Source organism: Mobula hypostoma, chromosome 10, assembly GCF_963921235.1.
Source record: "Mobula hypostoma chromosome 10, sMobHyp1.1, whole genome shotgun sequence".
Lineage (NCBI taxonomy): Eukaryota > Metazoa > Chordata > Chondrichthyes > Myliobatiformes > Myliobatidae > Mobula > Mobula hypostoma.
The window spans coordinates 33741625-33813713 of record NC_086106.1 but is presented as its reverse complement, the minus strand read 5'-3'; the positions used below and the strand labels follow the sequence as shown (position 1 = coordinate 33813713).

At 43.3% G+C, this 72089-nt stretch overlaps 1 gene segment (V, D, J or C); it reads left to right on the top strand.

The window, feature by feature from the left end:
* Nucleotides 1–37974: 37974 nt before the first annotated feature.
* On the top strand, nucleotides 37975–68535 carry LOC134352496 (Ig heavy chain C region-like; the record flags this gene model as incomplete). The annotated part of the segment is given in 6 exon segments: nucleotides 37975–37999; nucleotides 41833–42153; nucleotides 43190–43492; nucleotides 45172–45489; nucleotides 51429–51529; nucleotides 68431–68535. Coding segments are annotated over 6 exon segments (1173 nt in total), but the record flags the coding sequence as incomplete, so codon positions are not given.
* Between the last annotated feature and the right edge of the window lie 3554 nt (nucleotides 68536–72089).

The window sequence follows — 72089 nt, the reverse complement described above, 5'->3', positions numbered from 1 at the left end:
GGTGCCCCTCTATCCTGAGGCTGTGCCCTCTTGTCCTGGACTCTCTGACTATGGGAAACATTGTTTCTGCATCTACTCTGTCTAGGCCTTTCAACATTTGAAAGGTTTCAATGAGATTCTCCCTCATCATTCTGAATTCCAGCAAGTACAGACCCAGAGCCACCAAATGTTCCTCTTAAGATAACCCTTTCGTTCCTGGAATCATCTTTGTGAACCTCCTCTGGACCCTCTCCAATGGCAGCCCATCTTTTCTAAGCTGAGGCGACAAAAATTGTTCACAATGTTCAAGATTCCTGGATTTTCTCCCTGTGTAGAAAATAGTCCGCACATTTATTTCTACTACCAAAGTACATGACCATGGATTTTCCAGCATTGTATTTCATTTGCCACTTTCTTGCCCATTCTCCTAATCTGCAAAAATCCATCCGCATCCAACCTGTTTCCTCAACACTACCTGCTCTTCCACCAACCATCATATCATCTGCAATCTTGGCAGCAAAAAGCCATTTATTCCACCATCTAAATCATTTATATACTGCACAACATAAAAAGAAGTGGTCCCCACATTGACCCCTGCAGAACACCACTGGTCACTGGCAGCCAAGCAGAAAAGGGATACAACATCTAGTTCATTCTGAGATTCTGTTCTAAATATTTCTTTTGAAACACTGAGGTGGACACTATCATCTTTGGTCTGTTTTTTCTCTGCTTTTCCCTTCTTTAACTTTTGCTCACTTTACTTTTTTACATGATTCATCTATCGTCTTTAGCATTTCACATTGACATTAAGCAATCACAGGCCACCTGATAGTCCCAAATTTCCCTTTCCCTACCGGCGCCTGTAGGCTCACTTTGTCCACTCCACCCACATAATACACTTAGGAACATACCTAATGGCTTCTGGTACAAACATGCACCAAGTTCTTTAGAGGTCCGGAAAAAGGGGATTTTCATGCTGCCATTCACGCACACACAATTGAGACGCACACGTTTCGGAATTTAACCACATACTCACTAAATTTCCTTCTGCTTCATGCAGGGCACAACCTGGACCACAGCAACTTCATGTGGGACAATATCCTGACCATGGATTTTTTTTTAATGCTGCAGTCTGTGTATGTTGGCGGCTAAAGTGTTGGCTTGACTTGAGTATTTCACACTGGAGGAAAATGTGCATTTCACCAATAGACTCAGCCCTCTGCTTAAATACAAGCAGCCTAGGATTTAAGACTGTTCGGCTACCGGGGTTGACTTACTTTTTCCTTAGAATTAGCCGCCTCACTAGAACCTCCAAATAACTGTCACCGCTGTTAATAAAATAAGGAACATCACTGGGCCTAGGCAGAACACACGCAGGCTTACGACTCAAATTATTTAGATTACTTATACACAAATAGAACAGCATGACCCCTGTCCCCACAGTGTCTTATCAGAAAAATTTTATTATTTTACAGATTGTCCTGCCAGTTAACGACATTGACCATTTGGTAAATTACATATTTTTGAGTTTCTTACAATCGCCAGGTGTGAAAAGCAAATCGCAACTTGAAGATGACAGCAGATGAAGTTAGTAAAGCAATTATCTTTAGTTGTTGGGTGTATTTTACATCCTTTTGTTATCTCTATCTCGTCTGTCTCTGGCACTCCTTACTCTGTAAAAGGACGCTATGTTCTTCTGATGAAACACTATCACAGTCATTCTCACCGATCTGTCCACAATGGCTAATTTGGTCCCCAGCAGTCTCCCTTCTCTCATCTGACAACACACTGCCGCAGTCATCCTTTCCGGCTTGTGGTCTTCCATCCTTACCTCACCGCAATCTCTACAGTATGCCCAGGCTACAATGCGTAATGTGATCCTGCATAGATTCTTCATCTTCCTCTGGTGCTCCCCTCCCCCTTTCTTTCTTCCAAGGCCCTCGGTCCTATGATACTCCCCCTTCTCCAACCTTATCTCTTTTGCCAATCAACTTCCCAGCTCTTGGCTTCATCCCTCCCCCTCCTGTCTTCTCCTATCATTTCGGGTTCCCCCCTCCCCGGCCCACTTTCAAAGCTCTTACTATCTCTTTTCTCCGTTAGTCCTGACGCAGGGTCTCGACCCGAAACATCGACTGTATTTCTTCCTTCAGTTGCTGCGTTCCACCAGCATATTGTATGTTGCTTGAATTTCCAGCATCTGTAGATTTTCTCATGGTCCCGCATAGACTGTTGAGTCTATAATCTTGCTATCATTGAGAATGGTAAAAGAAAGAGTCTATTATGTTTCTCGGCTGTAAACGAAGTCTCCAATCTTTCCTGTTGAACCTTCATCACAGTCGGTACTTATGGAGTGGCCTGATGATATTGCACTCGCGGTGTGCAGAAAAATGCATTACCATAACCCGAAAGCTGCCTGTCTGCTCACAGAAGAAGAACAATGTAGCTCTAAGTGTATGCACTCCTTGGTTATTTATTTACTTTAGTAGTCCAAATTCATGTGGAAAGTTTCCGCATTTCTCATGGAAATGCGCTGGCCTTCAGCCTGATCAAATACCTGTGAAAGGAGCCCCTGTGCAGCACATCGGTCTGTTAAAATAAGAACACCCAACGAAACGCAGAGCCTTGGTCGCGGGAGACAGGAACACAGAGACTTGGTCGAGGGAGACAGGAACGCAGAGCCTTGGTCGTGGGAGAATAGGAACGCAGAACCTTGGTGGAGGGGAAAACAGGAACGCAGAGCCTTGGTCGTGAGACAACTGGAACGCAGAGCCTCGGTCGAGAGACAACAGGAACGCAGAGCCTCAGTCGAGAGACAATAGGAACGCAGAGCCTTGGTCGAGGGAGACTGGAACGCAGAGCCTTGGTTGAGAGAGAACAGGAACGCAGAGTCTCGGTCGTGAGACAACAGGAACACAGAGTATTGGTTGAGGGAGAACAGGAACGCAGAGCCTTGGTCGTGAGAAACTGGAACATGGAACAAAGAGCTGGGAGCCGTCCTTGGGAACAGGACTTGGGGCCGGGGCTCTATGCAGAGTCAGGACCCCTCCTAGGGAGCAGGACATAGGACCGGGACACATACACAGACCACTGAGACACAGATCTCCACTCAAAGTAGCGGCAAGCGGCTGGACCTACCTAGCGAAGGTGTGGACACAGAGACAGTTCCCAACTCAATGTAGCGACAAATGGCCGGGCCAACCTAACGGAGGCGTGGACACAAGCGAGGTAGCAGTCGAGGCTTCAGGCAAAGGTAGCATGCAAGGGCTACAGAACGAAGGGAAGGGAACAGTCCAGCAAATAAAGCTGAACCCAGGAGCTATTTATGTAGCCAGCCCAAAATCAGAATCATGTGCCTCAATTAAGGCACACAACATGACAAGGGAAAACCGGAAAACCTGGAATACTGATCAATGGACTGCACCGTGAACCGGAATGCGGATGTCATGGACCGGACCATGACATCACCACGGTAACGGGAGTAATATTCCAATTCTTTTATGTTAGGATCGAAATCTTTTATCCTAGTAGAAACCCAGTAGAAGCTAAAATCTCATACTGTGGACCATCAAGCGAGAACTTGCCCTAAATCACGAGAAAAATGAATTATCTCGGCAATAGATTATACGCTTATCGTTGCAACACACACAAAATGCTGGGGCGACCCCATCAGGGCAGGCAGCATCTATAGAAAAGAGTATGGTCGACGTTTTGGCCTGAAACCCTTCAGCAGGACTGGAGAAAAAACGCTGAGGAGTAGATTCCAAGGTAGGGGAAGGGAGAGAGAAACACAAGGAGATAGGTGAACCCTGAAGGGGGAGGGATGAAGTCATCATCACAGCTTGTCACACCAGACAACCAGCTACTCTAGTGTTGTTTGGTTGATGTTGAGTAGGTCAGTGTCAGCTAAATCAGGTGAGAGTGGGCAGTTGCACAGAACATGTTCAATGTTCTGCACCCTTTCGCAACGCTCACAGGATTCACTGGTCTTTAAACTCCACTTCACCATATTGTCTCCTGTCCTACAAACTCCCACTCTCGTTCTGTTGAGAGTGCACCACTTCCATCTGTCAAGCAGTTCCCCGTCCGGCAACATTTCGGTGGGGTCTTGCACTGTATTGTTTGGTGGGGATGTGGCTTCTGTTTGTTACCGGAGGTCAATCCTGTATGTTAGGGGGGATGTTCTGTGCAGTAGTTCCTCCACTGTAGCAAAGCTTTTCCTCGATTTTAGGCGGTTGGAAAATCGCACATGATGATGTAGTGGGTGCCGTGGATCTGAGTTCTGTTTACCTTTTTCAATTTTTGTTGTAGTGTGTCTTCAGATCACTGGGCAGGGGGCAATGCCTGCAAGTCTGTAAATGATGTTATTGGGTTTGGGGCGCAATGTGTCCGTGATTATTCGGCAGGCTTCGTTAAGCAACGGGTCTATTTTCTTCACATGGGCTGATCTGCCCCACACAGGTGCACAGTATTCTGCAGGTGCATAGCAGAGTGCTAGGGCAGTTGATCTAAGTGTGTGAGCATTAGCTCCCCATTTCGTGCCTGCTAATTTTTTCAAGAGAGAATTGTGAGAGCCAACATTCCCTCGGAGTTTGTGGATGTGGGTGGCAAATAAGAGCGTCCTGTCCAGTGTTATGCCCAGGTAAATTGGAATCAAATGGTGTTCGAGCTCCTTCCCACACCAGAAGATCTTGAGTTTCCGAGCTGCTTCTCGATTCCTCAGGTGGAATGCACACACTTGAGTTTTTGATGAATTTGGTTTCAGAGACCATTTTGCATAATACTGCTTCATTGTTTCAAGGACTGCTGTTAAGTCGTATTTCAACTTCTTGGAAGGATTTATCTTGTGTTGCTATGCATAGGTTGTCTGCATACAGAAACCTGCGTGTGTTAGGAAAGGTTGGTTGGTCGTTTGTGTAAACATTAAATACTAGAGGTGCCAGGACTGATCCTTGTGCTAGCCGTTCCTTTGTGGACGCCACCTACTCTTAATTCCATTCATTTCTACATAAAACCTGTGATTTTCTAGGAGGCTTCTTATTACTTTGACTGTAGTTTCGTTCTTTTAGATAGTTTTAGCAGAAGGCCTCTGTGATTAACAGCGTCGTATGCTGCTATTAAGTCAAAGAATACTGCCCGTGTAATCTGTCGCATTTCAAAGCCATCCTCAGTATACTGGGTTAAGTTCAGGGCTTGACCGCAGCAAGAGCGGCCTGGCCTGAACCCGGCTTGGTCAGAGTTAGAAGATCTTGGTTGTTGACGATACCTGAAGGAACATACGTGTTGTTTGTGTTTCAACAATGCCACCAACAGGAAAAATAAACATAGGTCATCCTTTCGACAGATGCGCCGACACAGAAAATCGTGCTTGTTAACAATGTGGGAATTAATGTCATATAATCATATGGTATAGAAATAGGGTATTCAACTCAGTATGCCCACTCTGACCAGTGAGCAACCATCAGTATTAACCCAACCTTCCAGTACTCGGCACAAAGCCACAAACCTGATTCCTGTGCTCCCATGATTCATTTCAAATGCTGTCAATCACTTTGTTTCACCCTTCCTTTTCAGCACTGTATGATTTTAGAGGTATTAATGGTGATCTGCAAAGAATCGCTTGATTATGCAATGGTTTCAGAGGATTGGAAAATTGCAAAGGCCACTCCACTCTTTCAAAAGGAAGGGAGGCAAAAGGCAGAACATTACAGGCCAGGTACGCTAACTTCAGTGCTGTAGTGCATTACTAAGGATGAAGTTTTAGGGTACTTGGAGGCATATGATAAAATAAAATGGTCTCCTGAAGATGAAGTCTTGCCTGACAAATCTGTTGCAATGTTTTAGAGAAATAAATACAGGACAGACCAAGAAGAGCCAGTAGATGTTGTCTACATGGATCTTTAGAAGGCCCGTTGACGGTAGGAAGCCAATGCCGGAAGTGTTGATGAAGTAACAAGTCCACGGAAAGACTTAGATGGATTAGAAGAATGGCCAAATAAGTGGCAGATGGAATAAAGTACAGGGAAGTGCATGGTAACGCACTTTGGTCAGAGGAATAAAGGTGTGGACTATTTTTCACACGGAGAGAATTATCCCTCTCCAGCCCATTCTCCTGCCTTCTCCTGGTAATCATTGACTCTCTTACTAAATCAAGAACATATCAACCTCCACTGGAGTATTGTGAGCAATTTTGTCACGTTGTCTAAGAAAGAATATGCTGACATTTGAGATGATCTGGAAGTGGTTCATGAGAATGATCCCGAAATTAAATGGTTTTCGTAGGAGGTGCATTTGATGGCCCTGGGTCTGAACTCGCTGGAGTTCAAAATAATGAGAGGGATCTCATTGAAGCATATTGAGTATTGAATGACCTAGATAGAGCAGAGGTCGGGAAGGTGCTTCCTCTAGTGCATAGGTCTGATCAGAGGGCAAAGCCTCAGAACACAAAGGACCCACAAACTCATATCTGCATACCTCGTCCCTATTTTGCCCCGCTTAGTTCATTCCTATCCCTAACAACAACTCTACCTTCCTACATCCGTGACACATCACATGTTCTCCATCACTTCAACAACTTTCGGTTTCATAATTGCCTTATTTTCACTATGGACATCCTGTTCCTATCCACATCTATCCCTCATTGTGAAGACCTTATGAAGCTGCAGGTGATGGCCTGCTACCCTGGCATTCTTGATACAAATTTGAATTCATTGCTCCCTCAACGATTGCAAGCTATCCAGGCCCCGAGAAAGCAAAACAGCCCAAAATCATGGTTCACATTTGGGATGAGGTTTTGGTGTAAGTGTGCAGTGCCCTGTTTCCTCCAAATACAGCAATATGCATTTCTGCCGAAAAGATCAACTTTTGTCTCAGCTGTCCAAAGGGTGTTGTCCCAGAAGTGTTTTAGAACATCCAGGTGGGTGTTTTCAAACGTCAGACATGCAGAAATGTGTTTTTTTTTTGGACAGCAACTGTTTCAGTCGTGGTGTCCTTCCACGAACACCTTTCTTGTTCAGTGTTTTCTTACAGTGGACACATGTACAGAGACTCTAATAACTTCGAGAGATTTCAGCAGGTTTTGTACTGTTATCATTGGGTTCTTTTTCACCTCCCTCAGCACTGCACGATGTGCTCTTGTTGTGATCTTTGCAGGATGCGCACTCTTAGGGAAAATAGCAACAGCACTTATTTTAAGCCAATATCTCTTTCTGTGGAATGATGAACACTCATGTGTTTAGAAAGGCTTCAGTAGCCTTTTCCAGTTTCAAACATCTCCACAATTCTTCTACAAAGGTCCTCTGAAAGTTGTTCTGATTGAGGCCTGGTGCCTCTTTCTTGAGACAGCAGGCTCTGCCATAACCTGAATCTGTGTGTCGTTTTTTAAAGGGTAGGACACCTCTGTAACCCACACCTCAAATCTCATCTCATTGATTGGAACACCTGACTCCAAATTGCCTTTTATGTGCAACCCCAGACAACCTCGTCTGTTACTATCTGTGGAAGCCTGGGAAAATCATGGCATTTTAGTTCAGATGCTCTGAAGACTGCTTGAATACGACCCAGTCCACTGACTCAAAAAAATCCGGTAGCCGTTCTTCTACCTCCCAGGACCAGCTCATTGTTGGCCGTACCTCTGAAGCCTTGCGCTTTCGCCTCTGCTTGTATGCATATTGGAGGAGAACAGCAAGATGATCAGATTTCGCAAAATGCGGAGTAGGGATCGAATGGTAGGCATTCCTAATTGTAGTATGACAGTGGCCAAGTGTGTTGAGACCTCTTGTACTCCAGGTGATATGGTGATGATAATTTGCCAGAGATAGTTACAAATAAGCCTAAATAAAGTACCCTACAATGATTTCCATGATGTTGTGGTACGCAGTTTCTTCTTTCTTCATCGTGGCACTCAATACCTCGAGTGCTTGCTTTTGTCAGCATGCCAACTGCAGCCAGGCTCACTAAGGATAACTCTCTCAGTACGTAGAATGTACAGCACGTAATCATAGATGTTCCAGGTCAGGTGAACAAGATGTTCCAGGTATGTCCGAGCACCACAAGTAGCTTCTTCATGAAACACAGTGCTCCAGCTCTTGCCCTTTCTGACTCAGCAATTTGGTCCATCGGTGTTTCGAAAAGCCCTCGGGCTAATCCACTACAATCAGCTTCTCTGCAGTGGACAATGCAACAAATCCCTAGTGATGTACCTTCATGGGGCAGGAGCAGGCAAAAACAATAGGCCTACCCGGAGAGTCAGCTTTGTGGATCTTGGGTAGGAAGTAGACACGTGAAGTGCGGGGTAAATAAACAATGAATTTGTTGGCAGTGTATTGGAAATCTTCAGAGTTGATGGGGTTGATGATAGTATTGGAGATAATGTCCTGATGGTCCTGAGTGAGGTCCTTTTCAAGGGGCAAGTAAGAGGAGGTGCTGAGAGTTGTCACCAGGCCTCACCAAGGTAGATCTAAGTCCGCCACACCACAACAGCACCCCTTTATTTGCCAGTTTGATGGTAAGGTTTGGATTGCTGGGGAGAGAGAGGATGACAGTGCGTTCAGAAGGTTTGAGGTTAAAAGAGGAGAATGGAGTGCTGAATCTGAGCCGAATGATGTCTCGTCAAAAATGAAAACATTCAGGATAGGCAGAAAACCAGAAGAGGGTGTCAAAGAAGAGGAGGACGGCTAGAGACTGTTGAAGTGGTAATTATTGCGGGGTCGGGGTTCTTTGCCGTTCAACTGGGGAGCCCACACTGTTGAGTCTCTCTGCTTCATTTTGCAAATCCGGAAATACCCAGTGACCATCCATATTCATTTTTTATCCACATTCCCTTTCTGACTTGTCAGTCCATGGCCACCTCTTCTTCATTGATGAGGACACTCTCAAATTGAAGGAGCAACAGCTCATATTCCATCTAGGTAGCTTCCAATCCGATGGCATGAACATCGATTTCTCCAAATTCCGATACTTCTGCTCCCCTTTCCCTCTTCTTCAATTCACCTCTCCAGCTTCTTAAGCCTCTCACCTCCAACTGGTGGCGCTCCTCCTTCACATTCTCCTTTGATACACCTTCGTATCCTTCTAGATTAAGCTTCCAAACTCATTGCCCCTCCTCTATCCACCTATTACCTTCTAGCTTGTTTGCTTTCTTATTCTGGCATCTTCCTCTTGCTTTCCAGTCCTGATGAAGGGTCTCGGGCCGAAACGTTTCCATAGATGCTGCCTGGTCTGCTGAGTTCCTCCAGCATTTTGTGTGTGTGTGTGTTGCTCGGGAGTGATGGCAGAAGTTAATTGGTTGCTATGGGGATCCCCAAAAATATAAATGGGTAACGGGTTTCATTTTGACGGACAACCTGTAAAGTGCTGGGCGTCCAGGAAAAGCATTTATTTGGCATATCAGGGACCATATTACCCCTAAGCATCAGGCTGAGTGAGAGGATGAATGAACTTTCAAAACAGCAGATTAACTTATGGATATCAAACCACACCTTACAGGGGTGGATGACTGCACTGCTCCAAGCCCTGTACAACTTGAATGAGAGGCCCTTTTCCAAAGGTCATAGATTACAAGAATGTACTTTGGAACCGGAGGAAGAGGTGTGTACTGTAGATGGGTTTCCCAGGGGAAGACAAGTACGGGTGTACATTCCAAATAATTTCGATTACAATGGGGAGCCTGTTTCAAACGGAGATGGTAATGTGTGTCAATACAATGGGAAGAACACCTCATATTTAAACAGGAAGAAATCGAATGAGAGTGATTTAAGACAAATAATAAACAAATGTTTTGCTTAGTTTAGGTGAAATTTGGATGCTGGATGTATTCCGATCAACAACATGGACCATGCTCCAGGGAGAATGCTATCTGAATGCGCGAGAAAGACTCTCGAAAGTCGTACCTCCACAGAACATTTTTTCCTCGCTTCAATGGGTTTAACCTCGACGGACTAAGCACACAATGGAATAAAAACGCATGCTGTCAAAGCAAATGAAATATTGTGTGATCCCGATTTTAGGAAGAGGTTTTGGAATTGGGAGATCATTATCCAGATACACCCTTAACTTAGAATCCTTTCAAATCAGTCCATAACTGTGATACTAGTCCTGCTTGTAGTGCAGGTTCTTTTAGCTTCCTGCCTGAAGAGAGATGTTAGCCGATTGTAGCATCAGGTCCCAACTATATAGTATGATTTATTACCCATATGCAACTTTAATTATAATATTCCTGCTGATATTAAGTTTGTACTTACTGTAGTTTAGTTTTTGCAAAGTAGTATTTTGCTTTGTGGTATAATATATCATGAAGTGAAGTATAGGAAAAGAATAAAATGTGACCCGACTTTGATAAATGCCAAGATCTGTAACACAAAATGCAAGATTGTACAACAAAATGGTGTCAGATTTGAATGTGGTGACAGTCGGAAGAGAGAGAGAATATTCTTTATATAATTTGAATAAAGTAATTTCTTACAACCTTTAAAATGTTTTTTTTTTGTTTTGTTTTCTCATGCATCTTGCTGTTGAATAATAAAGACAAAGGAGCAAATTTTAAATTATTTTCAGTAGCTCTAAGAATATCCATATCTTCAATGATGGTGGGACATAATATGATTGTACACGATTGTGACATCAGTGAGCATGTTTAACCCTAAGTGCTGAACAATTGATTAATCTCCACTTCCTCCTGGTATCTCCACCTTCTGGAAAGACACTCTACAGTCTACTGGATTCAGTCCACACCATATCAAGAAAAGTCTGAAAGGACTGGATACAGTAAACGTTATTGCATTCACCTAAGCCCCAGCAATGGCTCAATTGGGCTTGTAGATTACTGAGAAGGCAATGCGTATCAGCACACAGACCTAACATGGGATAATAGGATTAATTTGTAAGGACAAAGAGTCAGATTGGATGTGGTAGACAAAAGGGCGTCATCTATGTTGTATGATTCTATGCCTCTCTGACCTGAAGTAGCTGCGCCTCCAGCCAGGCTCGTCTGGTACACGCGCCTCTTAATGGCAATTTGAAAGTAGTATGGTCAGGGAGAGTGAGGAGTTGATAGAGAGGAGTTGCAGGCAGGTGGTCATGCCGGGGCCACGGGAGGCAGACAAGTGGGTCACGGTTAGGAGGGGGAAGGGGAAGAGTCAGGTAATAGAGAGTACCCTGGTGGCTGTGCCTCTTGACAATAGGTACTTCTGTTTGAGTACTGTTGGGGGGGACAGCTTACCTGGGGGAAGCGACAGTGGCCGTGCCTCCGGCACAGAGTCTGGCCCTGTAGCTCAGAAGGGTAGGGCAAGGAAGAGGAGGGCAGTTGTGATAGGGGACTCGATAGTAAGGGGGGTTAGATAGGCAATTCTGTGGACGCAGTCCAGAGACCCGGATGGTAGTTTGCCTCCCTGGTGCCAGGGTCCGGGATATTTCTGATCGTGTCCAAGATATCCTGAAGTGGGAGGGTGAGGAGCCAGAGGTCGTGGTACATATAGGTACCAATGACATAGGTAGGAAAAGGGATGAGGTCCTGAAAGGAGAATATAGGGAGCTAGGAAGAGAGTTGAGAAAAAGGACCGCAAAGGTAGTAATCTCGGGATTACTGCCTGTGCCACGCGACAGTGAGAGTAGGAATGTGATGAGGTGGAGGATAAATGCGTGGCTGAGGGATTGGAGCAGGGGGCAGGGATTCAAGTTTTTGGATCATTGGGACCTCTTTTGGCGCAGGCGTGACCTGTACAAAAAGGACGGGTTACACTTGAATCCTAGGGGGACCAATATCCTGGCAGGGAGATCAGCAGGGGCTACTGAGGTGACTTTAAACTAGAATGGTTGGGGGGTGGGAATCAAATTAAAGAGGCTAGGCGTGAGGAGGTTAGTTCACAACAGGGGGTTGGGAACCAGTGCAGAGAGACAGAGGGGTGTAAAGTGAGGGTAGAAGCAAAAAGTACTAAGGAGAAAAGTAAAAGTGGCAGGCCGACAAATCCAGGGCAAGCATTAAAAAGGGCCACTTTTCAACATAATTGTATAAGGGCTAAGCGAGTTGTAAAAGAGCACCTGAAGGCTTTGTGTGTCAATGCAAGGAGCATTCGTAATAAGGTGGATGAATTGAAAGTGCAGATTGTTATTAATGATTATGATATAGTTGGGATCACAGAGACATGGCTCCAGGGTGACCAGGGATGGGAGCTCAACGTTCAGGGATATTCAATATTCAGGAGGGATAGACATGAAGGAAGGGGAAGTGGGGTGGCGTTGCTGGTTAAAGAAGAGATTAATGCAATAGAAAGGAAGGACATAAGCCGGGAAGATGTGGAATCGATATGGGTAGAGCTGCGTAACACTAAGGGGCAGAAAACGCTGGTGAGAGTTGTGTACAGGCCACCTAACAGTAGTAGTGAGGTCGGAGATGGTATTAAATAGGAAATTAGAAATGTGTGCAATAAAGGAACAGCAGCTATAATGGGTGACTTCAATCTACATGTAGATTGGGTGAACCAAATTGGTAAAGGTGCTGAGGAAGAGGATTTCTTGGAATGTATGCGGGATGGTTTTTTGAACCAACATGTCGAGGAACCAACTGGAGAGCAGGCTATTCTGGACTGGGTTTTGAGCAATGAGGAAGGGTTAATTAGCAATCTTGTCGTGAGAGGCCCCTTGGGTAAGAGTGACATAATATGGTGGAATTCTTCATTAAGATGGAGAGTGACATAGTTAATTCAGAAACTAAGGTTCTGAACTTAAAGAGGGGTAACTTTCAAGGTATGAGACATGAATTAGCTAAGATAGTCTGGCAAATGACACTTAAAGGATTGACGGTGGATATGGAATGGCAAGCATTTAAAGGTTGCATGGATGAACTACAACAATTGTTCATCCCAGTTTGACAAAAGAATAAATCAAGGAAGGTAGTGCACCCGTGACTGACAAGAGAAATTAGGGATAATATCAATTCCAAAGAAGAAGCATACAAATTAGCCAGAGAAAGTGGCTCACCTGAGGACTGGGAGAAATTCAGAGTTCAGCAAAAGAGGACAAAGGGCTTAATTAGGAAGGGGAAAAAAGATTATGAGAGAAAACTGGCAGGGAACATAAAAACGGACTGTAAAAGCTTTTATAGATATGTAAAAAGGAAAAGACTGGTAAAGGCAAATGTAGGTCCCCTACAGACAGAAACAGGTGAATTGATTATGGGGAGCAAGGACATGGCAGACCAATTGAATAATTACTTTGGTTCTGTCTTCACTAAGGAGGACATAAATAATCTTCCAGAAATAGTAGGGGACAGAGGGTCCAGTGAGATGGAGGAACTGAGCGAAATACATGTTAGTAGGGAAGTGGTGTTAGGTAAATTGAAGGGATTGAAGGCAGATAATCCCCAGGGCCAGATGGTCTGCATCCTAGAGTGCTTAAGGAAGTAGCCCAAGAAATAGTGGATGCATTAGTGATAATTTTTCAAAACTCGTTAGATTCTGGACTAGTTCCTGAGGATTGGAGGGTGGTTAATGTAACCCCACTTTTTAAAAATGGAGGGAGAGAGAAACCGGGGAATTATAGACCAGTTAGCCTAACGTCGGTGGTGGGGAAACTGCTGGAGTCAGTTATCAAGGATGTGATAACAGCACATTTGGAAAGCGGTGAAATCATCGGACAAAGTCAGCATGGATTTGTGAAAGGAAAATCATGTCTGACGAATCTCATAGAATTTTTTGAGGATGTAACTAGTAGAGTGGATAGGGGAGAACCAGTGGATGTGGTATATTTGGATTTTCAAAAGGCTTTTGACAAAGTCCCACACAGGAGATTAGTGTGCAAACTTAAAGCACACGGTATTGGGGGTAAGGTATTGGTGTGGGTGGAGAATTGGTTAGCAGACAGGAAGCAAAGAGTGGGAATAAACCGGACCTTTTCAGAATGGCAGGCGGTGACTAGTGGGGTACCGCAAGGATCAGTGCTGGGACCCCAGTTGTTTACAATATATATTAATGACCTGGATGAGGGAATTGAATGCAGCATCTCCAAGTTTGCGGATGACACGAAGCTGGGTGGCAGTGTTAGCTGTGAGGAGGATGCTAAGAGGTTGCTGGGTGACTTGGATAGGTTGGGTGAGTGGGCAAATTCATGACAGATGCAATTTAATGTGGATAAATGTGAAGTTATCCACTTTGGTGGCAAAAATAGGAAAACAGATTATTATCTGAATGGTGGCCGATTAGGAAAAGGGGAGGTGCAACGAGAACGAGACCTGGGTGTCATTATACGCCAGTCATTGAAAGTGGGCATGCAGGTACAGCAGGCGGTGAAAAAGGCGAATGGTATGCTGGCATTTATAGCGAAAGGATTCGAGTACAGGAGCAAGGAGGTACTACTGCAGTTGTACAAGGCCTTGGTGAGACCACACCCGGAGTATCGTGTGCAGTTTTGGTCCCCTAATCTGAGGAAAGACATTCTTGCCATAGAGGGAGTATAAAGAAGGTTCACCGAATTGATTCCTGGAATGGCAGGACTTTCATATGAAGAAAGACTGGATGAACTGGGCTTGTACTCGTTGGAATTTAGGGGGGATCTGATTGAAACGTATAAAATCCTAAAGGGATTGGACAGGCTAGATGCAGGAAGATTGTTCCCGATGTTGGGGAAGTCCAGAACAAGGGGTCACAGTCTGAGAATAAAGGGGAAGCCTTTTAGGACCGAGATTAGGAAAAACTTCTTCACACAGAGAGTGGTGAATCTGTGGAATTCTCTGCCACAGGAAACAGTTGAGGCCAGTTCATTGGCTATATTTAAGAGGGAGTTAGATATGGCCCTTGTGGCTAGGGGGGTCAGGGGGTATGGAGGGAAGGCTGGGGTGGGGCTCTGAGTTGGATGATCAGCCATGATCATAATAAATGGCGGTGCAGGCTCGAAGGGCCGAATGGCCTACTCCTGCACCTATTTTCTATGTTTCTATGTTTCTATGAAACAAATGCCCAAAGAAATACCCATGTCAGAAAAGCAGAACAACTGCAATTCAACAAATTATAAACCGCAAGGCTCACTCTTAATCATTATTAAAATAACAGGTGTAATCAATAAGAGTTGTGAAATGACACCTGATTATCAGTGTCCAGCTTGAGAGTTGCCAGGTTTTATGGTTTCCAGACATCATCAAAACTGTGTTCTGAACCTTAGCCAAATGATTTATAAATAAAAATCATAATTTCTCTGGATGAATTTTGTGGTGGGGTGGTTATAAGTACCAGATTGTTCAGCGTCCACATATTTGCGGGTGCTGTTTTCCTTTCGAATAAAAATTAATAACTCTTGAACCAAGTGCAGGCAAAGCACAGATATTATTCATGCACATCACTATTGACTCTATTTTTACATGTTGCGATTTATTGCATTCATAGAAGTCTGGAATGAGTCAACATACTGTACGGCCAATCTGTCTTATTTGAAATTTACAGTACCATTTCAACCAGCACCCTCTCACCTCGTCTGTACTGGCGAACGTTTAATTTCAAACTGTATATTAATTGAAAATAGTTGTTGAATTTCTTGTCACTTGCCAGAATATAAGAACTCGCGGAGTAAATATGATACTCCCATTGGTTTATTGTCAAATATTTAACATTATTGCCCGCTGGTCTTCAGCTCTTCAAAATCTCAAATATGATTCTTCAGTTTTTTTTCAATCATATGACCAAATAACATCGAATCCGTCCATGAAATATCTCTTTAATCTCCATTCTCCTTGGAGGAAAAGTTCAGGCATCTCCTGGTTCCACCCCTGACTATGAAAGATTCTGGTGACCAAGCAACAAAATGCAAAGTCAAGTGCAGATCACCCAGTATCTCAGGAATGACTGAGCAGTCTTGAAGAGAACCACATTTCCACGACGTATGGTTATGTTCTCATTGAGCACACCGTATCACCGAAGGAATTAATATCCTTTCAAATCTGATCTAGTTTGATTTCTAAGCTGCGACCTAATCACTATACATTAAAACTTTGATCAAAATTCAGGATTCAAGATTCAAGATTGCTTAATGTAATTCCCTGTACACCAATGTACAGGAGAACGAAATAACTGTTATTCGGAATCCAATGAAGTAAAAAACACAACAAGGTGAAATCGTAATAATAATAATAATGAGCGTGCTTGGTTATGCCTGTACCTCAGGTTTTACCGACTTGAGCTGAGAAAATATAAATAGTGATAACATATTAGATATAAGTACGGAAGATAGATTGTATACATGAATTGATCTTATCCATAAAGTGACGCCAAGCACAGGATTGTCTGAGTGTAAGATTACTGACAGGAAATTTTAAAGTATTTGTGGTTGGGGGTTTGGAGGGGTGGCATGTGGGTATAGGTATTGATCGACCTTACTACTTCTGGAAACTAACTGTTTTTGGGTCTGGTGGTCCTAATGGGAGAGGGACGGACATTCCCTGAACAGGGTGGGAAGGATCTTTTATGATTTTACTGGCCCTTTCATGACACCTTCCTGCAGATATCCCTTTGATGGCGAGTAGGGTGGAAACTGCACTCTGACGAAGAGGACGGCTCTATAGTGGGTATTCATGACTGCCCAACGCATCACGGGCAAACCTGCATAATATAAATTCGATGCATAAATTAAGATAGTCTATTTATCTCTACTTTACAGGAATAAATCCTGACAGATTAATGCATTTTTGCGTTTCGTACCTCTAAAATCTGTCCACTAGGTTACTGACGTGTCATTACATCTGCAGAACTACAGCCTAGTCTCACAAGATGGTTTTGAAATCATTTGTTTATTTTGTCATTCTTACTCACAAGGAAGTTAATGGCGCTTTTACCCTTGTTATCACTGTCTTGCACCTCTTGTTGTTTCCTGCTCGTATTCCGGTTTGCATAGCTCAGTCATATTCCGAATAGCTATGTTGGTTTCATTGCGGATATGGAAATGTGTGCATGTTGTGTATTCGCCACTGATTTACATATTAATGTTTTCGCACGTGCAGAGACTTAGTATCTAGAATTTAGTCATACATAGTTCCCCAGTTAGTAAACATACTGAAGAGATTTAGTACAAAAATTAATTTACTTACACAATGCTTGATCTGTAAATAGAAAGCAAGCATTGTTGGTATATAATGCACGCAGCTGCCTATGACTTGAAATAAAGTTTGCAAAAATGCTCATCTTAGATAATATGCTGATATATTGTAGGAAAATAGTGTGCAAGTGGCCGAGTGGTAACTGAGCATTGGAGCCATGCAGCCACCTGTCCTGTCATATTAATATCTGGGGCCTAATACTAAAAGCACACTAGCTCTCTGGAGATTATAATGAATGCTTATTTCAAAGTCTATTTTTTAATCATCTCTGACTGTGATTGGCGAGTCTTATTCATGAAAAGGATTACAGAACATAGAACATAGAACATAGAATAGTACAGCACAGTGCAGGCCCTTCGGCCCACAATGTTGTGCCGACCCTCAAACCCTGCCTCCCATATAAGCCCCCACCTTAGATTCCTCCATATACCTGTCCAGTGGTCTCTTAAACTTCACTAGTGTATCTGCCTCCACCACTGACTCAGGCAGTGCATTCCACGCACCAACCACTCTCTGAGTAAAAAACCTTCCTCTAATATCCCCCTTGAACTTCCCACCCCTTACCTTAAAGCCATGTCCTCTTTATTGAGCAGTGGTGCCCTGGGGAAGAGGCGCTGGCTATCCACTCTATCTATTCCTCTTATTATCTTGTACACCTCTATCATGTCTCCTCTCATCCTCCTTCTCTCCAAAGAGTAAAGCCCTAGCTCCCTTAATCTCTGATCATAATGCATACTCTCTAAACCAGGCAGCATCCTGGTAAATCTCCTCTGTACCCTTTCCAATGCTTCTATATCCTTCCTATAGTGAGGCGACCAGAACTGGACACAGTACTCCAAGTGTGGCCTAACCAGAATTTTATAGAGCTGCATCATTACACACGCAACTCTTAAACTCTATCCCTCGACTTATGAAAGCTAACACCCCATAAGCTTTCTTAACTACCCTATCAACCTGTGAGGCAACTTTCAGGGATCTGTAGACATGTACCCCGAGATCCCTCTGCTCCTCCACACTACCAAGTATCTTGCCATTTACTTTGTACTCTGCCTTGGAGTTTGTCCTTCCAACGTGTACCACCTCACACTTCTCCGGGTTGAACTCCATCTGCCACTTCTCAGCCCACTTCTGCATCCTTTCAATGTCTCTCTGCAATCTTTGACAATCCTCTGCACTATCTACAACACCACCAACCTTTGTGTCATCTGCAAACTTGCCAACCCACCCTTCTACCCCCACATCCAGGTCGTTAATAAAAATCACGAAAAGTAGAGGTCCCAGAACAGATCCTTGTGGGACACCACTAGTTACAATCCTCCAATCTGAATGTAGTCCCTCCACCACGACCCTCTGCCTTCTGCAGGCAAGCCAATTCTGAATCCACCTGGCCAAACTTCCCTGGATCCCATGCCTTCTAACTTTTTGAATAAGCCTACCGTGTGGAACCTTGTCATCCACTCTTAAAACATTAGTCAATTTGTCATCAAAGTCTATCGTACCCATTTGCTAGGAAGACATTTTAGATCTGGTTTGTTTGATAAAGGTATATTCTAACTTCCTTTCAAGTTTACCTGATATGAAAGTCTGATAAATTATCACGAGAAATGTTTCTGACTGAAGGGCTTTCGGAAGGGTTGGAACACCCAAAATTTAGGCTGTGTTCCTATGCTCTCAATTGTACCAAAGATCTACAAGTTCACTAACTTTAAACAAACACATATTGGAAAATAGAATAACTGTCAGAAACAGGTTATTCTCTGTCAAGGGCAAGATAACACACCTTGTTCTGAACAGATTGTTGAGGTTTTCTGAAATGGATGCCATAATAACTTCCTGCGAAAATGCCAGTTCCTTGTTTTAGTTCCTTTACAATTTGGAAGCTTTATGCTATATATGGCCTCGGGGCAGACCCTAGGATTTGTTTTTGCAACGAAAATAATCAGAATCAAAATGGCTGCACACCTGTCAATATTTAGGTGCTTGAAATTATACAGAGAGGACCGAAATTGAGGCTCTGAAAAAATTTACAGTATTATTATGGAGCTTTCAAGCAAGGTGAAGAGGGCAGTTAAGAAGAAAATGCAACACAAGTTACTGAAGGAACTCAGCAGTTCAGGTGGCATCTACGGCGGAAAGTGAACAGCAGACATTTCCTCCACCATTGATGCTGCTCTCACCCACATGTACTCCATTTCCTAGACGTCCGCGCTCACCCTATCTTACCGCCACCTTGAGAGTAATTCCTCTTTTCCTATCTGCCACCCCCGAGTTTTTGTGTTCAGCACATCATTCTCTGCAACTTTAGCCATCTTTAACGGGACGCTACCACTAAACACAACTGGACTTTCCCCAGCCCTATCCCACTTTCCACAGGGATCACTCCCTCTGTGATTTCCTTGTGCATTCATTCCTCCCCCCTAATCTCCACTCTGGTACTTACGCTGCCAACGGCAGAAGTGAACACCTGCCCATTGACCTCCTCCATCATCTCCATTCAGGGCCATAAACAACCCTTCCAGCTGAGGCAACACCTCACTTGCAAATTGGTGTTTAATGTGTCCGATACTCCGGGCGTGGTCTCTTCTACATTGCTGAGATCTGATGTACAATATATTGTGAGCCCTTCAGCTGCATCGCTAAAAGAGGAATTTCTGGGTGGCCAATAATTTCAATTCTGATCCCCATTTCTGTTCCAACATGTTGATCCATGGTCTGCTCTTTTATCATGATGAGACCATTCTCATGTTGTAAGAGAAACACGTACTCCCTCTAGGTTGCCCTTAGCTGAATGGCATAAATTTCAATGTTTGGAATTTCTGGTAATCCTTTCCTTCTCTCTTCCTGCTTCTTCAATTCCCCACTCTGGCCTCTTCCCTCTTTTCCTCAGCAACCTATTACCTTCCATGGTGACCATCTTCCTTCCATTTCTCCCGTAATTCATTCTTCTCTCCCACAAAAATTCTTCTTCTCCAGCTTTTTCCCTTTTGCACGTATCACCTCCTATCTTCTCAGTTCAATCTCCCATCCCCACCCAGATGCCTTCACCTTTAATTGTCCTCCTCCCCTCCCTCCACCTTCATATTCAGTACCATCCGTCTTCCTTTCAAGTCCTGGTGAATGATCTCAGCCTGAGATGTCAACTGTTCATTAATTTCCCTAGATGCTGCCTGACTTACTGAGTTCCTCCAGTATTTTTTGTGTGTTGCAGTCGAAATTTCAGACCGAGACCCTTTATCAAGACTGAAAAGGAGGAGGGCAGAAGCCGCATGAAACAGTGTGGGGAGGATAGAAGCACAAACAGGCGTGTGGCTGGTGAACCCAGGTGGGAGACGGAAAGGAAGTAACAGCGGGGAGGATGCGAGAGTGACAATGATGTGTTAAGATGGGCCACGATAGGTGGAAGAGCCACAGGACTGAAGGGCAAAGTATATGGTAGCAAAGAGCAATTCCTATCCACTGTTGCACATACCTTTCGGCGACCGAGAGAGCTTCAGATTTCCACATTCCGTATTTATTTGCCCTTCTTTTGATCAATCTGCCAATTTGCAGAACTAGCAACATGGCTTTGTACGTGAAACGTTGTGGCTCACGAATTTGACTGAGTTTTTTTTTGAGGACGTGTCCAAGATGATTGAGAGTAAATGTCTTCTCCACGGAATTTAGCAATGTTTTGAAAAGGTCCGGTCTGTCAGACTGCTCCGGAAGTTTGGCTGCATCATATGGGATCCAGTATGATCTGGACAAATGAATGTACAATTGCTTTAGTGGGTTGAAGGCATGAAAAGATAGTGGAAGGTTCTTATTCAGATTGGACTAGTGTGCCATGGGAATTGGTTATGGCTTCCCTGATGTTTCTGATATATTTTAAAAACACAGGACAATTTTTTTCATTAAGAGTGTTGCTACCTCAGAATTTTATTTTTGGTTCTGATAGACAAATTGAGGATGAATACAAACATAATTGCATCAGGCAGGAATTTGGAGAAAGAAGAAATTAACTTTTATTGAATATAATGCATTTAATTGCAGTGTGGTGCTGACGCTTTGCAATTGTTCAACAGCGACACTGTTTCAGCGATGATTTTCGTCTGTACTCAGCGTCTGAGGCTTCTCGCTTAAGTGCCCAACAGTAATCGGCCAGGATTGACTGATCCCAGTAGCCCAGATACTGTTTCTCCGGGCCCGCAATGTCCCAGAAAAAAACTTTCACCATGGTTGCCACTAACAGCGCAAAAATTTGCGGGGAAGAATAAATGGGCAGGTAGAAAAAGGAATCTTTAGTGACATGTTGCAATTCACGGTTTCGTATGCCTTAAGCATGTTAATCAGCACTGGTGCACTGCAGTTACCAACATTTTCAATAACTCGCTTGAATGCCTTCCATGCGATGCTCTCTCGTCCAACTAGAAGTTTTTTTTTCAAATTGCCTGTCATTTATGGCCTTTTGGATTTGTGGTCCAACAAAACAACTTCATTAATCTTCGCATCAGTTATTCTGGTAATCATCTGTCTCAAATATCGGAATCCTTCAGAAAATATTTGTATCTGGTGACAGCAGATTCCATCCTTGCAGTTTTAAGCCCGGTAATTCTGCTTTGCATTTGACAAACCCAAGTTTCTGACCAGGTGATTTAACTCAGATTGAGTTATCAGATGAAGCTCACTCAACAGAATAGTTTCAAAACCTGTATCAGTATCTGTGTCTTTTTCCAACCCTGGCGCGTGCATCGTGGCAGCTTCGTTAGATTTCTCTAGACTTGATATCTCTGGTGGCTTTGGTACTGGAGGACATTTGTCATGCGGCACATGGCTGAAGGGAGAATGAGGTATTCAATGGATTTCTTATTTTTAGCAGAGACACAATGGTCAGACAGAAATAGTAGTCTGTCACATGAACTTTCTGCTCTCGCCATATCATGGGGACAGCGAACGCCATTGACTTTCGAGCGCCTCTGAGCCAAGCTCTAAAAAGTACAGTGCGTGTTGCGCAAGAAATGTGAGGAGCCAAGGCTCTGTCTTGATCACGAATTCTGCACCCAAAGTATAGCTTTTATGTCTTAGTAACAAGCGGAGTCCTGTTCCGTCTTGGACATTTAAGCGTATACTTGCCACAAATACAACAGAAAATATCACGGCTGTTGCAACATTGGCGAGACATCTTGCTATCAGAAATACCCCTGAAAATACAATTACTTTATCATAATGAGTACATACAATATGCTACGCGCATAGAGCATGCATGTCAACGTGATCGCAAACCGATATACAAGTAAATGCAATGCATAGAATAATGTGTGCGTGATGCTTGTATCGCCTTTCCAAAACAAGTCCTGCCGAGCTTGTGGTACGCGATGGGGATATTTCCTGGTGGTTTGCAGCATCAGCAGCGCAACATCCATGAGATACGCTTAAAGGTATTCACGAAGCAATATCTTTGTTGTCCAATCTAACTTGGATGAGAATATCGGTGCCATGATTTGTAAACTTATGGTTAACAGGAAAATTAGCATATAGTGGAAAATGAAGACATTTACCCAAGTTCGTTCTCCAGATTTCCTCGGAAACTGATCATATCTCAAAATTGAATAGGTTGAATATATCTCAGACACGTGTGAAGTAATGCATTTTGAGTGCATAGTTGCCGAAGGTTGTGACAGGTGGCCAGATTGTTGAAGAAAATGTAGGACATGAAAGCTTTCTTCGGTCAGAAGACTAAGCACAGGTTTTGGGTGCCATGTCACAACTGCACAAGAGGTTTCATTAATTTTTGTCATTTTTGTGTTATCCAATTGTATCCTTAATAACTCCTTTGATTTTTTTCTTAACTGTTTTTTTTGCAAGATTCAGCATTTGGCAATAACCAGAATCTGTTCATCATGTTCAAAACTTCCCACAACGTTTGATCTATAAATCGGAGCTCTTCATTTTATCTTACTCAGTACATATATGCCCTGACTTCTCACTACTCCTTCGTTGAATTCTTCCAAACTTCAGGACCACATCTTCAGATCACTCCGATAAATTACAACTGTGTCTTGTAAAACTAACATGTCTGTCTAAGACAGCAACAGACAACATATTTTCTGCACACCAGCATGTAAATTAAGGCTCCATTCGATGGGTTTCAATTCCATTCTGTTTGAAATTGGAATCAGAATGTAAATCAGTTTTATTATCACTGACATATCGTATGTCGTTGAATGTGTTTCTTCACAACGAAAGTACAGTGCAAGATATAGCATTAACATAAGTTGCAATAAATAAGCACATATAATTGGAATCGCAAGGTCGTATTTATAGATTCAAGGACCGTTCAGAAATATGATAGCTGAGGGTGGGTGTTCAGACTCTTATACTTTCTCCTCGGTGGCAATAATAAGAGGGGACATCTCGGCTGGTGAGAGTGCTTAATGATGTATGCCTCTTTCTTGAGACACAGCCTTTTGCAATGTTCATGATGGTGGGATGGATACGTCGGTGAAGCAGATGACTAAGTTCTCCTTCAACCCTTTGCAACCTCTTTTGATACCACACTTTGGAACCTCTGCACAAGGCGGTGAAACAACCAGTCTGAATATTCTCCACCGTACATCTGAATAATTTTGCGAGTACATTTGGTGATATCGCAAATCTTATCAAACTCCTAATTCGTGATTCCATCAATGTGTTGGCCAAAGTTTCCCGTAAGGTATGCGTGTGTGCGCGCGCACGCATCTTTTGCTATGAGTGTACAAAGGAATTTAAACGGCACACAAAAGGTTGTTACCCTTTATCTTGTTGGTATTTTAAGTATATTTCACAAACGTTTCCTTTTCCGGTTTCTGAATCAATGGTGTCAATAAGGTGGAGTACGTGATGATTTGTCGACAGATTTTAGAACTGGCTTATTTATATTGTTTTTAGTGAAGAAATTATTCAGTGTGCACATGTGGTCACTGGGCCAACAATAGCACAGCACAAGATTTTTGAGAATAGTGGACATTACAAATGAGAGGAAACATTGGTATTCAGCCCAAGATAGTTCCTCTGAGATGACAACACCCAGGAACTTGAATCTGCTTATCTGCTTCACCACTGACCCATCAATTACCGTAGGACCAGGGACTCATTTCAAAGACTTGAGAATACAGCAGAAAGGTTGATTAGCTTAGGGCAACATTTATAGTCGTTTTGCCTTATAGAAATCAGAAAGGCTGAACAAATTTGAAGACCTCCTTCCACATATGTGATACATTGAATTGCAATCCATTATTGAACTTCAGGTCCATCCACTAAAATCACAGCGACAACCTAATGTTGTTTGGAAAGTCAAAAGCCATCATAGCAGCCACCACTTTTCAGACTCTTGTATAAATCTATCAAACACGGAGACTTGCCATTCCGTGCTCCATCAATTGGCTCAGTACTACTGACCTGCCGATTGTAATAGAACTGACTTCTTTCCAAGTTTTGTCCTGACTCGTTCTGGAATGTAACCTCTGACGAAATAGGACACAAAATATCTTTTAAAATATCATCTGCTGTCTTGCTGTTTCCCATTATTAATTCAAAAATCATTTAGAGAAACAGAGTTTTAATGTTTTGATCAGCGTGTGCTTGAAGCGCACACGCAATATTGGGCATCTGTATATATTAATCGTACTGGTGATCGGTTATAAAATTATATCTGAAGAGTTTCTGAGGCTAGCGAGTTTCTGAGGCCACTGTACAAAACACGTGTATTGGAAAGTCATAGGTTAAAGACTCAATTGAATCAGATGTTCACTTTCGTCCAACATCACCAATGAATATGCTTGTGGCTTTGATTTTCAGCGCAGTGCAGGTGGCAGCTCCGCTCACTGAAACAGCTGTACAAAACTACTGAAGCCTCCACCCACCTGTTCTTTCTGTCAATAATTGTATTCAGTGTCTCATCCCATAGTTTTACTTCTTGAAATTAAGCGAACGCCTCCTTCTAAAAGCAGCACGGGGCAAACGTGACCCCAGATACTGCGGTTTTCAATGAACAACAGATGGGCAATAACGGATGGCGACTTAAGATAAGGGCGCAACGGTCATTTACTGGTCGTTCAGCACGTTACATTCTTTTGTTGGGCTATTCTTTCACAACAGAATGGAGCAACGAAGAGAGGAATTGATCTTCAAAACTCCATCAGCAGATTTTAAGCACCAACCTCCTTACATCCAGACAATGATAACATGGTACCGGGAATCAAGAGTCACCCTTAGCTGTCAGTATGAATGCACATGCATAAAGGCACGGCAATACCATCATATGTTCTCTTGTTAGACTGACAAAATTATGAATATCCATTTCAATTTGCTTTCAAATTTTTTTCTGCGCCTTGGTTATTGCTCTGACATGGGTAGCACATTAATTTCAAAAGGTAATAAAGTATTTTGTTGGAATACTCGGCCACCTTAAATGGTGTCAGTGAACAGGCGTGGCTCTATCATAGAAACATGGTCTCTGATCTTGGTTCTCTTGTCTATGCAATTTATTCGTTCGATTGCCATTAACAGAAAATAACATTTCATAATGAAATAAAGACTGAGGATGCCAGTGACGAGTCCAAACCACATCAGTCTCGATGTAAAATACATGGCCCGCACCTCTCTTTTCAAATTTCCCTCTCACCATCAATGCATGACCTCTAGTATTACACATTTCAATCCTGTTGAAAATATTTCGGCTTCCTGCAATTCATATGCTTCCTATAATTTTCTAACGTGCTCTCAGGTCTCCCCTTCGTAGGCTACTCAAGTATAAATAACCTTAGTTTCCCCAAGCTCTCCTTATACTACATAACCTCTGATCGCTTTCTTTACCACACTATCAAATTGTGCTGCCACTCTGAGAGAGCTATGGACATGGACCCCCAAGATCGCTGTCTACCTGAAAGGCGCACAGACACATGACATGATCGCTTGGGGTCTCCCAATGTCTCGGAAGACGCGCCGCACTCACTCGTTTGTCGAGCTGATCAGAGAATTAAGAGAGGAAGAGAATGCGACGGAGGCGCGTCAGATCTCCGTCAGCAGGGAACAGTCCACGGTAGTAGCCTCGGTTGCTAGTGATACCTGATAACCCCCCCTCGGGGGTGAGAGGGGAACTCGTACCAGAGTTTAAAACTGAGATATCCATGTTGTTATCTGCGGGTGCGACCACTCCGCGTGACAAAGTCGACTGGGAGTCGACCCCCCTGAGGGGACGGACGAAGCAGTGGGCTGCTAGTGAATGGGTTCCCGCGGGAAGGGGAGCGACCGGTATTCTCTGCGATAACTATGGGGAAGACAAACACTTCAGGCGGGAGTGTGAAGGCCGGGAAATCTTCGGAGAGTGAACCCCGAGCTGTCTAAGCGGAGAAGGACGTCGGAAACTGAGAACCCAGTGAGGGAATGTCCTGGCCTTTCGGGGGGAATACGTTCCAATCAATATATCAACGAACACCCTGAAGCAAAGAAAATCCTATTCCTGAAGGCTTAGTGGGGCCAAGCTCAGTGTATCGCTACGGATCGAGGGTATTTATGTCAGAGCCACATTTGACACAGGCTCTCGGGTTACTCTGCTGTACCGTTTGTTTTAGAACCGGGATTTGACGCATTTACCATTGACGCAATTCAATGCGCTAGAGGTCTGGAGTCTTAGTACGGATGACTACCCGTATGATGGTCACTTGTCCTTGAATCTGGAGTTTTCGGAGACAGACGTGGGAGCAGCTGAGGTCCTTAATACATTTGTGTTAGTTTGTCCGGACCCGGTCGAAAAGGGCGAATCTTCAGTTCTTTTGGGGACGAATACCCCTATTGTGCAAAGGCTAATGGGAGCCTGCAAGGAGAAAGTTGGAGAGAGTTTTCAGAGAACTTTGTCTATTTACCTCATGTTCCGAGCTGCTTCTGAGGAAGTGTGTAGCCACACTGGGCTGGATGATGAGCATAAACGAGGGTCTGTGTGGTAAACCCAGTCCAAACCAGTCGTGTTACGGGCTGGGGAAATAGCTAAAGTGACGGGAAACCCGGAATTTCCCGGAATGCCTGATGTCAAGGACCTCTTGGTTGATGCTCTGGAAGAACACGAAGAGAAGCCATCCTTACCTGCGGGGGTATCTATGAGACTCGAGCTGCAGAAGCCCCCGGTTGCACAAGTGAACAGGATGACAGTAATTGTCAGGACCACCTCGGAGAGGAAGGGCACCCTTAGCCGGCATATGCCAATGGAACACCTCTTTCCGGTGACGGTAAAATCTAGTGTCTCTGTGAGACAAGTCGGGAAGAAACTCTCTCCAAAAAAGGGAAATTTGACTGCCGAGTCATTCAACTTTGGGGACTCCCCGGTATCTGGAAGTTGGAAGGAAAGTTTGATAAGGAAGATATTGAAGATGGAAGATGTCTTTCCCACTGACGAGTTTGATGTGGGTTGTTCCAGGAGCACTCGCCACACCATTCGGGAGACAGAGAACACCCCGTTCAGAGACAGGTCGCGGCGACTGGCGCTTGCAGGGGTGTGGACGTTCGGCAGCATCTGCGGAAACTGAAGGAAGCTGGGATCATCACTGAGTCCAGAAGCCCTTACGCGTCTCTAATAATCGTGGCCAGGGAGAAGAATGGGAGGGTACAGATGTGTGTGGACTATCGGGCTCTTAACGGGCGTACAGTCGCCGAACAGTATACTGTTCCGAGAATGGTGGGTGCGTTGGCCTGTCTGAGTGGTGCGAAGTGGTTCAGTGGGCTGGACGTCAGGAGTGGATATTACCAGATACCCATGAGTGAGGCTGAGAAAGGGAAGACGGCTACTGGGATTCTTCCAGTTTGAAAGGATAGTCCAGGGCATATCAGGAGCCCCCGGCAACTTTCCAGCGTGTCATGGAGAAAGCCGTGGGGGATATGAACTTGCTTAAGGTGTTGCTGTACTTGGATGATCTCACAGTATTCCCGTACACCTTGAACGAATATGAGCCTAGACTACTGAAAGGTGCCGGGCTGCCTGAAAGATTCAGGGTAAAACTTTCCCTGGACAAGTACGGGACGGGACCGTCTGTCAACTATGTGGGGCACATAGTCTCAGGGTATGGAGTAGTTTCTGATCCGTCTAAGATAGAGGCGGTGACCACATAGCCAAGGGTCCAATCTGTGAGCAGCCTGCCCTCGTTCCTTGGATTCTGTGAGAAATATCGGAGGTTCATGAAGGACAACTCTAAAGTGAGTTACCACATAAATCAGCTTCCGTGCTGTTACACTGTCTTGGGGAAGAAAGGGAGGAGGACGAGAAGAGAAGCTGGTAAAGATTATTTTAGCCATTCGGAGTTTTTTGGAGCGAGATGGGATTCGAAATGTGAAGAAGCCTTTGAGTTAAGAAAGGAACAGATGAGGTAAACAGCTGTGCTGGCTTTTGCGAACCCCCGATTGCCGCATGTACTGCATACGGATGCCAGCAGACAAGGCTTCGGGGAGTTCTGCATCGTGATCAGAGCACAGGGTTGACACCTGTCGCTTTTGTCAGCTGGAGTCACTCACCCTCTGAGCGAAACTACCCCACACACAATTTGGAGTTCCTGGCTTTGAAATGGGCTGTAGTGGATAAGCTAAGTGACTATATGTATGGAGCCTAGTTCGAGGTGAGGACGGACAACAATCCATTTCCTTACATCCTGAACTCGGTGAAATTGGTGCCACAGGCCATCTGTGGTTGCTGCGTTGTCTACTAATGAGTTCTGTCTGAAATACCGGCCGGGGAGTCGGTACATTGATTGTAATACAGAGACACGACGTGCACATGAAGGGCTTGGCAGGGACGGAGAGTGGGGAACGTTCCTGCCCCTGGAGTGAAAGCAATGTGCCAGTTTTCCATCACGGAGAAGGCAGAGGAAAGGCTGAGCGTACTTGAAGAACTTAAGAGCGGCTTCGGGCTGGGCGACGAAATCAGGGCTGCAGCGATTCGCTGGGCAGCGTGCTCATGTCCCAGGACCTTCCAAGTCAACGGTACCTGGATCCCCGTGCGAAGTAGAATTAAAACGTCGACCCATATTGGAGGCGAGAGCCGATTTCACTCGCTCTCCGCGATGTTCAGTCCTCTCTCCAGGGTTCCAGAGCCTTTCGCTGTTCCGTCGTTGGGTCAATTTAAACCTTGGCTCAGATAGACTGACAAGATAGGGTATCGGTCGGGACGAGAGCCGATTTCGCTCATTCTCAACGATGGTCATCTCCATGGCACTGAGACTATAAAGACCGCTCCGGCTGCTGTGCTCCGTGCCCGCTAATAAGATGAACGGATCAGCAAAGCTTCGGGTCTACTCCGGGGTACTCCGGGGATCGGATCTGAGGACTCATTTTTGGTTTGGAATGCTGTTGTTCGCTTCAGTTCTTTGCATGCCTTGAATTTTTGTCATTCTCTTGTGCATCGAGTCTTTCGTTAATAAGTGAAAACCTGCGGAGGCTGGAATTCCAAGCAATACACACAAAAAAAGTCTTGATGAAGGGTCCGGGCCCAAAGCATCGACTGTGTACTTTTTTTCCATTGATGCTACCTGGCCTGCTGAGTTCGCCAACATTTTGTGTGTGTTGCTTGGTCTCTTATTTTTTTTTTATTGTTATTCTTTTTACTATAAATTGTATTCTTTCAGATTTCTTGATCTGTGGCTACCGGGAAGCAAGTACATCTGAAGGACGTGTAATTTCTACATTCTTTGATAACAAATGTACTTGAAAATGAATATCTATTGTAGGGCTCCGGGAGTTAGGGGGTGGGGGTTGCGCGGAGTGGGCCTGGTCGACAACCCGCCCCAGCATTCCAAGTGGCCAGCGCTATTTATTGTTCTTGTTTCGTGGGATTATGGTGGGATGTTCAAGTTCATTTATTGTTACATTTTATCTTGGGTTATACGGTTATTCGTATGTTTTTTTGTGGGCCACATTGACTGTAACTAGGGTACATAATAATGACCTCGACCATCAGTATGTGACTGAGTGGTTCTCTCCTGGGGTCATACAGGCCAGTCTGTTTTTGTGCTTGTTGCAGTAAAGACGGTAGACAAGTTAAAGGAGCTGTTCTCGTCTGTCACCGAATGCTCGCCACATTGGGATCAGGAGTGGGATTAGAAATTCACGGCGAGATTGAAGAACTACGACATCGGATAGAATGCCTTAAAACCCGGGGAATAAGCCAAGGGACTGAGCAGAATGTCTACCCCGCTACTCCGGGCTGGGCTCCCGAAGATGGGACGCCTACCCGGAGGTCCTAGGAACTGAGCATTATGCCTTCCCCGGGAACCCGGTGGAGCGAGCGTACCTAGGCTCCCGAACCCGGGGGCATAGCGGATCACATCCCCTGCCTACCTCTTGGACCGCACCGGGGGCTGAAGAAAACGCAGCAATGGGAGGTCGGGCGATATGGCAGGTACCACCGACATCGCTAGAGGAAGAGGAAGACCAACAGGCCTCAGTTTTCACGGTGCATGGTCCTCCCTAAAGCTCCTCAAATAGAATGCTATCAGCCGCCTGGAGCCATACCTGATGCTTCAAACTTGCCGCATGGCACAACGTGGAGCCCCACCAGAACGGCGGTGGACCTTGTCCTGGCACCAGAGGGGGACGCCCCGGGGGTCCTGCTCGACCTAACGCCGGCTGAGCAGCATGACTATAGTGCTATCCAAGCGGCGCAGGAGCTGCGTTTCAGGTAGAGGCCATTGGTGGAAGCAATGAGAGAAGAACTGGGCAGCAGGTGGCGCCGTGTAGGAGAAAGCCTGGAGGGCGTTCGCAGCAGATCTCCGCCACTATGCTCGTCATGGCCAACCCCAGTTCCTTTCCGCGGTCCAAGAAGAGCTTGCCCTCCACGCCTTTGAAAAAGCGCTCAAGCCAGAGCGTCTTCGGTAGCATGTCACCCTGACATCACCATCATCGCTGGCAGAGGCAGAAGGGCGAAGCAACTTCACTCCCCCAAAGCATTTTAGTGTCACCCGGCACGCCACGAGGTTGGGCTTATGTCACCGAGGTGGAGTAGGAAACTGACGAAGAGGAGCCCGTGACACAGTTCCGACCAGCACCGCGCAGGCCCCATGGCGTGCCGCGGAGTGGTCTCTGCTATCGGTATGGCGAGGCAAGCCATATGGCCTGAGATTGCTCCGCAGCAGCGCCACGCCATAGCCCAGCGCAGCCAGCCGGCGCCGCTCCACACCTCCAGCAGAATCTGCGGTTGTCGCCTCTCCGGGTGGGACGTTTGGGTGAAGAACAAGGCTTTTGCATGGCCTGCGCGGTAGAGGGCATCAGAGCTCTTGCGTTGGTGGACACGGTGTCAATTCGCACCATTACCTATCCGGCTTTCCTCGCAACACGGCCCATCCACCCTGCCTGGGTCGACAACCACGCCGGTCCAGCGGCTACGGTTACTGGCAACTGTGCGGCGCTGAGAGGGAAGAGGTGGCTGCGCATCGCAGTGGGGAAAACACAGCAGAATACGAGGTGCGTATGGCTGAGATCCGGGAGTCCGGCCTCATTGGCCTGGACCTGCTGTCACGCTGGGGGCGCGGGGGCGCGTGGATGTACTGGGGGCAATGCTCTACTTCGGCGCCGAAGCCGTGGTCGTCCGGCAGGACACCTTCAGAAAGCGGACCCGGCTGGGTCAGCACAACGCACCACGGTCTCACCGCGACCCTCCACGGCGAGCTGGTGAGCGATCCTCTGCTGGTCCGAGTTAAGGGATTGTTGAGCGTGGGAACGATGGCCGGAATGGGCAGAGGTCTCCGCCCTAGATCCAGAGGTTAAAGCCCTATTCTCTCAGTGGGCACGCCGGAGTAGCGGGACGGGCTGCTGTTCTGGCGGTGGCCACGGTGTTACGGTCCGTGCACGGGCTGGTGCGACAGGCTGTTTCGGGGTCGCAAAGACGTTGGGCAAGTTGCGCGAAAGCTTCTATTAGCCAGTGGACAGGCAGGAGGTGGAGCTGTTCGTTCACTACAAAGATGCTTGGGCATCCCAGAACGAGCCGGAGTCAGTCTGGAGCGCCATTGCAGCAGAATCAGGTGGAGGCCCCGATATGGTTTACTACTCCAGCCGGAAGAAGAGACTATCCCCCAAGTTTGTAATCCATTAGAAGGCGCCGGGAGAGCTGCTCGACTGCATCCCCGATGTGGTATACCGAGTGCGGTTGCCTGAGTGGCCGAAGCCAGTCGTGCCGAACCGGGACCGGCTGACACTGGCTTGGGTCCTACAGTTATTTGCATGTGTGTTTGTGGGTCACAGTGACTGTAACCAGGGTATGTAATAATCACCTCCCCATCTGCATGTGACTGAGTGGGTTTCTCCCCGGGTCATAGCGCCCGATCAGCTTTTGTCCTTGTCCCAATAAAATCGGCTGCTGAATTAAACGAGCTTAACGAGCTTGTTTTCGTCTGTCATCATGGACCAAATGCTCGCCACTATGTATATCATCACTAACGTCGGAGGTTCTGGTACGGAACAACATTAGTGACGTACTTGCAAGCAGAACCATCAATCAACTACTACACTCTGTCTTCGGTAGGCAGCACTATCATGAATCCAAACGGCCAAGTCACCATGGATAGCATGCTTCTTAATCTTCTGTACGAGTATCCCATGAGTGGCCTTCTCGCATATCTCCATAAAGCCCACGTAGACATATTCTAACTCTCGACCTTTATCAATCATCTCCATCACCTTCTTGAACCCTTCAATACTGATACTAAGAGATGACCTGCCTCGCAGAAAGCTATACTGATAATCCCTAATTAAGCTGTGCTTTTTCAAATGCTCGTAAATTCTATTTCTAAGAATCCTCTACATCAGTTTCCTTACCACTGACAATAAGATCCACCAATCTATTATTTCCAGATTAACGCCATTTCCATTCCTGAATAAAGGAGCAACATCCCCCGCCCCCCCCCCGCCCCGCGCAACAGCTTCTTTCTTCCCTCAGGGTGTGAGAATGATGAATACCCAACCAACACCCATGTATCGTCTCTAGGACAGCGGACTGCTTACTGTACTGTTTACTATTTATCTGCGCTCCGCATTACTACATACATTTTGAATTATAATTTATTAACTTATTTACAGTATACTTTGGTGTTTTGTACGTATGTGATATATGTTGTGTGGATGCACCTTCGTCCGGAGGAACGTTGTTTCGTTTGGTTGTCTATATGTACACTCAAATGACAATAAACGAATTTCAAATTGAACTTGTACAACTATGTTGGTCATGGCGCCAGCAATCACCGTTCTCGCCTTTCTCTAGAATACTTCAATAGGCCCTGCAAAAAGACATTCCTAATCTCGAAATGTCCTGACAAATGAGCACGCTCCCCTCTGGTCTCACTACCGTCTAATTCTCTCCCCTTGGTAAAAACATATGCAAAGTACACCTTAGGACTGAACGCTCATAATCGCTCTCCAAAAGCATGCTTCCTACTTTATCCGTGAATGGTTCTATCCTCTGCCGAGTTATCTTTGTTTCTTGTGGTATGTATCCGACTTGCCAAAATATGGTGTTTCTCTCTCTCTCTCTCTCTCTCTCACACACACACTCTCTCTCTCTCTCTCTCTCTCTCTCTCTCTCTCTCTCTCTCTCTCTCTCTCTCTCTCTCTCTCTCTCTCTCTCTCTCTCTCTCTGACTCTCCTAATTTTCTTATTGAAACTTTTCTCTCTCATTTACATTTTTCAGTATCACCGTTCGGTTTTATCTCCCTAAACCTTAATCATGCTTTCTTTATCTTCTTGACTAAATTTGCCACGTCTGCCGCCATCCACTCTTCCCAAGAAGTTATATATTCCATTAAAATTATGTATTTTATGCGTATCGGCTGCCCTAGGAAGTTGATCATTTATCATATTCATTCCCCATCTTCTTCTCCCTTTGACATCATTACGGAATATGGTTCGCAGTTTGCCATGTTGTTCGAATTCGACAAAACCCTTCACAATGAACAATCTGACAGGATCTTCGTCCCTAAGTCCATTTCCTTTCTGTCTTCTGATCAGAAATGACTCAGATTACTACACTAATTTCGGCAGATCTGAGTTTTTTCATTGTAATGCTTTCTGTCTGGTCGAGTTCCTCCAGTACCTTGTGTGTTGCTTCGTTACTATCCACGCACATTGCCTGCGAAGTCTCGAAACCACAATTGAAAATAAACTTCGGCTCAGATTTTGTTACTACGTCTGGGATCAGATTCATGTTGACTATCAATAGTGAATAGAGGAAGCAAGCTAGGGAGACAGGGATGTGTTCAGTTTGTCTGCATCAATAGGAATAATCTTTAGTTATTCGTGGTGATGAACTGAATTGGTTTACCATAGAAACTACAGCACAGAAACAGGCCCTTTGGCCCTTCTTGGCTGTGCCGAACCATTTTCTGCCTAGTCCCACTGACCTGCACACGGACCATATCGCTCCATACGCCTCCCGTCCATGTAACTGTCCAATTTATTCTTAAATGTTAAAAAAGAACCCGCATTTACCACCTCATCTGGCAGCTCGTTCCATGCTCCCACCACTCTCTGTGTGAAGAAGCCCCCCCTAATGTTCCCTTTAAACTTTTCCCTCCTCACCCTTAACCCATGTCCTCTGGTTTTTTTCTCCCCTTGCCTCAGTGGAAAAAGCCTGCTTGCATTCATTCTATCTATACCCATCATAATTTTATATACCTCTGTCAAATCACCCCTCATTCTTCTACGCTCCAGGGAATAAAGTCCTAACCTATTCAACCTTTCCCTGTAACTGAGTTTCTCAAGTCCTGGCAACATCCATGTAAACCTTCTCTGCACTCTTTCAACTTTATTTATATCCTTCCTGTAATTTGGTGACCAAAACTGAACACAATACTCCAGATTCGGCCTCACCAATGCCTTATACAACCGCATCATAACATTCCAGCTCTTATACTCAATACTTTGATTAATAAAGGCCAATGTACCAAAAGCTCTCTTTACAACCCTATCTACTTGTGACGCCACTTTTAGGGAATTTTGTATCTGTATCCTCAGATCCCTCTGTTCTACTGCACTCCTCAGTGCCTTACCATTAACCCTGTATGTTCTACCTTGGTTTGTCCTTCCAACGTGCAATACCTCACACTTGCCTGTATTAAACTCCATTTGCCATTTTTCAGCCCATTTTTCCAGCTGGTCCAAGTCCCTCTGCAGGCTCTAAAAAACCTTCCTCACTGTCTACTACACCTCCAATCTTTGTATCATCAGCAAATTTGCTGATCCAATTTACCACATTATCATCCAGATCATTGATATAGATGACAAATAACAATGGATCCAGCACTGATCCTTGTGGCACACCACTAGTCACAGGCCTCCACTCAGAGAAGCAATTCTCTACCACCACTCTTTGGCTTCTTCCATTGAGCCATGTCTAATCCAATTTACCACCTCTCCAATGTATACCTAGCGACTGAATTTTCCTAACTAACCTCCCATGCGGGACCTTGTCAAAAGCCTTACTGAAATCCATGTAGACAATATCCACTGCCTTCCCTTCATCCACTTTCCTGGTAACCTCCTCGAGAAACTCCAATAGTTTGGTCAAACATGACCTACCACGCGCAAAGCCATGTTGACTCTCCCTAATAAGTCCCTGTCTATCCAAATGCTTGTAGATTCTGTCTCTTAGTACTCCCTCCAATAACTTACCTACTACTGACGTTAAATTCACCGGCCTATACTTTCCCAGATTACTTTTCGATCCTTTTTTAAACAGCGGAACAACATGAGCCACTCTCCAATCCTTCGGCACCTCACCCGTAGACAGTGACATTTTAAGTATTTCTGCCAGGCCCCCCGCAATTTCAACACTAGTCTCCTTCAAGGTCCGAGGGAACACCCTGTCAGGTCCCGGGGATTTATCCACTTTAAGTTTCCTGAAGACAGCAAGCACCTCCTCCTTTTCAATCTGTACACTTTCCATGATCTCACTACTTGATTCCCTCAATTCCATAGACTTCATTCCAGTTTCCTTAGTAAATACAGACGCAAAAAACCTATTTAAGATCTCCCCCATTTCCTTTGGTTCTGCACATAGCCGACCACTCTGATCTTCAAGAGTATTTTCTGTGTCATAATGACCTTTAGACTTTTATCATATTTTTGTGAAACTCTCTCCATATAACAGAGCAAAGAGAAATACGTTCAGTACGATGGAAGGCAGCAGTGAAGATCTTTCTCTAAATCTCTATCCGTGCATTCACGTTAATGCGTCATATAATTTACCGATGTAATTATGGGATATAATGCATATCATCATCCAAGCTATAATCGTAGTGAATGTGCCTTCATTCTGCATTATGCAAATGAGGCCAGACTCTCGAGGCCTATAAAGTCTTTGCTCCTCCACAAGGTTGCACAGACAGCCTGCGCTGATGTCTGGAACCTTCTCTGTTTAACAGGCTTTCAGGTCGTGAACGAACGATGAATATTTTATGTCTTTCGATATTTTTAACCTGGTTGCCAAGTAAGTGCAGTTCAGTTTTAAAGAGAATAATGGTTACTATATTGTCGTTGCTTCCACAAAATTCATTTTATGTTAAATCCTGTTCTGCTTCAGATATGCGATGATTAAATATGTTTTCCTTCCTTCAGATGCCTTCAGTGTATCGGTAGAACAGACACCAAGAGAAGCAATAAAACAACCAGGCGAAACTCTGACCATCAACTGTGTTTTTAAAGATGCTAACTGTAACCTGAATGGCACATCATGGTTCATCCAAAGACTGAGTCAATCGGGTTGGGATAGGCTGTCTATTGGAGGACGATATGCGGAAACAGTCAACAACACAAACAAGTCATCTTCCCTGCAGATCAGCAACCTAATTGTTGAAGATACGGCCATGTATTTTTGCAGTGGTCAAGACCACAGTAACGAAGCTGAGCACAAGCCAATTCAAAAAGCTTGAAAATCTTTCACACGAGAATCTCTGACTGCTTCGTTCTTATGGCAAAGAAAATTACCGAGCAGCAGTTGATTCCGCTGTAGAGCGAGCGTACATTAGTACTAAGTTGGCGACAGTCACAATGCCGCTTATATCTAAGTGGACAGAGTTGGAGGTGCAGCGTCAGTATTCTCCCAGAGTTATGTAAATGGAGACCTTATTGCTATTGAATCAACCACTGTGTCAAGTGACAACCCACAGTGATGAATCTTCAGCCCCCTTCATGCACAAATCGCCTCGGCAGTTATTAATGCAAAATTAATGTAAAATATTCCTGTAGGGACTCAAACTGCTTTCTGACAAAGACTCTTTATCTCTGCCAGAGACTGGTACACAAAGCATAACCTTGCTCTATATGTTTGTGCAATTGCAGTACATATGTGATAATCATGTTAATAACAAAGCCTTGATATCATCTACCTGGCTGAGAATGATTATCGACGGGATTTAAACAAGCCAGTACAACCATTTAATTCATGTCCCCTACCACCGTATCATGGACGTATGGGATTATCTGACGGATTTATACGCTGTTTACAACAATGAAGATATTGTGCTGATATGAACTGATGTGCAAAAACAGTGCCACAGTAGTCTAAGCCATAGCACAAACCTCCGAGACAGTTTTATCTTTTTTAAGTTCATCTATTTGTAAAAGGGACTACAAAATATGCCGTTACGTGCATGGATGTTACTCAACATAGTTTTTCAAACAACTTTACTTCTCCTTTAGGTTGAATTCTACTTACAGTCCCTGGTACTCAAACAGCGAAATGCCAGTTTTAATATCATATGCGCTTACAGCGCACTGAATAAATACAAGGGCGGTGAAACTGAAGGAAATGAAATACATTGGTCAGCCCTTCGTTCCTGTATTATTGTGGAAAGCCTCCATCTACAATTCAGTTTCAATGATTACTTTTTGAATTGTGCTGAATAGGAAGTTAATCATTGTGTTACAAACTCCACAACGGAACTGGTACAAAGCTGACTGTGAAACCTGGTAAGTGATATCTTTTATTACATTTTGAGCAAGCACGTACTTTTCCCCGAGATGAAGTATAATTATATTCTCGTTTAAATGATGCAAACCGAAAAGGGCAATATGATAATGTATTTTTAGAGTATAAGCATTTCACTGAGACAACCCAGAAGAATTAAAGTATACGCCTTTCTCCTCCCAAGATAATACCTTCGCTCGTTTAAAAAAAAAACGAAAATTTAAGTATTTTTACAAACTGAAGCGCACAAATTACTTGCTACGTCCCACCCCCGTCCGATAGTTACTTTAAAGTATTACCTGCTGTATTGATGTAAGTGCCATGTCCTCATATCTTGGCATATTTGAGTGTGGATTTACTCTCCTATGGTCGCAGACCCAAGCAGTATAGAACTTTGAAGATGAAATACGTTTCAGTTCAGAAGGGATCGATAGCTTAATAACCTGATACTTCGAGGGGGCTGTTAGAACATATACTCATTGCGAAAACAACTTGTCATTTAGCTGGAATAGAAGAAAAAATGCCTTCTATTTAGAAACACATATCATTCTCTAACAAATCCATACATTTAGTGAGCGCCTGGAAGTCCAGGTTGAAACAAATTTTACGTTGTCAGAATCGTTGGACTTGTATAACGTTGGTTATATTTTAGTGTCAATTGTCAGAGTGTTCAGGGAGGGCAGAGCTAGGCTAAAGTTCTGTGCGCAAGGCCGGAAAAGATACTGAATGAATGTCAACATAATCAATATCGTCTTTGAAAGCGGGGCACAATAATATTAAGTCTGTACCATCTCGCTAAATGCTTTAGTCAATTGCCACGGCGCTATACTTAATTAAATGTTACACTCCAGATCTTAATGAATGACATTCCAGATGCAGATTATAAAGGTTTACAGTGTTAATCAGACTGTTTTGTGGTACAAAATATAAAACTGTGTTCAATGAAGCAGTATGCTAAAATATAGGTTGCAATGCAAACATTGCTGCGAAACGGGTTTTAATTTTCATCAGTCAATTGAATGAGAGCGTCTACAAGTAGTTCCTTCCCAAAGCAAACTCAAATGAAAACAAACCTCTGACACTATTATGGGACCCACAAATGTCAGGGAAGCAATTTGCAAAAATATCCATCATTCGTCCAGTTTACTTGACCTTATTGCTATTTGTTTGCTTCATCTTTCTTAGTTTTAAGAATGCTGTCAAGCTCCTTTGTCCGAGCTTAGTCGTGTTTAAAAGTCCTCTGAATCTCGTTGTTTATGGAGTTTTGTGGGAACCCAGTATAATTCCACTTGTGTTTGTCTTTGTTAAATAGGCAAGTAAATAACATCGTCTTTGTTCGTATATAGCACTGTGGTGTATTACTCCGCCTGCCCGGCTAATTTTCTCCCAAATTAATGTAGACCTCCCCTTGCATTTTGATCCTTTTGGGAAAGGAATTTCTCAGACGTCAAGCACAGCCCATTCCATGCACTTAATTGAGAAACTGAGAAGGAATCGACATTTGAGAAGAGTACCAGAGGGTGAATTTATTAAATACTTAGAAACACCATCAACACCCTTTCTATTTTATTATGCTACTTGCAATAGAAGGGAAGCTGTGTGATACCAGCACCTCTTCTTCAGTCCAATAAAATGTATTGGACTAGTCTTTCACTTCATGGTCGTCAGTCTTATTATAAGCTCTATATCTCCCCTCCTTCTGTAATATGCGATCGCCGTTTGCTTTGTATGTCCGCAACGATCTCTGCTTTAAAAAGTATGCCAATTTTCTCATTCTGCATTCGAATAATTTCAACATTTGCAATACCCTGTGAAAGAAAAGAAATCTTTACCTAATCTCAATCCTAAAGGGGGAATCCCATACCTCTGCCCCATTTCCCTCCCACATCCGAAAGACGTGCGGTTCGTTAGCTAACTGACAAAACAATATTGTCTATAGTGCTTAGAACAATGATATAACTTGATGGAATTGATGTGGTTGTGGGGGCGAATTAACGAAAATGGATTAATGTAAAATTATTGCAACTCACTTATGTAACCCTAGCCTAATCATAGGACAATTTACTAACCGTTCTGACTTTGGACAATAAAAATAAATGACAGTACCTGGGAAACCCACACGGTCTTGGGGAGAACAAGCAAGTTCCTTAGAGACGGCGTCAGAACTGAACTTTGTACACTGACACTTCGAGCTGTGATAGTGTTGCGCTAATGGCTAAGCTTCTGTGTGTCTTGCACTTCTCCATAACTCTTTCTAAATATCTATGTTGCCTTAGTCCATATGTTTGAGACTAATTATAAATATTCGGGACCCAAACACCTATCCCTGTGATTCTAGTGAGCAGTTAGCATTGTCCTATTACAATGTCAGCCATATTCCAAAGATGTTTGCTATGGTTTAGTGAACGTGGGCATGCGCCGGAAACGTAGCGACAATTGCAGGCTGACCAGCACCTTCCTGACGAAATGGATTTGACAGAAACTACTCATTTCAAGAGTTTGCTTCAGATTCATTCCATAAGGCCATAAGACCATAAGAGATAGGAACAGAATTAGTCCATTTGGCCCATCGCGTCAGCAACTCCATTTCATCATGACTGATCCAATTTTCCTCTCCTACCCAATCTCATGTCTTCTCCCCGTACCTCTACGTGTCCTCAACAATCAAGAATCTATCAACCTCAGCTGTAAATATACATAAAGACCTGGTCTCCACAGCTTCATGTGGCAAAGAATTCCACAGATTCACCACTCTTTGGCTCAAGAAATTCCTCCTCATATCCGTTCAAAAAGGGTGCCTGTCTGTTCTGAGGTTGTTTCCTCTGGTCTTAGACTCTCCCACTATAGGAAACATGCTCCCCAGATCCACTCTATCAAGGCCGTTCACCATTCGATAAGTTTCAATGAGGTCACGCCTCATTCTTCTGAATTCCAGCTAATACAAGCCCAGAGCCATTAAACACTCTTCATATGACAAGCCAATCAATCCTGGAATCATCTTCGTGAACCTCCTATGAACCTTCTCCAGTTTCAACGCCTCCTTTCGAAGATAAGGGGCCCAAAATTGCTCACAATACTCCATTCGAGGCCTCACCAGTGTTTTACAAAGCTTCAGCATTCCCTTCTTGCTTTTATATGCTAGTCATCTTGAAATGGATGCTAACATCGCATTTCCTTCCTCACCATAGATTCAACCTGCAAATTACCCTTCAGGGAATCCTGCACCGCACATCTGCGTAACTTTGTCAAAGTTTTCGATGACATGCCGGATCTTTTCAAACTTTTAAGAGAGTTGTTGCGCTGCTGTGCTTTCTTTCTAATATCACTTACCAGCTGGACTCCGGATAGATCATCTGAAATGATTACGCAGAGGAATTTGAAGTTGCTAACTCTCTCCACCTCTGACCTCTAGATGAGGACCTGCAGACGGATCTGCGGTTTTCTCCCCCTGTAGTCAGTAATCAACTCCTTGGTCTCGCTGACATTGAGTGAGAGATGTTATTCTGACAGTTGGATTTTCAATCTCTCTCCTGTAATGAATTCGTACGGCCAACGTCAGCTTTGATACGACGAAGATTAATCGAAATTTCAAAGTACCATTCAAGGTATAAAAACAAATCACTGTAAGCTGTGATACCATTATACTGAAGGAAATATCTCAGCTTCAGTCATCCCTTCAGCCGAAAAGTCTTAGAAACGCTAACGTAGCTCTTGACATGTAGAGATTCTTATGATGCACGGAATATTGTAGTTGTCTTATGCCTTACAAGTTGTCAGAAGAACAACGTAAAATTTATCCAATCATTTCAAAGACTTTTGTTTTTGTTAATTTTAGCAAAACAACCGACTCCGCCAAACATCACTCTTGTCTATTCTGCAACTGCCGAACAAAAAGCACAGGGTTTTGTGGAATTGATTTGTCTCATGAGCGAATACCTACCTGAAAACATCGCAGTGACCTGGCAGAAAAACGGACAAGCCATACAGTCCGGCTTTACCACTACTTCTTCCACTGAAAGTTCAAGCGAAACGTTTACCTCAGCAAGTGTGCTCAAAGTGCCTGTGAACGAATGGGCCAGTGGTGCTGTGTACTCGTGCCAAGTATCCCACTCTGCAACCAGCAGCAACATCCACAAAGAAATACGAGCTGAGTCAGGTAAGAAGCAGTTCCCAGTCCATAGGTGCAGTATTTCCACTTTCGTCCTCTATTTCATTTGGTGGGCTGTAATCATCTACGGACAAGATTTTAAAATAACCAGACTGCTGAAGATTAAGATGCGTGCCAGTATCAAGTTCGGGTAAGGGACAGATAGGAGTGTGATTCGGAATGTTTAGGCAGCAAACATTAAATATCAGAGGTAAGAATTACAAGGAATATTGCGAAGTGTAGTCAGAAGACGTCATGGTGCATTAGTGAATATTGATTTCTGATCATGTTGATGCACAGAATAGAATTTGTATATCTGAAATGATTCTAAGGAATCCGGACATCTTAAAAGATAAGCACAGGAAAGCAGCGGTAAAAAAAAATCTTCCGTGATCATCTTTAACTTTCAAATTTAACAGCTCATTAATTTTTACTGGTGTGTTATATCTGTAGCTGGTATCAGCATGCAATAATGAAAGTTTTGGAAAATAAATAAATGAAAAGAAGAAAGTAGTCGAGGCAACCACTCGACTTATCAGACAGTTAAACCTTGTGGTAAACTGGTCCTTCATTCTTGCATAAATAGATCGAACACTGCATATTTATTTAGCACTTCTTTCCATCTAACATTCACTTCCATCTTCTAGCTTCCTGTGTTCTGTCCTCTCTCAGCCAATTTCTCTGTCTCGCTGCATCCCATTCACTGTTTTGCCACAAGCCACTGCCCCTTCCCCACGCCAGTGTTTTATCACTGTCGTACTTTCTGGGGATGTCCGGCTGTATCTCTCCCTCTATCCTTCGCCACACTTGTCTATGAATGACGATATATTACTCATTTTCAACCATTTTCCTTTCTTTTCAGTATAGAAGAGTAGCGTGTGGCTATAATCTAACTTAACGGTTCACGAAAAGACGACTTAAGCATGATTTAAAATGAACAATTTCCACCTTAGGGTTTTAACGTGTAGCAGGTTATTACTAAATTGAAATCCCTGCTAAACTTCAGATTCGTCATAAGTCCTTTCAATGACTGTACGTCTTCTAGAATTCGCATTGTTTCTCGGTGATCCCACCGTTGAAGAAATGTGGATAAACAAAACTGCCACACTGGTGTGTGAAGTGATCGCTACAACTCCAGCTGAGGTTTCCATCTCTTGGACAGCGGTTGGGAAGGAAAGGGCTGTTGACGTTCAAACAGAACAAGCAGCAAAGATCGGGAGTCAGTACTTGACAGTCGGCCGTTTGACCAGCAGCGTGGCCGAGTGGGACAGCGGGGTAGAATACTCCTGCTCGGTGCAGGACAATCAATCAGCTGCTCCCCTATCAAAAAGGGCACGAAACGCAAAAGGTGGGTGCAATAACAACAATTGAAATGCAAAGCAGTGTAGATTCAGAAAGAGGAACAGAAACTGCTGGATGCCAGGCAGCAGTATTCAGAGGAAAACAGGCATGATGGTGAACGGGTTGCCCTCTGCTAGAGTCATAATGCATTATCTTATTCAAGGGAAGACAGGTTTCCTGACAAGTGGTGCATCGATAGCGTTCCACCCAAGATTTCATCGAATGAAATGTTGAAGTCATAGGACCCGACAGTATTGGAACAGACCCTTCGGTCGACAGAAACCAAGCCCGCTTCAGCACTCATTCAGCGAATTCCACTTTGATCTAGTTTATTGTTTCGTAGCTTCAACAACTCTTCGAAGATTCTACTCTACGTTAAGAGTAAGTTATGGTAGTCGATGTGGCTAGCACTGGCATGTTGTTCGATATGGAAATTGGAGAACCTAAAACAGAACGCGTGCAGCCACACGACAACCGTATAAACTCCAGTAGAGCAGGTCAAGACCTAAACCAGGTTTCTGGAGACTTGCAGCAGGCATTCTAATAGTTGTATCCTTGTACTACCCCTCTAAAATGTTGTAGTCATAAAATACTGCACAGAAATACATTTGGCTCTCTGACCCCAGTGTTCAAAAATGTTTCACATCTACCTCAATCCAATTTTCAGCAACAGAAAAAAAAACGTTCAATGTCTTTCCTACTTCAGTGATCGACTAAATGTTTGCCAAATGCAGTGACTTAAGGTACTCTCTAAAGCTCCTTCCACTGAACTTAAATACGTACTTTTGGATTTCATAGTCTACACATACGAATGTTTTTGTCTACTTAGCCTACCAGTGTCACTGATAATTCTGCGTGGTGTTATCCGGTCACGACTCAGTTTCTTTCACTTCAGAAAAAAAACAAGCTCCCCATAACTGACGTTCTCCAATCCAGCTAACACACTGTTGAATCTCTTATGCACTCGTTCCAGCACAATGCCATTCACCTTACAACGAGGCGACTAGAGTGCAAAATCGAGTGCATTAGTGTTTAATAAAGTTGAAACAGAGCGTCCTAAATTTCATCTGCTAATCCTGACCTGTGAAAGCAAGTATGCCGTGTTCCTTTGTCAACACACCAACTACCGGCTCTGCCACTTTCGGGGAACTATCTCTCTGTTCATAAATGTTCCTTAATAATGAGCTATTTTCTATTCATGGCATACCCCATCTTCAGTTCCCAAACTGCATCGACACACATTTGCCCATCTGCTGCCGCAAAATCTAACATTGTATATGATCAGTATTGCCGCAGCTTTTGACGCCCATCATCGCGATTCAAAACACCACCAAGTTTAGTCTTATGCATTACTCAGAGATGATATTTTCTATATGCACATACAAAACGTTATATCACAAACAAGAAAGCTGTTAGGACCGTGGTACTCCCCTCGTGATACGCTTCGAAACAGAAAGTTATCATCACCATTACCCTTAGCGGCTCACTAACAATAAGACCGCTCACCACGGATTCTTAAACAACTTGACCAGCGCATAGTGAGGTAACTTGTCAAATGCAAAAAGGGGCACTGTTTCCTTCATCGCAGACACTACAAATCTTGCTGTGTATTTGCACCGTTTCGTTTCAACCACATTTCGGAAAGACAGTTTTTGGAGATTAACACGGGTTGACCTTCTCTTGCAGCCAAAGCACTGGAACCAAGGGTACGTCTCTTTCCCCCCTCTGCAGAGGAGATTCAAACTGCGGGTATCGTTACGCTCACATGTATGATAACGGGATTCTACCCCGATGACATAACCGTTTTGTGGCAGAAGGACGGAGCCGCATTCTACTCGAAAGCTACCAGCTTCCCCACTGCACTTCAACAGGACATGACCTTCAACACCAGAAGCCTCCTTTACTTGACTTTGGCCGATTGGAAGAAGGACGCAACATACTCCTGTGTCGTCACGCACCCACCTTCACAATCTACTGTGAAAGCAAACTTCAGCACCCGGAAAAGTAACCACAATTTGCCAAAAGGCTCACATCCATTCCGTGTTTTACATCCTAGTCAAGAGATAAAAATACAACAGAAGGTCGGCAATGAGCAGATTGAAACGATCATTACCGTAGTACTGTATTGGTAATCAGACCTCTCCGACGTGCGATACAAAAACATATGTGAGCGTCAACTAAAATTAGTGTTATATAATCGGATCTCTGTTGAACATGCGGAGACAAACTGAACTATAATGTTAAAATGCCTCACCAATAGGATCTCAATAGGGTAAAGCTGGAAGAACGTGTATCAATATTAATCGAGGAATGACACTATAAACAGAGCCATTCTTGACGATTCTAATTATACTCTTAAGATCGTACACCAATGAACCACAATTGTAAACAGACTTATTTAAGGTCAGGTGCAATATGATCAATAGATAAGAATTAGCATACTAATAACTAGCAAGTGATAGAGTGGTGCTTTAGTGATGAGTCTTCGACGTGACCGGCGTGAATAATTGGGTGAGAAACGTTCTCAGTAAGAAGTTGTACATTCTCCCGTGAAATTCGTGGGTTTCCTCCTGGTACTCCGGTTTCCTTCCACAGTCTAAAGACGTACTGGGTAGTAGGTTTGTTGGTTATTCTGAATTGTAAAGTTATTAGGCCAGGGTTATATTGGGGGTTGTTGGCGGTGCGGCCCGAATGGCCGGAAAGGCCTATTCTGCGTATATCTCTAAATAATGAGGCTGAGTACAGGGCTACGGTAGGAAACTTTGTCACATGGTGTGAGCAGAATTATCTGCAGCTTAATGTGAAAAAGACTAAGGAGCTGGTGGTAGACCTGAGGAGAGCTAAGGTACTTGTGACCCCTGTTTCCATCCAGGGGGTCAATGTGGACATGGTGGAGGATTACAAATACCTGGGGATACGAATTGACAATAAACTGGACTGGTCAAAGAATACTGAGGCTGTCTACAAGAAGGGTCACAGACCTTTCTATTTCCTGAGGAGACTGAGGTCCTTTTACATCTACCGGACGATGCTGAGGATGTTCTACGAGTCTGTGGTGGCCAGTGCGATCATATTTTCTGTTGTGTGCTGGGGCAGAAGGCTGAGGGTAGCAGACACCAACAGAATCAACAAACTCATTCGTAAGGCCAGTGATGTTGTGGGGATGGAAATGGACTCTCTGACGGTGGTGTCTGAAAAGTGGATGCTGTCCAAGTTGCATGCCATCTTGGAATATGTCTCCCATCCACTCCATAATCTACTGGTTGGGCACAGGAGTATATTCAGCCAGAGACTCATTCCACCGAGATGCAACACAGAGCGTCATAGGAAGTCATTCCTGCCTGTGGCCATCAAACTTTACAACTCCTCCCTTGGAGGGTCAGACACCCTGAGCCAATAGGCTGGTCCTGGACTTATTTCCTGGCATAATTTACATATTACTATTTAATTATTTATGGTTTTATTACTATTTAATTATTTTGGTGCAACTGTAACGAAAACCAATTTCCCCCGGGATCAATAATGTATGACCTTGGCTATGACTATGAAATAAGTAAGTAAGTAAATAGATAGATAGATAGGTAGATACATCTTCGATTGAACAGGAAAATAGATATGCCTCTCGGTGTGGAGAGTGAATCCACAATTATAGCCAGTTTATTTTTATCTCGCATGGTGTTGATGATGCTCGGCCCTGATCTCACAACAACGCACAATGCCATCCACGAAGGACTGTTCATTCCACGCTGTAGGGAGTTCAGCCTATAGCCGTTTTACGGAAAACTGGAATGTAGTCTACAGGAAGTTGTGTCAATCATTTGAACAATTAGATCCTATTATACAGCGAAATGCGATTCATTTATTTAGCGATACAACGCGGAGTAGGCCATTCCGGCTATTCCAGGCACGCCGCCCCAGCAGCTGCACAACCCCAATTAACCCTATCCTAATCACAAGACAATTTACAATGACTAATTAACCTACCCGGTCGGTCTCTTGACTGTGTGAGGAAAGCGGAGCGTCCGGGAAAACCAATGCATTCCGCCGGGAGGACTTACAGACTGCTTGAAGAATGGCACCGGCATTGAGCTCCGAACTCCAGAACGCTCCGACTTGTAATAACGTCGCTCTACCTCTGCGCTACCTTGGCGTTGTGTTGTCGGTTGGCAATGGTTGGAGTCATAAATTGCACCAAAGGAAATGATGAAAATCATTATACAGGCACAAGGACATCATCGTATTAGATTCTCAGGGCAGTTCTTAAATACCCTTCAGCAACTTCATGAATTTTAACTCCTGCCCATGATAAGGACAGATGGTTGTTTATGAATGTATATTGCTCAAATCTAATCACAACTCCTCATCAAATGAAGCTGTCCACGTATTATTGCGGGAAGATCTATGTAGCAAGTGAAAGTGAAATTTCTACGACATTAGTTCCAGACAATATTTGATAGAAACTGGAACAACCTGCTCTTGATATTCTATGCTTTACGCAGACCACTATGAACCCCAACACTTTTCAGTCTCCGACTATTCACAGAATACGCTATCGTTCTATTCATTTCTCCTAAGTTAATATCCTCACGTTTTTCACTTTACATTCAATCAGCTAAGTATTAGCAATTTATTTTCTTGTCCACATCCCTCCAAATTTTCCCGGAATCCTTCTCACAGATCATGATACCCCTAGCTTGTATTCCCAGAAAATAGACATATTACAGCATATCCAACAATAATATTATTGAAATGGATTAAGAGCAGCTGAGGCCCCAGCACCGGTCGCTGCTTTTACAACCATAAACCCTTATTTCATTCGCTTCTGGTACATGGTTGCTGTAAGGTTTAACATGCACACAATAGACTGTTTTCATTCACCTGAGCCACTCTGACAGTATTTCCCAAAAACAAGACGTTGTAATAGCCAGGGGCTTCAAATGCACGGGTATTTTTCTTCTTCAATGCACACCCCATCCTGACTTGGAAATGCCGTATAGTCCCTTACCTTCAGTTTCGATGGGTTACATCCTGTAATTCAACTCACTACTCAACAGCAGTGTACATTCTGCTTCACCACAAGCATTAAAACAGTTCAAGCAAGTAGCTCACTTTCTCGAGGCTAAGCATGAACGACAGGTAAATCATGACAGTTAAAGCGCATAGGATCCAAAGCAAACGGGAAAATTGGATCAAACATTGGCTTGAACACAGTAGGTAAAACTTAGTGATGGGTGATGCTTTTCCGATTAGATGTGTGTATACAGTGGTGCATCGCAATGTTCACCGCTGGGATCATTGCTGACTGTGATATTTACTAATGTCTTGAATTTGAATGTGGAAGGTCTTACTAGTAAGTTTGCCGATGACACTAAAACCGCTGGTGCCATAAATGGTGCAAAAGTTTATCAATGGATCCAGCAGGATAAGTGGCAGAGCTGATCAGAACATTGTCAGAAGCAAGTTAGTCCTGTCACAAATGAAGTCATGTCTCTTGAAAAGTCAAATACTCCAAGATTAGAGCATACACTGTACGTGATAGGAGACTACGAAATTTTGATGAGCAGAGAGACCCTGATGTATAAGTCAATTGCCCTGTAGGTGCCATCACAAGAGGATAGTGCACTATGGAAGGCATGTAGAATCTTTCTTCAGCGGACCAATAATATATTAAACAGCTCTAATTCCATGTTCACACTTTACGAACTAGTGGCTGGGTCGCAATTGGAGTATTCTGTGCAGTTCTCATCACCATTCTGTAACATTCACATGATGGTGCTGAACAGAATGTACAGGGCATTCGTCTTGACTGAATCGAAAAAACTTTAGCTATCAGAAAAAAATGACAGACATGGCTTGTTCTTCTGGAGCGAAGGAGGACGAGCGCAGGCTTGAGAGAAGCATAATCACATGAATTATGATTAGTATAGTTGGGGTGGATAGTTACAACTTTTGTAATGTTCTGTTGAATGGAACATGATGCGCAAGCTAACGTGGAAATGCAAACACTTCCTGAGAAAGTGGAAGCACATTAAACAACAAAATATGAGTCATCTGGATAATTACTTGATTAGAAAAGGTGTCGAATGCTGTGCACGAATGCGAGTAAAGTTGGATGAGCATAGGTAGGTCTCCCGGAGCGAAGTGGGCTGAAGGGCCCGTTTCTGTGCTCTAAATTCAATCTTTGTTTTCATACCTTTCCTTCCTTCATTTTCTGTTCTTATTGTCTGATCGTAAAGACCACATTATTTCACACCGTCAGAAAAGGTACACTTATTGCAGCCGTTGCATCTGGCATAGTTTGCATATTGCTGTTTGATTGTTTGTGGTTTTTCTATTGCTATATTTATGATCTATTCTTGGTTGGTGCAGCTGTAACGAAACCCAATTTCCCTCGGGATCAATAAAGTATGTCTATATATCTGTCTATCTATCTATTAATCAACTAACCGGAGTGTGGGTGAAAACCGGAGACACGAGGGAAACCCACGCGGTCAAGGTGGAGAACGTAACATTTCCTTATAGGATGGCGGCAGAAATTGAACCCTGGTCGCTCGTAGTGTAAAGCGTTGTTTTGACCACAGCCGCCCTTGCTCTGTGAGAATTGTATATTGAAACATTCACCAGAAGGCTCAGAAACGGAATAGGACCAGATAAGTTAGTCACGATATAAAAAAAAACAGGAAGATACAATATAGAAAAATGAGTGGACCGATCAAACCCCCGAACTGTCATTCATTGAGATCGTAGGTGATCTCATTATCGATTCATTTGGGCTTTCCAGTCTACTTGGTGCAAATACGGGATCTCCAATATACACTATGATCTGTACTCTGTAACATATCCTCGAATATTTTTTTTCAGTCCACGATTGCTCTTTATTCAGAAAATGTATCCCTTAGCTGCAGATTATAAACACAGGATTCTGCTTATGATGGTATCCAGTGTAACACACAGTAAATGCTAGACAAACTCAGCAGGTCAGGCATTATTTATGGAGAAGAATGTAGAGTCGATGTTCAGGACCGCAGTTATTTATTCCTGTCCATAGATGCTGTCTAACCTGCTGAGTTCCTACTTAATTTTGTGTATGTTTCTCTTTGTTGTAGGTCACTCATGCGTGGAAACTTTCACAATATTCATCTTTATCATGCACAATACGATTTTACTTGCTTCAAAACATCAGCGTACATGATTCTGAACTCCATTATGTGTAATTGCAATCCTTTCAATTCTTGCTCGTGAGGCAATTTATTCATTCCAATGAAGAAACTACTAAACGCTTGCAGTATTGTCAGTGCAAAAAAAAGTTGTCCTTCATTTTGCAGACTAAAAATATGGCATTATTCAAAGAGTGCCTTCGGGCGCACGTTATACTTTTCGACATCTATCTATTGTGTAATGAAGCCGAGTGCTCCATAACACACCTTGATCACTTGCTGCCTTGTTTTGCAATATTCCTCCTTTTACGTCCAGCGGTGCTGACCAACGACACAACAGTTCAAAACCTGCCAAGGGAAAATTCATTCTTTGTGTTTAACGCAGATAGTGGTTCTTGCTCACGGAAATAATAAAGCTGTGAACGGTGTATTTTAGAGTGTTAGTTCATTGAGGCGGGTTAAAGAAAATATGAACAGTCACAGACATTACACCACGCGGCACCAGGTGTCATAATAAGTAGCAAACGGTAAAATACACCAACTCCTTCACATTTGACATGTGACGGATCAGTTGTTGAGTGGAAACATAGAGACGAAACGAGCCCATCGACCAATCTTTTTCCTGTAAAAATGCAGCCTCTAGCTGATAATAAATCCAACAATTTACAAGGAACATATTAAAACATTTTATTTTGTTACTGTACTCTTTCGATCCATTCGGTCGGTTTGACAGTTTGCCTCTCTCGGATGTTCACTGGATTCTCTGTTCGTGTTCTCTCATTACAGGTAAAGTAGAGAATGCTGACGCAGACGCAGATTCAGCTTTTGTTTGCATGGACCCGAAGTCAAATGAAGACATCCAACTAATGGTGTCCGTCCTGATGAAGGTCTCGGGCCGTAAAGTCGATCGTTATTCTGCTCCATAGATGCTGCCTGACCTGCTGAGCTCCTCCAGCATTTTGCATGTTGCTCTGAATTTCCAGTATCTGCAGAATCTCTAGTGTAGATGATAACATCAGACCGCTGCATTTATAATAGCATTGATGCTGTGTGTGTGAATTTATAGTTTTGTTTCTCTTTATCCTATCAGTTTGATTCTGATTTCTGCTATGTCAATGACTGGTTTCGGTTGGAATTTCACAGAACAGTTGCAAAGCAATGAAATGCAAAGTGTATTCCTCTGAATAATGTAAAATAAACTGCGGTGAAATAATTGTCCAGCAGTGAAAGATTGCAATCTACCACCAATGTGAAAGAATTAAATGCACCTTGCAATCTGGTATTCCAATTTCATACTTCAACAAATCTATCAGTTTAGTCTGACCTTATGAGCGGCTCCCTCTCCTATTATCCATATTCACTGACAAAGGAAAACTTAGGGGTGGTTTCGAACTGACTCTTCGTATCTTCTCTATTGTCTGCATTTCAAAATAATGTTTATACTCAAGGTTCTGTACTAAGAAAAGGCTACTGAATTAAGCAAACTATAATTCTCTGTGTTCAGCAGTTTAATCAGTTACCTTCCTTTATAAAAGAAAAATCATGTTGGAGGGTGCGTGATTATAACTAGCAAACCACGTGAAAATATTATAAAGAAATTGCGCGAATAACAAAACTTAAAGGAGATCTATTGGATTTTGGAAGTAATTGCATTGTTCCATTTAAGTGATTCTCTCAGACAGGAATTCTACAAAGGAATATACTGATTAGTACTTCTGATTATGCCTATTGATACTTTGCCACGAGAGTAGCTATTCCATACGCTGCGTGTCTGCAGTTCCGAATAAATTACAAAGCTTTTCTGGCGCTAATACATGGGATGGTGCCCAGTCACATAATGTATATTCAAGACCTCAAATAAAGCAAACAATTACCTGCCAATCAGTCCCCTTTAGTGCACATCCATCTTCCCTTTCTCCCAAGGCACTCTGTCCTCTCCTATCAGATTTCCCCTTCCTCAGCCCTTTATCTCTTTCACCAATCAACTTCCCAGTTCTTTACTAGAAACCTTCCCCGTCCCCGTGTCTCCTATCACCAGCCATTTTGTACTTCTTCTTCCCCTCTTCTCAGCCTCTTATTCTAACTTTCCCCCTTCCTTTCCAGACCTAATAAATGGTCTTTGCCCGAAACATCGTCTGTTTACACTTGTCCATAGATGTTGCCTGGCCTGCTGAGTTCTGCCAGCATTTTGTGTCCGTTGCAACCAAATGAACATGCTGTGCTCCAAAGTAGAACCGGCTTTACTTTTTCCTACAGGAGTACTTATTATAATAATTTTTATTATAATACTCTGACATATTATTGTCAGAATGTCAACAACGAGATTTCAGTATAATGCTAATTGACTGCTTTTTTAACCATTGAAAATTCCGGTCTAAAATTCATGTGCCTACAAATACTTTTTTTTTAAATACTGTATCTATTTCAATGCTACACTGACTATTGATAAAACCGAACCACAATGCTAATTAAATCCGCATGATGAGTAAAGGAAATAAGGTAAAGATTCAACTCAGACAAGCAACGTCTGTTGAGGCAAAGGATCAATCAAATAACCTTCTGGAGATTTTACCGTGTTACAAAAAAAAACGGAAATTATTAAACCAGTGTAATTAATTTTAATTATGACTATTACAAATTAATTAAATATTCTACCTTAATCGTACGTTAATAATTTTAATCAAGTTGTTTGCTTATCGTTGTCAATTAAATGCAATCAGTAATTCTCCAAACAGATGTTTTAAATGTATCAAGAACACGTAAATAAATTTTAACCATATTTGAATTAAAGTGAACGTGTGGCACTTGTAAATTGTTGTTTCAATGCGCTTCGTAATATACTATTTGATATTTGGATACATTCACCAAAATGATTGTTTTTTCATTGAAACTATTATCAAATATTGTCGTATGAAAGTCAGGGTTAAAATAATTTGTGTCACAAAATCATAACATGAGCGAATGAAGTGAAGTTTAAAACGTTCGTGCAATGGTTCATTCGTTCGGTCACAATAGGATGCGGTGGAATTTTAGTTACGAAACCTTGCTGGCTTTATGAGGGGAAAATCGCGCCTCACGAGCATGTTTGAAGGTTATGACTAAAACGATGAAGGTAGAGAAGTGCATGTGTTGTATATGGATTTTAGAAATGTATTTGACAAGATTCCTCGAGGCAGGCTTTTTCCAGGCAGACGTGAGACGTGGAATCCATGGAAGCTTAGCTGCACGGAATAGATTTGGCTTTCCGGTAGAAGTCAGAGCGTGGTGGAGCATAGAGGGTATTCTTCCTGGAGGTTGGTGACGAGTGGTGTTCCGCAGGGATTGTCTGTGACACCTACAGTTTGTGTTTTTTTTAATATAGATGAGGAGGTGGAACGGTGAGTTAGTATGTTTGCAAAGAAGACGGGTGAGGAAGTGGAAGGGTGCGTCAGTAAGTTTGCAGATGACACAAACATTGGCGGTATTGTGATTAGTGCAAAAGGTTGTCGTAGGCAACAACGAGATACAGGCAGAATACAGATCTGGGCGAAAAAATGGCAGATGGACGTTGGGTTGAGGATTTTTTTCAGGAGCTGTGAGGTAATCACAGCTGTGTTGGATCTCTATAAAACTCTGGTTACACCACATTTAAAGCTTCCACGTCTTTTCTATAATAAAGCAAGTTTAGTTCTGCTTACTTCAGTATCGGAAGGATGTGGAAGCTTTAGAGAGGGTGCAGAGGAAATTTAACAGAATCCAGCCTGGATTGGAGAGCATGCATGTGCGATATAGGGCTTTCCTCTTTGGAGCGAAGGTGGATGAGAGGCGTTTCCGGTTACGAGAAGCATAGAGAGCCCCATTTCTCAGTGAGGCAATGGCCAGTACTAGAGGAGTTGAGTAAAGATTCGGGGAGATGCCAGAGATTGCTTTTATGTTTGCTTTGAGAGTGATGGGTGCCTGGAAAGCTCTGCCTGTGATGGTGGTCAGGAGGAACATTTAGAGACTCTCAGATTGGCACATACGGTGGATTATGGTTAAGTGGGCCATTGCTTAATCACGGCAGCAGCTTATTTGGGACAATTCTGAAGGAACAAAAGCTGTTCGAAAACATCAGCCGGGATTCCCTTCATTTATTTAGCACACTACCCAAGTTCACTGAGACACGAGATTGTTGCCAAAGTTTCTAACTAGGGTCAGTCGCGTACACTTGTGTGGCGAACATTGTGCTTCGACCGAGCAGTTTTTATTAGCGTCTGTTGTGTGTCTTTGTGTCCATGAAGCAGTGTTTTTTTGTCGCTGTTAGCTGGTTAGAAGTAAGCAGGAAAACAATTCGGAAATGCTTTGCTCGCTGCGTTTTCAAATATTCAGCCGTGGAGTCGGCCGGAAGTGAAAATGAAACAATTTGACTACTTCAACAATTAGAAAATACTAAGAATTTGAAGGTTTCGACAATTATCTTGAATGTTTCGAGTGCGTTGTATTAAGGCAGTCCATTATCTACACGAGGTGCCTGCGCTGATATGTTCACACTCAATCAAAAGAATAGAGCAGTGTGGATGAATTCCTACGATTATAATTCCTACGAACTAAAATTTTATAGTACTGTAGTAGTATTATTAGTGCTCTAATTCGTTATGTATTTCATTTGAATAATTTGTTACTCATTTAAACCGTAGTTTGTCTTTTTTAGATGTTTTAATATATTTCCATGAAACTTCCCCTAATTGGGGCAGCCACCCAATTGGGCCAAACTGTAGTTGCTCCGCTGTGTCCTAATTAAGCGGAATATACTGTCCACTTAAGTAAATGAAGGGTTATGGGATCGATCATGCAGTGGATTTATATTGATCGGCACAACATTTGCGCCAAGGGCTGCTCAGTTCTGTGTCCATTTTCTACGTTCAGTGTGTTACGCAGAATCGGAATCAATTTATACTGAAACTCATTCGGAGATATTTACACAAGCTAGAGCAATCTGGTAGCTTTTTTAAAGATAGCGGCCATGTTAAGAAAGCGCAACGTTCACTGAAGGAATTGGACGGCCTCGACATTTAAAAGATAATTGTAACATGACAAAGTATGGGATGATCAGTGGGAGATGATCGCGGAACTGAACGTGGTTTGGAGATCGGCAGAGTCAGAGTTCACAGAGATCGGAAGGATAAGATCGGAAAGAAAGTTGAGAAGTGAGACAAGAATTTTAAAAATGTCTGACTGGGTTTCAAGGATAGGACGAGTGATGTGGTAAATATTCTGGACTGGGTCAGATAAGCTAAAGGGGGATGCGCGGCGGAAATTGGTGTTTTCGCGGTTGTAGAAGGCAGATGAAGGAACATAATCGTAATGTTTGTTTTCCAACAGTGCCGCCATCAGGCACAAACCCATGGTTCGTTCTTTCAAGGTCGTGCTTGGTGACAATGTGGGAAGCAATGTTACAGGGCCATGCTAACCAGTGAATACATGTCCGTATTAATCTCACTTTCCAGCACTCGGCTCAAAGCCCCAGAGATCATTCCTGTGCTCCTCCAGATACATTTTAAATGCTGTCAACGACTCTGATTCACCGCTCCCTTTGGTCACTGTATTCTAGGCAATCGGCATTCCCTTAGAGATAAAATCAATCCAGATCCCTTGAAATCCTTTCACCCTTTTACTTCCTTTATCTTATAAGTGTGTTTTTTTCTTTTGTATACCTCCAATAGAGAGACGATTTAATCATTAACCAATGCCAACAGCCCCGTTACCACCACAATCACCCCCCCCCCCAATACACACACACACACACACACACACACACACACACACACACAACCACTATAAGCAAACAAATCATAGTCGGGGACTTCATTCAAGTTTTTTTGAAAACAATTATGCCCAATCAGAAGCCCTGTAGAAACCACGAGATCCGCAATCTGCTGAGGGCCAGATCAGTGGCATTCAGGTCTAGCGACCAAGTAAAATACAAAAGGTTCAGATCCAATCTCCGGAAAGCCATTTCACAGCAAAACGTGGCAATTTCGGACCAAACTTGAACCACGGAAGGATGCTCGACCACTGTGGCAAGGATTTAATGTCATTTCCTCTTACAAAGAGAAAACAAGGCGACATTTGTAATAACAATGCTGTCGGGACGCTGGAGCAGTGATTCAATCTCAGACCCAGTACTGTGTACACAGTACTGTTAATTGAGTAGCAAATCCCGAGATGCAAACAAAGTCGGCGTCAAAGTTCAGGCAGAGATCAAAAAATCCAAAGAAATCCAAAAACCAGAATCGGGGAAACAGGCAGAATCGATATTCAGACGGACAGAGTTCAGATACGAATGCTGGAAAGGCTCAGGAAAATTCACTGCCACAGTCTGGCAACAATCAGGTGAAAACACAGGACTAAAATACACTGAGCAATAAACAGAGAGGCAGATGACAGGAGCAGCACAACGCGACAGAAGTGGCAGCAAAATAGATAATAAAGAGAAACAGGTGAGAGGCGGAGTACTCAGTAATACAGGGGCCGGAGTAGAGCAGGAGCTGGGACAGGAACACATGGGGCATGAAAACAAACAAGAGCACATGGCAATACAAAACCACAAACTGACGGCTAGGGAGAAAACGCACAATAAGACAAAGTTCAACTGGAGGTACTGACAAAAGCTTAGTACCCGGATGGGCTCAGTGTATTCTATGTTCACTTGACCATCAAAACATGGATGATCCTTCACGAACTCACACAGACCACAGATGGGTCACCTGGCTGAGTGTTAAAAACCTGTGATGATCAACTGGCTGAGATGTTCACCGATAATTTTAAATTCTCACTTCGGCAGTCTGAGGTGCCTCCATTTTTTTTTAGAAGTTTGAGAAGATTCGGCATGTTATCTAAAACTTTGACAAACTTTTGTAGATCGGTAGAAAATATATTGACTGGTTGCATCAGGACCTGGTACAGAAACAGCAACGTCCTTCAAAGGTAAGCCTTACGAAAGGTAATGGATACCACCCAGTCTATCAAGGGTCAAACGCTCCCCAGCATTGAGCACATCTACACGGAGAGTTGTCGCTAGAAGGCAGCATCCATCATCAGGGACCCCCACCTCCCAGACCATGCTCTCGTCTCGCTGCTGCCATCAGGAAGAAGGTACAGGAGCCTCGGGACACACGCCAACAGGTCCACGAACAGTTATTATCCCTCAACCATCAGGCTGTTGAACCAATTGGTATAGCTTCATTCAACTTCACGCATCTCATCATTGAACCGTTCCCAGAACTCAATGATTCACTTTCAAGGACTCTTATCATTATAATTTCTTTATTTTTCCCTTTTGTATTTGCATAGTTTGGTCCATTTTAAACATTAGTTGGTTGTTCATCCTGTTGGGTGCAATCTTTTATTGATTCTGTTGTTTCTTGGATTTACTGAGAATGCCCACAAGGAAACGAATCTCATAGTTGTATATGCCGATATATGTTTTTTATAATAAATTTACTTTGAAACTTGAACTTTGTAATTGAACACTAACTCCTAATGCACAGTCATGCCATATTGAAACACAAAGGCTCTCAGTACCAGTCCCTGTGGAACACCAGTTAGCACTGTTACATATAAGGAGATCTGTGATTTTGTGTGTGTGTGTGTGTGTGTGTGTGTGTGTGTGTGTGTGTGTGTGAGAGAGAGAGAGAGAGAGAGAGAGAGAGAGAGAGAGAATGATGTAATAGTCTTTTGGAGGTCACGTGATGAATTTCAGGTCAGTTGTTTCAAACAGTTCATTTCCTGCATCGTGAATCCTTTAGACAGAACCAACAGGAGAGTCGCGTCTATGAAGAAATTCTTCTCCAGAGAAGTCTCTCCCAATTGAACGTATAAATCTGTTGGACTTTCGAATTTACCATTTTAAGAACAATATCCGACTTTACCGCTTTGAGAACCGTTTTCGCATTTAACGCTTTAAGAACCAGTGCCGAGTGACGATTAGTTGAATAGCTGCATAGCGGTTAACTTCCGGTTAAGGTTTTCCTTTGTCTTTTTTTATTATTGTTTATCCGTGCTTAATAAATGTTTGGTTGCTTTTATATAACATGTGTCGATGGATATTCAATGTTGCCGGTTACGTAACATAATCTGTGGGGGCTCGCGGGATATGTTCCGATTTTGAGTTTAAGTGCTGGTAATTTCTATTCTGATTTGGAAAGGGAAAATACCCGATTTTTTTTCAGTTTGATTGCTGTGTGAGTGCTATTCGGCAACAATGAATATTGATGAGTTTATGGACACCCCTGACCCGGTGTCTTTAGTGAATGCGAGAAAACCTGAGGTATTGGACATTGCTAGGAGGTTGGATATTAAAGGGATTATGAAGAATTCCACCAAGGCTTTCATACAAAGAAAAATCGCTGAGCATTATATTACTTAGAAACTGTTTGCGGATGAGGTGTTTGATAGGTTTCCAAAGAGTAATCTGGAAATGCAGTTACATCTTGAACAGTTAAAGTTTGAAAGATTTAAAGCGAAAATGGCCGAAAGACAGGCTAATAAAAACAGGGAATTTGAAGAAAGAGAGCAAAATAAAATAAGGGAATTTAAAGAAAGAGAAGCTGAAAACCAGAGAAAATTTGAGCTAGAGATGGAGAAATTAAAGTCCGGGAATCAGTCTTCTGGTTCTATAAAACAGTTTATTGATAGTCGTGACGTTATTTTGGCTCCTCCATTTAATGAAGCTGAAGTGGACAAATATTTCCAGCATTTCGAAACTCTAGCTCTGAGTTGAAAGTGGCCGAAAGAGCAATGGCCAGTGTTGTTGCAAAGTGTTATTAAAGACAAGGTACAACAAGTTTATACAGCTTTAAATGCTGAGCAAGCACTGGATTATAATATTGTTAAACAGCATATATGAAAGGCGTATGAGTTGGTTCCAGAAGAGTATAGAGAAAGATTGAGAAATTTGAAGAAATCTGTGGGAAAAAACTTATGTGGAAATTGCCTATGAGAAATCTGTGTGTTTTGAGAGATGGGTTTGCTCTAAAAATGTGAATGGGGTGTATAATAAATTAAAAGAGTTGATTTTGCAGGAGGAATTTAAAAGAAGCATTCCTGTTGAAGTGAGGACATACTTAAATGAAAGGGACACTGCTACATTGCAGGAGATTGCTAAATTAGCTGATGAATATGCTTTAATTCATAAGAATAAATTTTCTCCAGGTAAATTTTTTTAAAGGAAAAATAGCACAGAGATTCAAGGTAAACCAGAAATAAAACCTGATGTTAGTGAGAAAAGTAAGGATGAAGGCAGGCATGTGAAGGAAAGACATTTTGGTATTATTTGTAATTATTGTAAGAAACCTGGACATGCAGTAGCTAATTGCTTTCGATTGAAAAAGAAATAGAAAGAAGTAGTCCCAGATGCTTGTGTGCAGCATATTGAAACACCTGGAAATTCACAGGGTTTAGGAAATAATAACGAAGATGTGTCAGAGTCTGATCAAGTTAAGAGGGGATATGAAAATTTTATAACAGAAGGATTTGTATCCTTGAAAGAAGGACCCTATTCAGTACCAATAAGAATACTTAGAGATACTGGAGCTTCTCAATAACTAATATTAGACAGTGTGCTAAAGTTTAGTGATGAGTCTGACATTGCTGAGGTAAATTATATAAGAGGAGCTGGGAGTGCCCTTATGCCAGTACATTTACATAGAATAAATTTAAGGTCAGGATTAGTTACAGAGGTTGTTAAAGTAGGACTACAATCCAGTTTACCTGTGAATGATGTTTCTCATTTGTTAGGAAATGATTTAGCAGGTGGACAAGTTTTTCCTGAAGTGCATTTGACAATAAATTCAAATTCTGAGGAACCACAGAGGGATTCTAACACAGATTCTTCCTATGTTGTAACAAGAGCTATGGCTAAAAAGACTGATGTAAAGGATGAGGTTGTTACCCATGACAGTTCAAATCAAGATTCGAATTTTAAGGATGTATCAGAAACTTTCTTACCTACATTATTTGATCAGGATTTTGGTGCTAAGTCTGACCAGGAAGATTTATCTTTATCTCAGAAGGAGATGATAACAGAGCAGGGTAGAGATCCGGAGATAGTTAAATTAAAAGAACAAGCTCTCCCAGATAGTGAAATTGAAAAAGTATCAGTAGGATATTATTTTGAAAACGGAGTATTAATGAGAAAGTGGAGATCGCCTACAATTCCTGCTAGTGAAGAAGGAGAAGTTAATCATGAGGCAGTAGTTCCTAAAATTTACCGAAATGTATTTTAGCTATGGCTCATAGTATTCCTTTGGGTGGTCATGTAGGTGTAAAGAAAACTATGAACAAAGTTTCTAAACATTTTTATTGGCCTAGTTTAAGAAACGATATGGCGACACTTTGTAGAACGTGTCATACGTGGCAAATTATGGGTAAACCTAATCAGGTTACTCCAGTGGCCCCACTGCAACCAATGCAGTATTTGGTGAGCCATTCTCAAAAATCATTGTAGACTGTGTAGGTCCTTTTCCAAAAACTAAAACATGGACATCAATATTGGTTAACTATTATGTGCACAGCGTCTAGGTTTCCTGAGGAGGTACCTCTTAGGAATATAACAGCCAAAACTGTGACAAAGGCTTTTATAAAATTCTTTACTTATTTTGGGTTGCCTAAGGAAATACAATCGGTTCAAGGTGGTAATTTTATGTCGGGATTGTTTTAGCAGATAGTTTCTAAGCTGGGAGCAAAACAGATTATTTCATCAACTTATCATCCAGAATCACAAGGAGCCTTGGAGAGATTTCATTCTACATTAAAAACTATGATTAGGACATATTGTGTGGAAAATGAAAAGGACTGGGATGAAGGTATACATTTACTACTTTTTTACAGTAAGAAAGGTAGTGCAGGAATCATTAGGTTTTAGTCCTTTTGAACTTGTGTTTGGGCATAGAGTTCGAGTACCTTTGGCCTTATTGTAGGAACAGTGGATTAATAAAGAGGTATACACTAATTTGCTAGATTATGTTTTAAAATTTAAAGGAAGATTATATAAAGCTTGTAGCTTGGCCAAGGAAAATTTAAAGTTAGCTCAAGAGAAGATGAAGACTTGGTATGATAAGGAAGCTAGGATGAGGTCATTTAAACCTGGAGGTAAGGTGTTGGTTCTTTTCCCAGTACAAACGAACCCATTACAAGCTAAATTTCATGGTCCTTTTGAGATTAAGACTAAAGTAAATGATGTGGATTACGTGACAAAAACCCCAGATCGAAGAAAGACAACACAGCTGTGTCATATAAATATGATAAAACCGTATTATGAGAGAAAAGCTGCTACTGTGACTGTTGTGATCAATAATGAGTCTGATTTTGATAAAAACTTAATGGAGGATACATCTGAAACTCATTTTAAACCCATCATTATGTCAGCCAGGTTACCAAATTCAAAAATTCCAGAACATATTTATGAAAAATTAGCTCATTTACAGCCAGCGAAGAGAGAACAGATGAAACATTTAATTTTTAAATATAGAGATTTATTTCCAGACGTTCTTAGAAGAACCACCGTAGCTACACATGATGTAAATGCTGGAGATGCAAAACCCATAAAACAACATCCGTATCGAATGAACAGGGAAAAATGTGAACTTGCTGAAGAAGAAATTAAGTATATGTTAGAGAATGATATTATTAGACATTCTAATTCGAATTGGAGTTCACCGTGTGTTATGGTGTGTTATGGTGCCTAAGCCGGACAATAGTACTAGGTTGTTGTATAGATTACAGGAAGGTAAATACTGTGACAAAAACTGATGGATATCCAATCCATAGGGAGGATGATTGTGTGGATAAAGTTGGACAAGCCAAATTCCTTACAAAGATTGAGTTGTTAAAAGGTTATTTGGTGTGTACCATTGGCGGATAGAGGTAGAGAGATTTCAGCATTTGTAACCCCGTCTGGGTTATATGAATATAATGCTCTTCCATTTGGAAGATACAGATGCCTATATTGATGATTTAGTTACAGGAAATAATCCCTATCCCTGGTCAAAGAACACTGAGGCTGTCTACAAGAAGGGTCAGAGCCGTCTCTATATCCTGAGGAGACTGAGGTCCTTTAACATCTGCCGGATGATGCTGAGGATGTTCTACGAGTCTGTGGTGGCCAGTGCTATCATTTTTGCTGTTGTGTGCTGGGGCAGCAGGCTGAGGGTAGCAGACACCAACAGAATCAACAAACTCATTCGTAAGGCCAGTGATGTTGTGGGGATGGAACTTGACTCTCTGACAGTGGTGTCTGAAAAGAGGATGTTGTCTAAGTTGCATGCCATATTGGTCAATGTCTCCCATCCACTACATAATGTACTGGGTGGGCACAGGAGTACATTCAGCCAGAGACTCATTCCACCGAGATGCAGCACAGAGCGTCATAGGAAGTCATTCCTGCCTGTGGCCATCAAACTTTACAACTCCTCCCTTGGAGGGTCAGATACCCTGAGCCAATAGGCTGGTCCTGGACTTATTTCATAATTTAATGGCATAATTTACATATTACTATTTAACTATTTATGGTTCTATTACTATTTATTATTTATGGTGCAACTGTAATGAATATCAGTTTCCCCCGGGATCAATAAAGTATGACTATGAATATGACTAATACGTAGAAAACACATATTACGGCGTTAGAGAAACTATTTGAGAGACCTTCAAAAGCTAACTTAACTATTAACTTAGCTAAAAGTGAATTTGGTCATACCACTGTGACTGTTAAGGAAAATGGTTAAGGAAATTAAATTCCAATTTAATAATGCAGTTTAATGTTACAGGGGTACAATATTTTGATCACTCATCTTAAGGGTAAAGATAGTGTGATCACTGATTGTCTATCGAGATGTTAAATGTACAATGAAAAATTGTTTTTATGGAGTGGTATTTTAACATTTGTAGCACTCCTACTGCATATTAGTTTGTAAACTGCTGAAAGATAAGACAGTATATATTGTGTATGTTGTAAATTTTATACCTTTGTATTTTTTTGTATAAGTTGTTAATTGTTAAAATTTTGTTCTTTAACAGACCAGATTTTTTTTGGAGGGAGGTGTTACATACCTTAAGGAGATCTGTGATTTTTTTTTGTGAGAACGATGTAATGGTCTTTTGGAGGTCACCTGATGTAATTTTCACGCCGATGTGAGGTCACGTGATGACATGTGCGCCACGGGTATATAAGGAAAGACCACAAATGACGCAGCTAGTGTTTTAGTTTTTAGTTTTCCAGCTAGAACCTGCGACTGCATCTCCATTTCTGTTGTGTGTTTATTGGATGACGCAGTTTCGTTTTCAAAACGGAGTGTAACGTTCTGTTGAAAGGTACAATAGTCCTGGATTGGCAATTTTTGCTAGATGTGTTGATGTACCTTTTTCCAGCAGTAGTACGGGAGAGTGAAGACTTTATCGGAGTACAGAACCAGAATGGATTGAGAGGAGTCAGTATCCTTCGGCAATTTAACAAAGGATCGATCTTATTGAGTCTTCGTTGAAGGAGTAGCGACCTGCATCGAGATAACTCTTGCCAAAAGGCATGTAGTTCATGCAAAGGTTTGCTCTCTAGGATTTAAGGTCAGTTGTTTTAAACTGTTTATTTCCTGCATCGTGAGTCCTTTGGACAGAACCAGCAGGAAAGTCGTTTCTATGAAGAAACCCTTCTCCAGAGAAATCTCTCCCATTTGAACGTATAAATCTATTGGACTTTCGAATTTACCATTTTAAGAACTATATCCGACTTTACCGCTTTAAGAACTGTTCCCGCATTTAACGCTTTAAGAACCAGTGTCGAGTGACGATTTGTTGAACGGCTGCATAGCGGTTAACTTCCAGTTAAGGTTTTCGTTTGTGTTTTTTTTTATTGTTCATCCCTGTTTAATAAATGTTTGGTTGTTTTTATACCACCTGTCTCGATTGATATTCATTGTTGCCGGTTCCGTAACAGCACCTTCTAACAGTCGCAGAAAAACCCTTCTGAGGTCACCAGAAACCCTCATTTTAACATCATTCCCTGAATCAAATAGGTCTTAACATCTTAGATCAACACACATCAAAGTTGCTGGTGAACGCAGCAGGCCAGGCAGCATCTCTAGGAAGAGGTACAGTTGACGTTTCAGGCCGAGACCCTTCGTCAGGACTAACTGAAAGAAGAGCTAGTAAGAGATTTAAAAGTGGGAGGGGGAGGGGGAGATCCAAATTGATAGAAACAGGGTGAGAAGAGGAAGAGTCCTTCTGCCTGTCCTGAAGACGGTTGATGTCCCGTCGGCAGTTAGCAATAAACAGATCCAGGGCAGGCAGAAGGACTCTTCCACACCCACCGATGACCCCTTCTCCCGTCTTCAACCCTCCTCCTCTTCATGGACACCCCGCTCTGGTCTTCTGCCTGCCCTGGATCTCTTTATTGCTAACTACCGACGGTACATCAACCGTCTCGACTTCACCACACCTTGTTCCAATTCCACCCTCACTCCTTCCGAACCCTCTGCTCTCCACTCCCTCCGCACTAATCCTAACCTTACTATTAAACCCGCCGATAAGGGGGGGGGGGGGGGTTGCTGTTGTAGTCTGGCGTACTGACCTCTACCTTGCCGAGGCACAACGGCAACTCGCGGATGCCTCCTCTTATTTACCCCTCGATCGTGACCCCACTAAGGAGCACCAGGCCATTGTCTCCCACACCATCACAGAATTTATCCGTTCAGGGGATCTCCCATCCACTGCTACGAACCTTATAGTTTCCACACCTCGCACTTCCCGTTTCTACCTCCTACCCAAAATCCACAAACCTTCCTGTCCTGGCAGACATATTGTCTCAGCTTGCTCCTGCCCCGCCGAACTGATTTCTGCATACCTCGACACGGTTTTATCCCCCTTTGTCAATCCCTTCCTACCTATGTTCGTGACACTTCTCACGTTCTTAATCTTTTCGAGGATTTTAAGTTCCCTAGCCCCCAGCGCTTTATTTTCACCATGGATGTCCAGTCCTTATATACTTGCATACCCCATGAGGAAGGTCTCAAAGCTTTACGCTTCTTTTTGGATTCCAGACCTAATCAGTTCCCCTCTACCACCACTCTGCTCCGTCTAGCGGAATTAGTCCTTACTCTTAATAATTTCTCCTTTGGCTCCTCCCACTTCCTCCAAACTAAAGGTGTACCTATGGGTACCCGCATAGGTCCTAGCTATGCCTGCCTTTTTGTTGGCTTTGTGGAACAATCTATGTTCCGTGCCTATTCTGGTATCTGTCCCCGACTTTTCCTTCGCTACATCGACGACTGCAATGGAGCTGCTTCCTGCACGCATGCTGAGCTCATTGACTTTATTAACTTTGCCTCCAACTTTCACCCTGCCCTCAAGTTTACCTAGTCCATTTCCGACACCTCCCTCCCCTTTCTAGATCTTTCTGTCTCTATCTCTGGAGACAGCTTATCCACTGATGTCTACTATAAGCCTACTGACTCTCACAGCTGTCTGGACTATTCCTCATCTCACCCTGTCTCTTGAAAAATGCCATCCCCTTCTCGCAATTCCTCCGTCTCCGCCGCATCTGCTCTCAGGATGAGGCTTTTCATTCCAGGACGAGGGATATGTCCTCCTTTTTTAAAGAAAGGGGCTTCCCTTCCTCCACCATCAACTCTGCTTTCAAACGCATCTCCCCCATTTCACGCACATCTGCTCTCACTCCATCCTCCCGCCAACCCACTAGGAATAGGGTTCACCTGGTCCTCACCTACCACCCCGCCAGCCTCCGGGTCCAACATATTATTCCCCGTCACTTCCGCACCTCCAACGGGATCCCACCACTACCAACATCTTTCCCTCCCTCCTCTCTCTGCTTTCTGCAACGATCGCTCCCTACGCGACTCCCTTGTCCATTCGTCCCCCCCCCCATCCCACCCCACTGATCTCCCTCCTGGCACTTATCCTTGCACGTGGAACAAGTGCTACACATGCCCTTACCACCATTCAGGGCTTCCAGGTGAGGCGACACTTCACCTGTGAGTCGGCTGGGGTGATATACTGCGTCCGGTGCTCCCGATGTGATCTTCTATATATTGGCGAGACCCGACGCAGACTGGGAGATCGTTTTGCTGAACACCTACGTCCGCCAGAGAAAGCAGGATCTCCCAGTGGCCACACATTTTAATTCCACATCCCATTCCCATTCTGACATGTCTATCCGCGGCCTCCTCTACTGTAAAGATGAAGCCACACTCAGGTTGGAAAAACTACACCTTATATTCCGTCTGGGTAGCCTCCAACCTGATGGCATGAACATTGACTTCTCTAACTTCCGCTAATGCCCCACCTCCCCCTCGTACCCCATCCGTTATTTATATACACACATTCTTTCTCTCACTGTCCTTTTTCTCCCTCTGTCCCTCTCACCCATCTTCTGTGCTTCCCCCCCACCCCCCCACACACACACACCTTTCCTTCTCCCTGGGCCTCCTGTCCCATGATCCTCTCATATCGCTTTTGCCAATCACCTGTCCAGCTCTTGGCTCCATCCCTCCCCGTCCTGTCTTCTCCTATCATTTTGGATCTCCCCCTCCCCCTCCCACTTTTAAATCTCTTACTAGCTCTTCCTTCAGTTAGTCCTGACGAAGGGTCTCGGCCCGAAACGTCGACTGTAACGCTTCCTGGAGATGCTGCCTGGCCTGCTGCGTTCACCAGCAAATTTGATGTGTGTTGCTTGAATTTCCAGCATCTGCAGAATTCCTCGCGTTTGCGCTACTACCATAATACCATTCTCCTCCCTTCCAACCCACCATTACAGCCTTCGCCACAACTTGTCTACTTTGACTCTCCTTCATTATCTTTAAAATTCTGTAAGAAAACCTGTGACAAAATATTAATTTGCATACAAGAAATATTTTGCTGCTAATCATTTCCCCACCATGCTGTATATAAATAGCGCACATCCCGCACACTGATTAGGTCTGAGCATTGAACCAAGCTTGAATGAGTAAGACATGCCCACTTCGCCTGTTTGACTGAAAGTGAAAAAATGGAGCGGAGCCTCATGTAGTTTTCAGGTATCTGTAACAGGTAGACAGATACTATTTCAGAACAGACATTGCCAACCTCGGGAAGGCGCCGAACAGCAAGGACAAACGCTACATTCGTAGTCTAACCACGTCAACAACATTTTCCTGAGTTACCACCTTTAAAAGCCCTTGCAACGATCAATGCACACCGAAACCAGGACTGACCCTGTACCTCAAGATGAAAGGGGGTGAACTACTTTTCTTATCCTTACTATGTAATATTATTGCTATTAAATTTATATATTCGACACGTCTCAATAGCATTTTCGAGATTAATCATGGAACATTAAAGCGTGGACACGAGCGGATTTCCAAATATATTACCAGTTTTTGAGGGTCTTGGATTAGGTTCCGGGCCAATGTAATGACGTCAGATCATCAGAACTCAGGCGTCCCCGCAGCATTAGGGCGAGTCTGGGAGATGTTAATGTCGTGGACGCAATATATTAGCGTAAAAATGGGATGCAATGGTGTGGGAAGCGGTGGAGTCCAATGACATAGTAGTGGTTACGAATAAGAAGGATGACAAGTTGGGGTACCGATGGTTAATGACCCTACCAAATTGAACAGAAATACGAATGCGATGTGAAACAGGGTCAAAGACGCTTGGAGAGGGGAGGTGAGCAGGATGAGAGGATTCCCTTATATTTGCCACATTATCTTTCCTCTAGTTTGTCAGTGACCTCTCTCTGCATTATCTCGTACTGATTGGTAAGCTCTTGGTTCTTCTCCAGCAAGGCTTTGCCGAGCTTAGCCGCCAGGATGAGATCGTTATCCGTTTGCCGAAGCTGAGAGAGCAGGTCCTCGATGCCGGGGCTACCGGCTGCTACTTCCTTTAATGGATACGACCCAGTCTATCAAGGGTAAAACGCTCCCCACCATTCAGCACATCTACACGGAGGTTTCTGGGAGGTTTTGGTAAATGGAGGTTTCTGGGATCGATCGTGCAGTAGATTTATATTGATCGGCACAACATTTGGGCCAAGAACTGCTCAGTTCTGTGTCCATGTTCTACGTTCAGTGTCCTGCTCAGAATCAAAATCAATTTATACTGAAACTCATTTGGAGATATTTACACAAGCTGGAGCAATGGGGTAGTTTTTTTTTTAAAGATAGCGGCCATGTTAAGAAAACACAACGTTCACTGAAGGAATTGGACGGCCTCGACATTTAAAAGATAATTGTAACATGACAAAGTATGGGATGATCAGTGGGAGATGATCGGGGAACTGAGCGTGGTTTGGAGATTGACAGAGTCAGAGTTCACAGAGATCGGAAGGATAAGATCGGAAAGAAAGTTGAGAAGAGAGACAAGAATTTTAAAACTGTCTGACTGGGTTTCAAGGATAGGACGAGTGATGTGGTAAATATTCTGGACTGGGTCAGATAAGCTAAAGGGGGATGCGCGGCGGAAATTGGTGTTTTCGCGGTTGTAGAAGGCAGATGAAGGAACATAAACGTAATGTTTGTTTTTCAACAGTGCCGCCATCAGGCACAAACCCATGGTTCGTTCTTTCAAGGTCGTGCTTGGTGACAATGTGGGAAGCAATGTTACAGGGCCATGCTAACCAGTGAATACATGTCCGTATTAATCTCACTTTCCAGCACTCGGCTCAAAGCCCCAGAGATCGCTCCTGTGCTCCTCCAGACACATTTTAAATACTGTCAACGACTCTGTTTCACCGCTCCCTTTGGACACTGAATTCTAGGCAATCGGCATTCCCTTAGAGATAAAATCAATCTGGATCCCTTGCAATCCTTTCACCCTTTTACTTCGTTTACCTTAAAAGTGTGTTTTTACTTTTATATGCCTCCTATAAAGAGACAATTTAACCATTAACCAATGTCAACAACCCCGTTACCACCACAACCACACCCCCAACACACACACACACACACACACACACACACACATAAACATACACACACACACACACACACACACCCCCCAACACACACACACACACACACACACACATAAACATACACACACACACACACACACCCCCAACACACACACACACACACACACACACACACACACACACACACACCCCCAACACACACACACACACACACACACACACACACACAAAAACAAACACACATACACACACACACACACACACATAAACATACACACACACACACACACACACACACACACACACACACACACACACACACACACACACAACCACTATAAGCAAACAAATCATAGTCGGGGACTTCATTCAAATTTTTTGAAGACAGTTATGCCCAATCAGAAGCCCTGTATAAACGATGAGATCCGCAATCTGCTGAGGGCCAGATCAGTGGCATTCAGGTCTAGCGACCAAACAAAATACAAAAGGTTCAGATACAATCTCCTGAAAGCCATTTCACGGCAAAACGTGACAATTTCGGACCAAACTTAACCACGGAAGGATGCTCGACCACTGTGACAAGTACTTAATGTCATTTCCTCTTACAAAGTGAAAACACGGCGATATTTGTGATAACAACGCTGTCAGGACGCCGGAGCAGTGATTCAATCTCAGACCCCGTGCTGTGCACACAGTACTGTTAATTGAGTAACAAATCCCTAGGTGCAAACAAAGTCGGCGTCAAAGTTCAGGCAGAGATCAAAATATCCAAAGAAATCCGAAAACCAGAGTCAGGGAAATAGGCAGAGTCGATATTCCGACGGACAGAGCTCAGATACGAATGCTGGAAAGGCTCAGGAAAATTCACTGCCACAGTCTGGCAACAATCAGGTGAAAACACAGGACTAAAATACACTGAGCAAAACACAGAGAGGCAGATGATAGGTGGAGCACAACGCGACAGAAGTGGCAGCAAAATAGAGAATAAAGAGAAACAGGTGAGAGGTGGAGTACTCAGTAATACAGGGGCCGGAGTAGAGCAGGAGCTGGGACAGGAGCACATGGGGCATGAAAACAAACAAGAGCACATGGGAATACCAAACCACAGACTGACGGCTAAGGGGGAAACGCACAATAAGACAAAGTTCCACTGGAGGTACTGACAAAAGCTTAGTTCCCGGATGGGCTCAGTGTATTCTATGTTCACTTTGACCATTAAAACATGGATGATCCTTTACGAACTCACACAGACCACAGATTGGTTACAAGGCTGACTGTTAAAAACCTGTGATGCTCAACTGGTTGAGATGTTCACCGATAATTTTAAATTCTCACTTCAGCATTCTGCGGTGCCTCCACTTTTTTTCAGAAGCTTGAGAAAATTCGGCGTGTCATCTAAAACTTTGACAAACTTCTGTAGGTCTGTGGTGGAAAATATATCGAATGGTTTCATCACGACCTGGTACAGAAACAGCAACGTCCTTTGACGGTAAGCCTTACGAAAGGTAATGGATACGACCCAGTCTATCAAGGGTAAAACGCTCCCCACCATTCAGCACATCTACACGGAGAGCTGTCGCGAGAAGGCAGCATCCATCATCAGGGACCCCCACCTCCCAGACAATGCTCTCGTCTCCCTGCTGCAATTAGGAAGAAGGTACAGGAGCCTCGGGACACACGCCAACAGGTTCACGAACAGTTATTATCCCTCAACCATCAGACTGTTGAACCAATTGATATAGCTTCACTCGACTTCACTCAGCCCATCACCGAACTGTTCCCACAACTCAATGATTCACTTTCAAGGACTCTTATCATTATTATTTCTTTATTTTTCCCCTTTGTATTTGCATAGTTTGGTCCATTTTGAACATTGGTTGGTTGTTCATCCTGTTGGGTGCAATCTTTTATTGATTCTGTTGTTTCTTGGATTTACTGAGAATGCCCACAAGGAAACGAATCTCAGAGTTGTATATGCCGATGTATGTTTTTTTTATAATAAATTTACTTTGAAACTTGAACTTTGTAATTTAACACTAACTCCTAATGCACAGTCATGCCATATTGAAACACAAAGGCTCCCAGTACCAGTCCCTGTGGAACACTGGTTAACACTGTTACGTACATTATATGTGATTGTTTTTGTGAGAATGATGTAATGGTCTTTTGGAGGTCACTCGATGTAGTTTTCCCGTCGATGTGAGGTCACGTGATGACATGTGCACCACGGGTATTTCAGGGAAGACCCCAGATGACGCAGTTAGTTTTTTAGTTTTTAGTTTTCCAGCTGGAACGTGCGTCTGTGTCTCCGTTTCTGTTGCGTGTTTATTGTATGACGCAGTTTCTTTTTTTTTAAACGGAGTGTAACGTTCTGTTGCAAGATACAATAGTGCTAGATTGCCAATTTTTGCTAGAAGTGTTGATGTACATTTTTCCAGCAGTAGTACGGGAGAGTGAAGACTTTATCGGAGTACAGAACCCGAAAGGATTGAGAGGAGTCGGTATCCTTCGGCAATTTAACAAAGGAT